The sequence below is a fragment of the Clavelina lepadiformis genome, chromosome 8 (assembly GCF_947623445.1).
Source record: "Clavelina lepadiformis chromosome 8, kaClaLepa1.1, whole genome shotgun sequence".
Lineage (NCBI taxonomy): Eukaryota > Metazoa > Chordata > Ascidiacea > Aplousobranchia > Clavelinidae > Clavelina > Clavelina lepadiformis.
The window spans coordinates 12,818,589-12,879,358 of record NC_135247.1 but is presented as its reverse complement, the minus strand read 5'-3'; the positions used below and the strand labels follow the sequence as shown (position 1 = coordinate 12,879,358).

General features: G+C 36.0%; 4 protein-coding genes across 12 annotated transcripts; 3 read left to right on the top strand and 1 right to left on the bottom strand.

The window, feature by feature from the left end:
- The first annotated feature begins 402 nt into the window (after window positions 1-402).
- Window positions 403-42,093, top strand: LOC143469837 (uncharacterized). Of its 9 annotated transcripts, none has more exons than XM_076967681.1 (17): window positions 405-629; window positions 12,724-12,809; window positions 13,005-13,208; window positions 18,619-18,802; window positions 27,123-27,321; window positions 27,449-30,263; window positions 30,641-30,817; window positions 30,910-31,101; window positions 31,192-31,418; window positions 31,525-31,604; window positions 37,365-37,524; window positions 37,772-37,955; window positions 38,708-38,776; window positions 39,192-39,324; window positions 40,565-41,005; window positions 41,135-41,277; window positions 41,365-42,093. In XM_076967681.1, exons 1-17 carry the CDS (start codon window positions 458-460, stop codon window positions 41,458-41,460), a joined length of 5,562 nt encoding a protein of 1,853 aa, XP_076823796.1. In that variant the 5' UTR covers window positions 405-457; the 3' UTR covers window positions 41,461-42,093. The 9 variants fall into 9 exon arrangements, with proteins under 9 accessions (XP_076823798.1, XP_076823796.1, XP_076823797.1 ...); XM_076967682.1 differs by having other exon boundaries at window positions 407-629; window positions 41,368-42,093; XM_076967684.1 differs by lacking the exon at window positions 405-629 and adding an exon at window positions 9,713-10,128.
- Window positions 31,611-36,786, top strand: LOC143469838 (uncharacterized). Its single transcript, XM_076967691.1, has 2 exons — window positions 31,611-35,203; window positions 35,397-36,786. Exons 1-2 carry the CDS (start codon window positions 35,010-35,012, stop codon window positions 36,382-36,384), a joined length of 1,182 nt encoding a protein of 393 aa, XP_076823806.1. The 5' UTR covers window positions 31,611-35,009; the 3' UTR covers window positions 36,385-36,786.
- Window positions 42,094-45,005: 2,912 nt separating the features above from the next.
- Window positions 45,006-47,279, top strand: LOC143469477 (DNA replication complex GINS protein PSF2-like). The gene is made up of 2 exons (XM_076967183.1): window positions 45,006-45,023; window positions 45,852-47,279. The coding sequence occupies exon 2, from the start codon at window positions 46,432-46,434 to the stop codon at window positions 46,984-46,986; it is 555 nt and encodes a 184-aa protein (XP_076823298.1). The 5' UTR covers window positions 45,006-45,023; window positions 45,852-46,431; the 3' UTR covers window positions 46,987-47,279.
- Window positions 47,280-54,114: 6,835 nt separating this feature from the next.
- Window positions 54,115-60,312, bottom strand: LOC143469190 (ubiquitin-conjugating enzyme E2 A). Its single transcript, XM_076966794.1, has 4 exons — window positions 60,154-60,312; window positions 57,506-57,702; window positions 54,966-55,054; window positions 54,115-54,711 (listed from the first exon to the last, which is right to left on the bottom strand). Exons 1-4 carry the CDS (start codon window positions 60,195-60,197, stop codon window positions 54,550-54,552), a joined length of 492 nt encoding a protein of 163 aa, XP_076822909.1. The 5' UTR covers window positions 60,198-60,312; the 3' UTR covers window positions 54,115-54,549.
- Between the last annotated feature and the right edge of the window lie 458 nt (window positions 60,313-60,770).

Sequence of the window (60,770 nt, the reverse complement as noted above, 5' to 3'; positions counted from 1 at the left end):
TACAATTCATTGCGTATTCCTGATTATTTTTTATAAATCAAAAAGTATGAAAGCAAAACTATCAAAAACTAAATTCACATTCTCCTTCAAAAATGCGGACACACCCGAGGATGGAGTGTGTATTCCGCTTAAAAACACTGCTATAGGCGACATCATCGGGTAGCCTAAAGATGTTTGATACCATTCACAACTATACGTTGCGATTAAGCAATATCGTCGATCAGATGATTGTTGGATGACGCTCGGGCATCATTTAGTCAAGAAATTTTGTAAATTATTAATCTGCAGCGCGGTAAAACACCGCAAAGTGAACTTAGGCCTATTGTATGCGTGAAATTGTACTAACCACTACTTTCATTGATATAGGCGAGTTTTGAGACAAACCTTTGAATTAGTTTACAGTATAGTTCAGGAGTATTACTTGGTAGACTTGGATATCGATGTAATCAATCGTACAATGGACAAACATAGCGAATATGGATTGAAAGAGAATGATCACACGGTTATTGTGGAAAGAAAGTATGAAATGTTGGGGCCACTTCAAAAAGCGATTGCTCATTTGCAAACGAAGATTGAATATCACCACAAGTACAGCAAACACCTGGGCAAAGAAGTTCCTAATCTCAAAAGTAAGAATCTATCGTTTATAAAGTTCGTGGTATTGCGCTAATTGTCATAATTAGACCTTATTGCTACGGAATTCTTGTGCAGCTCTGATGATATTATACTGTAATGTTATTACGAAGTGACTATTTCACCGTTAGTAGGTCACACAGCCCGTTGTTACAGATAGGCGGTTAGGTTAGATTAGATTAGAAGAATGGGTATACAAAAAGTTGATTTTCGTTATTTAAGGTTTTATTAGAGTTAGCTTTAGATTGCAATATAGATTTAGGTAAGGTTTACGTTACTATGTTATATCATTTAACTTAGGTTAACAAGAAACTATGAAATCTAGCTTCGAACGCGTTGTTTCATCCGGTGAAATAGTGGCAGCCATGTTATTATTGTTCTATTTTGTATGTTTTCCAAAAGGCGCTTTGCAGTGCTTTGGCCTTCTTTTTCAGCAAGCGTTCCGATTTCTATTACTTCCAGATTATGTAAACTCTACCACAGCGCACAATGCGTTCTCTTTAAGTTGAGTCCAGTTTTGCAATGATATTGAAAGCATCTCTTTCGATGAGTTCTGAAAACAGAAGATGTTTCCTTGTGCATCAAAAATATAACTATTCTGAGGGACACTGTTAGTTTGGAAAAACTGCTGTGATGCTCAATTGGTCTATCAGAAGTTAACGAACACGCATATCAACGGAGTAACGATTAATAAATTAACAAATATAACCAAACCACTAGTTGGCACAGTACATTCTTATTAACAAGACGTGTGTCACTATGTACACAACGTTGCCTTCATGACTCCATATATACCCAGCATGCTATAGCGAAACTCCGTTGTTAGCTGATGTTTCAAAATCGCTTATTTTCTCAATCGGCTTCGGATACGCCGGTTGCGAGTAAGTTAGACCGTGGAACGAATTTTTGCCTTATGCAGCCCTCTTCAACAGGAATTCCGCGGTAACCCTAGTGTTCCACAAAACATTTAGACATTTTCTGTGAGCTTTAAAGTGGGTAGCAAGTCCAAAAACCAGTTGGCCTAAGTTAAACCAAAGAAGAATTAACGGTATAACAGAAACATTTTGCGTTAAATAAGCCGAAACTAGCCCAGCTGGTACTCTATTCCGGTACCGGTAACTGCGGTAAAACAAGAACGCTTTACTAGTTCAGGCGCCATATACGCTCGTAAAAAGGCCTAATTTCTTTGTTTATTTTATTATAAAATGAAATTACTAAAAATACAATTAATCGAAAAATCCCGTATTGGGCTCCCTGAAATTTGTATGTCACTTAGTTCCCCTTAGGCTATTATTTCATGATATATTTATAAAATCACATACTTCTAACTCTTGCAATAGAATGTTAAAGTCAAGATTGCAATTTTGGGCCAAAAAATTCAAATTTCATCAATTTTCACCTACAATTTAGGCTAACCGAAACAAGCGACCTGCAAGTTTCGTGGCATTTGCTAGGGTAACCGCCGAATTAAAAAACAACACCGGCTTTGCTGGTCTCTCATTGGTCTAACACACTTTTTTAACCATAACGAAAGACGTGCAACAAAACCATGGAAAACGAAAAACTTCAGCATATACGGCTCCTTATATGGACTGTTACCTGCGACATTCCTATACTAAAAATAAGCATTACCTGCAACTAATCACCTACCTATGTAGACGTATTTCATCCAAAGCGTTAAGCTAGTCTACCGCTACTATACTACGTACCATACCCAATACAAACCACAGTCATGATGCATATTGTTTTACATTGTGACGTCATACTTACCGCCATCTGCGTCATAATAACAGGCCGAATTTGCCATACAATTTTAACAGTAACTGCTTAAACAAATAGCCTACATATTATTAAAAATCAGTTCACCGGTATATTTACTGGCAACTACTCTTTCATTTAATATTAATCACGTGAAAGTACCTAGTACCGGGACTGACTGAAATTTCTTGAAAATGTAATTCGGTACAGAGATTCGGTACTTTTTCTCATAAGTATCGACTGTACCGGTGTCGGTGCTGAAAAACTACCCCGGTACAGTAATTCGGTACGATAGTACCGCGGTACTGCTAACCTATGGAAATGTTATGTTATTTCCCGTTTATTAGCACCTGCTAATAACAACTTGCTTGATTTTTTGTTCCCACCGCTCTTTTGATCAAAAATAAAATTGAGAATTGATTGAGAACAATTATATCAATAATTAATCACTAGAACGCTATCAAATGCGGCTATATTCCATAAAATTAACATATTTCAGCTCTAGTGGAGAAGTTAGCCATATACATTGTAAGTGCGATGTTTCAAGTATTATATCTAACATTCTAATTCATATCATGCGTGTCATTAGTTTATTTTAATAACTGTAGAAACAAAATGTAATGGCAACCAATCGAAAAAAGGGAAAAAAGCATGTGCCACAACCAGAAGCTCGATTATAAAACGCAGAGTAGGTCTGTAGGGGCTTGGGTGGCATTTTCTATTAACATTGCACCATTTCTTGCAGTGTGTTTTCCAACTTGTGATTGACATTTATGAACATGTTTTTCAGAAAAGCTTATTTCAACTATTGAACTACGCATGCATCTGCAGTAAGCAACTGATGCGAATCCTGTCACTCATTTAAACTCCCCATGTACCTGTTGTTATTATAAAAGCTTGCGCTTTTGTCAGCGAGCAGAGAGAGATACTTGATAGAATTACCAGAACTAGCGTCTCTCGGACTTCGTGAAAACGTTCTTTTATAAAACTTGTATAACGGTAGTTTTACAAGGTATAACTTTTCAAGACCTTGTGTGCAAACATGTACAGAATTTGTACGCCTTTTCTACTAAGCATATTCGTTGCAATTTGTAGCCAACTAACAGCCACAGTTTTAGAGTATTTTGACAGAACGCAAGAACTATAGAGTTTTAATAAAAAACTGTTTGTGCCCCAACACTTCTTGAGTTTAGTGACAACACCCTACGTATTTCAGTGTGGCTGTTACTGCTAACTCTACTTTTGCAAACAAGTTAATTTTACAACAACGAACGCAATGGCTCCAACTCAGAGCATATTTCAGCTGAAGATGATGATGATGATGACGATGATGCCACAACCCCTTCTACTTACTTTTACTATCGCAAGCTGTTCCAACTCTCCTCATGCTATCAAGACCTCTCGGCAGGGTTGCCATACCGTCCTTATTTCTAAGATTTGTCCTTATTTTAAAGGACCGTGTCTTAGAAAACATGTTTGTCCTTTTTTTTCTAAGAAATGTCCTTATTTTCACTTGCGTCCTTATTTTCGTCTTATTTTTAGGGCAAGGGTTCGTATTTTGGGCATTTTGACACCTAAGGTACACCATTTTGTACAAAAGAGATACCAAAATTAAGAACATGCAGATAGTGTCTTGTTTTTTTAGGAACATTGGTTGCTTTCTCCTGTTGTGCACTGTTTAAGGTGGTATTTGTCTTTTGTTTCCCAGTCGTCCTTATTTTTGAGTTGAGACCGATGGCAACCCTGCCTCTCGGACTGGTCGAAAAATCGTTCCTCCGAAAAGTTTATCTGACAACAAACACAACTTGTTCTGTTGTTTGCTGCTAACGTGTTTCTTTGTGTTTTCATCAGCCGCTTGGTTGAATCTTCACCGGGCTCCCAACAGTTTCTTTTATGACAAAGTTCGCATTCTCTTGGATTATATACCTTTGATGACGACATCCATTGTCTAACTATAAAACAAACACCCTCCTATATGCACAACTGCGCTGCTACCGTGTTTGTTCCAGGCCTTCATCTCAAGAAGATTCTTGCGGTTTGCACTTCACCGATTACATCCTGGAAACTATTTATCTCATTTTTTGGGAGTTATAAAAAATCGGCCAATATCTTTCGACGCACACCTACCTTACAAGCAGTAATGCTAATCTTGAAATGAAATAAAACTTACTTTATATGGCAAACTCATTATGTCTAACCCTGTTGCATATTCTACTCGAAATGCTTTTCACTACAAGTGGGTTTGGCCAACTTCTGCTTTCGGGAGAGCTACAAACAATTTTCTGTTTCACATTACCATTCACTATAATTACGCCACTGACACATGGACATTTTCTCTTGGATCTATTGCATTGTGCGCAATCAAGCGAGGATATTGTTTAATGGGTAATTGTTTGTTTTATATGGCGAATCCCTTCGCATATCAACTGCCTTCCAAACATGCCTTTTGTCTCGCATGAGATGCTACTCCATGGCAATTCCACGCAGTGGTGGCCTTAGTTTCGGGGAACCCGAGGCGAGGAATGACCTCTTAAGTTTGTGTGCTCACGCTTGTATGCGTTTCGCTTGGGGCGCGTCTTAAGTGTGTGGGCTCTCTAAAGTTACGGGAGACGTAACAATCTATCCTAGGATGGTCTGGGGCATGCTCCCCCTGAGCATTTTGAATTTATATGGATTAAAATGCACAAATATTTGCTTTTCTTTCAGATAAAAAGAAACAAACTGCCAGAAATTGTTTTGTACATTTCTTCTCAGTTTTTTGTTCTATGGCCCCCAAATTTCACATCCTTCATTTGTTTCTTTTTATCGAGCGCTTATTACCTCCGAGATTTGACAGCAGAGAACAAAACTTGTTTCGTCTTGGCATGATGCTTTAAATCACGTGGCCTTTTAAGCATCAAGCTATATGACAGTGATCTCATAGCAGGAGGGGACCAATTTACTCAAAGGCTCGATTTACAAAGATTTAACCTATTCTAAATACAGTTCACACAGCAGTTAATTAGCATTAACGAACGAATGAAAGCAGTCCAGAAAAACTGTGAATATAATAAACAATAATACTCGTTTGCAATGTTTGTTCTTTCAGACTGCGTATACACAAACAGGGAGGGACGTTTGGAGGGAGGCCTCGCTCGCCTCACTCTAAACTCTAAAGCCAATATTGACTCTATGTCTTTAGATAGAGTTTTTTACCTGACCACGGGATCTCGATGCTGAATTGAAGAAAATGCACCACACGTGCGAAACACTGTTATGGAAATTACATTCACTGCGACTACAACAACTTTATCTTTCGCTACCACATGGCACTAATGTTCAAAGCTCGACAAACTTGCTCCTTTTCGTCCTAACCTGCCAAAGCGTGTATCTTCTCAAACGCCACACTCTAAATTCTCGCGTCTTCATGCAACTTTTGACACGCAATAAGACGATCTTATTTCAGAAGTTCTCACTACTTTCAACAAAGAGAACTAATTCTTACATTGCCAGCTCACGAAATGATCGGCATGCTCTACAAAGCAGTTGGAAAGATTTTCCCAACTTAGATACTTAACACCACTCTTTTACATCAAACCATGGGCTGTAGCCTATTTGTAGCCAACTAACAGCCACAGTGTTAGAGTATTTTAACAGCACGCACGAGCTATAGAGTTATACTTCTTTAGCAGGTTATTTTAATGAAAAAACCGTTTGTGCCCCAACGCTCAGCTCTTCAGGTCGATCGCGACAGTTAAAATTTTTTAACACGACTAATCATTCGTTTTTCGAATTGTAAAATTGGTTTTTCTTTAACTTTAGCGATAATATAAGAAATCGAATGTTTATAAGTCCCACTCCTTCCATCAAGTGTTTTTTAAGTAATCCACAAGCATCGTCACAACATGCTGTGTTGCAATTGAAAAGTATCAAGACGATTTTGACAAACAAAATGCTGGCCAATGTAAATTTTTGCCTTAGTTGGGATACAACTAAATCTGGTTGGTAACTGCATTTACTTATAGTGCACGCTTAGCTGCAGTTCAGTACTGTATTAGGTGATTTCAGAATAGCAGTGTAATTTGCGTTGGGCAGTCTAATTACCATGTTTGCTTTTCCTACTGCTGTAGTTATACTTTTTTTTAACTTTTATTGATAGAGATTATGAAATTTATTGCCGAAAAGTCTCGCTGGGTAAGTCAAAAAGATTGGATTTTTATACAAGAAATGGTTGATAAGCTATTGAAGAAAAGTATAACTCGGCCATGTTTTTCGCCATGGCTTGCCCAAGCCTTTGAGTTTTTAAGAAAAAGCAGATCGTTACGAGAGGCATTTTGCGGAGGATTTTGAAGAAAAATGGTGGCCAGTAGTACCTTTGAGCCATGGAGGCTCATGGGTACCCCATATTGTAGCCTTAAGCTTAATATATATTTCTACACACCTTACTCTTTATCTCTCCTATAAATGAGGATATTACATGCGTCGTAAAACATGAAATCCTTAAATATACTATGGTTGCCACCAGGCATAATAATCATCAAACATAAGGCACTACTGGTGAATACAGAACTTTTTTGTCTGCCGACGTTTCATTAACCTGAATGGGTTAATGGGTGAATTCTGTATATTGCGCACGATACATGCAAGAACACAGAGTGGTAAGAAAATAGTTACCCTTTTTCCACTCACACTTAACCAGACAACACAATGTAGTGTTTTTGGAGTGGGAATGGTAGCCTATGCTCAATTTTGCTTTCGAAAACATTAACAACTTCTGTCTCCGTTCCTCTACTACTTGTAGAAGATTCTCCTTTATTCGAAGACTTTTAGTTACCTGATAAGTCAAGTTTTTCATAAGCTTTACTTTTCTTTCCGCTACATTGATCACAACTTTCAGCAAGCATACAAAATATTACCTAGATGGACCGATCAGGAAGAACTTCATTCCGCCACTAGTTTGCCCAGCCATTCATGTATCAGACTTGAACAATAAAACATAAAACACGTGTCTGGTCCAATAAAATCTGCACGTGTTGTGGTATTCCTTATTCTTTTCGTCATGACAGGTATTCTGCGTCAGAACTCATTCAATTTATACAAAGAAAAGAGCTCTTTTGCTATATTTTGTTCAATGTGATAAGTAAAAAATCACTGAGAATCATAGACTTTGCCAAAGGTTTATAAATCAGGATTAAGTTCACCATTCTCACTCTAAAAGGCATTGCGTTCTTGGGTTAACTTTGAGAGAAAACATTCTAACCATTTTCTTACTTCCCTGTGTTCTTGCATGTATCGTGTGTTTGCGTCCCCTTTTCGATAGTTGCGTACGTGTTAAATGATACCTATCATTCGTGGTAGTCGCGAGAAACGAAACAGTGGCAGGCTGCTAAAATTGAAAGTGGAAGTAGTGACAGACGTGGTTTTGATTCATTATCATCATCGTTGTTGTTTCGTTTGCAATCATTTGCGTGAAATATAAATATAACAAGCAGTCTTGTGCAGTTTATGAAGAATGATTTTTCACTTTAGAAATGCGTAATTTTACGCAATTGTTTACTGAGTGGGGTGATGAAATGGATCTACTTGTTTTTTTTCTCTTAAATTTAGGTCACAGCTAAAAAAGTTGACAAGCACAGGTTCATGTGAAGAAGAGGCAATAGGATGCCACTAAGTCTTTCGAGTTAATTATTACCCGTGTCTCCAATTAACCAAGTCTGTCGTCTGATATAGGCTACTTATGTTTGCAGTCGAAAGACTGCCGAATGTTTTAAGAGTGTGCGATGAGGACTTGATATGTCTGTTTAAAAGTTTACTTTAATTTTTATATTAAGATGACTATTTTCTTCTATTCTGTGACTCGCATCTATCTACCTATTCTCAGAAGGGAACGAACTCAGTCTGGAAATCTCTAGACATTCGCCAATTTAGAACAGACAATTAATTATTAATAGAAATATGTATTATTATTACGGGCAAAGTTTATATTTACAGGTTAACAAGAAGATAACCTCATGCTTAAACAACGCCTCAGTTAATACCTAACAGACATCTAGAATGATTACATTTAGCATACAACAGTTAAGTCCAATTAACTAGAGGTTATAGGATGTCCACTACAACACTCCACCAGTCCTTTTCTTGACCTCAACAACTTTACTTTTTGAAGTGGAAAACGGTTACATATATGAAGCTTGGCAGAACATAAAGAAACAAAGATCTAAATTCAAAAAATATAAATTGTACCCAGGAAGTGGTGTAATAAAAGTGTTAATACAGCGCACTTTGCTGTTTAGCCAATGGGGCATAAGTAAATAAGTTTATTATATCCTTTATAAGTTGCGCATTAATTTTTATCTCTAAGATAGATTATATTATTGTTTCTCTAAGTCATTTTCATAAGTCAAAAACGGCATTCACAAGTTGTCAGTACACAGTCATAGAAACATCAAGTTCGGTTGAATAGTTGTATTATTTCTCTTGGTTAGTATCTCTAACGCTTCTTCAAAAGTCATAAAACCTGTTATGTAATTGTCAGAAGCAAGGTCATAAAATCATTAAGTCGTCCGACGTCACTTTTCGGCAGAACGAAACAGTGACTATCAGATTCTACCATCTGGTTTCATTTGACATTAATTCTTACGCCTGAAATTTCAGATATTATATACTTTGTAACTAAAAATGTGTTTCAGAAGATATCTTTGCATACAGGATAAAAGCGTTGATGACAAAAGATGTTGTTATCTACTTTAAATATACTAAAGGGAATATAAAAAAGAGTGACTATTTTACCGAAAGTACAGTAGGTCACGCTGCCCATAGAGATAGGCGGTTAGGTTAGGAGAATTGGTATTCAAAAACTTGATTTAAGTACAGTAATATAAACTTTAATTAAAGTTAGATATAGATTAGAAGGTAGATTTAGGTTAGGCTTAGGTTACTATGTTATAACATTTAAGTTAGGTCAACAAGAAACTGTGAAAAGAGCTTTGAACGCACGTTTTTTTCCTGTGAAATAGCGGCAGCCATAAAAGTCATCCTTTAAAATGGTGAAATCTAGCAATTGGTGACCATCATGGTAAATGTATTAAAAGTCATGCCTTAATGTATAGGATGTAGCAGATAAATTGCGTTACTATAATTTATCTTTTCTTCTAGACAAAAACTTTCTGTGGCTTCAAGAGCAAAACCTCTACTACACGAATATGCCCTGTAATACGAATTTCAGAGACATGACATCACCACAGTCTGACTCAAGATTACTTGCCTACGTGACTAAGTTTAAAAAAATATTGTACCCATTTGTGTTAGCAATTTGTCTGTTAAGCTTACTTTTATTTAGACTTGTCATGAAAATTCAGTTAAAATCTGCAGTTCGCCACCAATCGCATATCCAACGAATCGACGATTTTCGTCTGTAGGGTTGCGGTCTGTACAATTGTGGCAACGCAAATTCAGTGAAAGCAACCAACCATGCGTAACTTCTTTCACGTGGTATTGCTTGGTTACGGTTGGTTAGCTCTTTTGTAAAAGAATGTTTTCTTCAAGCGTCCGTAATTTTGCTACTAAGCCATTTAAATCTCAGTACAGTATTTCATCAGTGCAGGTGTTTAGCGGCGGGATAGGCTTGTTTTGTGACGTGGTCAGTCATGTGTGAAGGATTTAATTTCTAAAAAGTTTATATGTTGTTGTCATACTCGGCTGTAGAGTTGCCCTGTGAACATAACAACTGTAAAGACAACAGTAGTTACGGAATATGTGGTATGTTTTCTGTTTATTTCTAACCTCTTGTTGCGTTGTAAAAACTGAATTTTCAGCTAATTTTAATGGTTTGCATACAAATGTTTAAGCCAATGATAGTTGTAGCAGAACAGCAGGAAATATTCGGTTTGGTGATATGTAGATTGTAAAATGTCAATATTACTTTTTTTCATATTCTTTGGATATCGAATATACCCTTGTATTGCATTTTTATTCTTTGGTTTTCAGTATCCACAACGCTCTATGACAATCAGTAATTTGCCCTCAAGCGTTTTGTTCGCTAATCGAATTAGACAACCTAATTCAGTTGTTTCAATAATTTTTTGCTTGACTTGTTTGAGCAAGCTATTATGTATAATGAATTATCTTGTAGTTGTGCAGTAGCTCTTAAAAGACACCCTTAACAGTTTCTCTACAAATGTGGATTGAAGATTTAGCAAGAACTAAATACTTTGTCGCAGGAATGGCTAAGTTGATTTCAGCAGACCTAGCTTACAAATCCAAAACTGAAAAAGGTTGGCCTTTGGATCTAAGAAAGATTAAGCACTAGTAGAAAAGACATTTTGAGTTGAAGGCAGTTGTCAGCACACGCAGTGTAGGCTATAATATACCAACTATACGAAACTGTAGTGTAGTACAAATAAGAAAATGAATCGAAATTGAGCCTTGGACAATTCGTATCTGGTAAACTGTAGTTAATCGGGTTTAAGTTGACGTTGTTACAATTTATATTGACTTACTGCCATATGAAATAGGTTGTCACTATTTTAGCAGATTGTCGTACATTTGAAGCTATTTTTCATATGTTTCCTATAAACCTAACTTAACTCTTCCTTATAATCTACATCTAACATCAATTAAACCGTAATTAGCGTAATTTCTACTTTTTACTTGCCAAGTTTCCTAATCCAACAGCTTATATTTAACAACAGACTGCGTGACTTATACTTACCGTAAAATAGCCCATACTCACTTCGTAAGAAATCTAATTATAATCAATGATATTACGTTGTTTTAACGTTGATGTTGTTTTTACACTGACGAGCCACGTGTACTAACCTAGCTTATAACTGGTATAGCCTATAATCCTTACGAACGGAAATTACTTTTTGAGTGACCTATTTTTTCATGTTTGAATAGAGCAAGCTGTCGGTGAAATAGTCACTTCCATCTGTTACTGAGATCGGCAGTCGCGACAAACACAGATCTGCTACTACGCATATTTGCTGTTGTAATGACGTTTGGTATGGTATATCTATTGTGGGGGCTGCATAATCCTACAGCAATGGTTTTCAAACTTTTTTCTTCAGGCCTCACTTCAGAAGTTCAGAAGTTCAGATATTTTAATTTTTTGTCGATTTTTTTACTGAGAAGGAACGAATACAATATATAAACGGAATAGACATGAATTACAAAAGAATGCTAAGAAACAGCATTGGGAGGAACGAAGCAAAAGTGAATCAAAGCATGATAAAAAGCGCGAACTAGCTCTCTCTCTTTAAGAAAAACTCTGTTTATTCTGAGACTTCTCCACCTCACTTGCCACTGTTTCGCGTGACCGTTTGGGAACCACTGTCCTTTACCAATAATCGGTATTTGTATTGATATTGAGTGAATTTAAATGAAGCGAAACACCCTTGCAAATGTTTTTGGAAAACCTGCAAACGACCTCAATCATTAATAATTAAGCTATTTAAAAGAAATTTATATATAAGTCACTGTCAGACCCAATTGCATTATTTATCGCCGAAGACTGCTTTGATGTTTCAGGAGGACTGTAGTGTACCGTATAGGTAGACTTAACTTTCACTATATCTAAAGCTGTTGCCTAGAACCCACGTTTCTGAATCGTGATAAAAACTTCACATAAACTGTGAAGCTTTGCGCAACTCAGTCAACTGCCACGTCTGCATAAAATTAAAATAGGTTGTTCTTCCAAGAATCATATGCTACATGTTGATTTGGGTAAAGCCTAAAAATGTCGATAGTTTACAGTAGCAACGTTAGCGCGTTTGAAAAATTAGTAATCACCAGGGGTGCAGTGCCAATTTCATAGATGCGGGAGCTCTTCAGAGCCTGACAAAGGCTTGCCATTTCCAATACTGCGCCTACATATGCCGCATTTCGTGTTTGCATTCACTAATTTTGATCATGAAATAAATGCAAGTTTCAAGCAAATAAAGAAAAAAAATTCACGTATTTCATCAATTATTTATTATCGATGTTAGAACTGCCCAGTGTTTACGAAATATCAGCAATGTACTCGGTAAAAGTGAAAGAACAAAAAGTAAACAAATTACACAGTTAGTACGCATGGTGAACCTCAAGGGACCTGGGACGGTTTGAACTTCACCATCTAGCTTTCTTTTTCAAACAAAATTATTGCAGAGAAATGCGATACTTCTCCTTGTTATCATAGTAGACGTAATGAACTTTGCCTCAAAGAAGATTTAATTATTACCCAATGTTTGTAGACAGTGACAAAAATACATAAATTTTACATATTACTTTTACCCTTGAGGAAATAACGTCGAATACGAATGTCTATTCGTCGCAGATTTAATTTTATTAAACTACAGATGTATAATTCATTAGAATATCCGAAAAATTCTGGTCACAAGAGAAGATCGTTGCCAAGACGTCACACCTTAACTGGAATGCACCATGCACCTATTCTGAACGTACGTCATCTTGAACTATTTCTAATTATTTAGTTTATTCCTGCAGGGACAGCCTTTTTCCCAACCTTTATATTATCTAATTCATAAAGTGGTGTCGGGAGTGAAAAGCGAGATTTTAGTTTTTTTTTTTTCTGGAATAACTAATTTCCAAAACGCTACAAGTGTGGCAGTAAAAGATTGTGATCATTTCAACAGAAAAATAAAGATATCGAAAGTTGCTCTTCTGGTGATGAGGAAAATGCAGCGACCCCTAGTGGATTTCCAGAATTTTATTTACACTCGCGGGATGGAATCATATCTCCCTCCGAAGCAGAACGTAAACGCTCCGCTTTTTTTCGGTATCTTGAGTGCAAATATCCCCAACATGCCAAAGTAATTTCTGAAAACGTTCGTGACTATGTAAGTATGATGATAGCGTTTAGTGTATTACAAATTTTTTGAGTATAGATATATTGATGTTATATGACTATGGCATATTCCGTTAAATTTAACTGCCTTGTATGAAGTGACAAACAACACTTTTATTGGGTAGCAGTTTGGGCTAAATTGTTGTACTGCAAAGAGTAATTGGATTATGACAACATATCGTTCTTAACTTGTGTTTATCCATATTACTGTAATACAAAAATGCCATTGAACCTCTTACCGCCTTTTTGCCCTTCCAGTATCTTAGTCGTTATAGCGGCATATTTCTCTAAAGTTACTACTCTAAACATCTCATCTTTTGAACTACCAATTTCCACTGCTAAAATTAATAACAACAATAACTCTCACAGTAGGTTTTATTCCGTTTTCTAAATTCCCGGCCCAACTTGGCTGATGACAGCGGGAGACTTAGCCGCGTAATGGAAGCAAATGTCCGTTTAAGTGCCTATTTGATATATTCTGATGAATTCATTGAGAATTTTACCACGTAAGACGCGAAGTATGCGTTAACAAACAGAATTTCCCCGTTATTTCTATTGCTATTACAACCAAGGCAAGTGTTATTTTTATAAAGATCTGACAAGCGTTAAAACTTGTTTGTGTCTTACATAATACACTGTGCTTAGTTTCATTTTGGGCTGTTAGCTTCGACTTTAGTTAAATTTTGTCCTTTGATGTTGCTTGCTGGCTTTTGTAGTTTGACCGGATGAACTAAATTCCATTTTTTTAGTTGAGAACTAGCGTAGGCTTATCGTCCTAATCGTAAATGTTTGCATTTGATACGTAAATCCAAATTACAGTATACTTGAATGTATTACTACTACGGAACAGTCTTATGGATGACAATTGCTAAATGTTATTCATGTTCAGTATGTTCTTTATTGTCGCATGTGGCCTTCCTTTTATTTTTATCTTTAAACTACCATAAGGATTGTAGAAATAAATGTTCTTTTTGACGGGAGGAAATTTCTGTTTTCTGATTGCGGATCTGGCGCATACTCTTGTGTTTAATTTTGCTATCTATAGTGTCTTTTGTAATAGAATAGAATTTGATCAAAGCAACCCAAAGTAACTGGATTATTTGCACTTGAGTTGGTTTTCTTGTTTATCGCCAATTCGACTAGGTCAGCCTGGATCAGTAAACTTATTCTAACAAGTTACTTAACTTTAACATATCACTACGGACAATGACGTAAGCGGCGCCTACCGTAAGTTCACTGGTGCGTATCACTTGCTAAGAAAAAGGGTACTTCTCACTTACGGCTTACAGCAACAGATCCATTTGCTTGAAAAGAAGTTGAATACGAGCGTGATTTGTTTTGTTGGTGACGTTTTGGATTTGAAAATACGAGCATATTATGTAAATCGTCTTACTATATAGTTTTAAAGCTTTGTTGTATATTTATAACAACAAGTCTTAAAACTGTGTGCGTAAAGTCATTTAGAAATATATGAAAATTGTTAAGTAAACTGATGAATAGTCGATCAGAGGAAGGCGTTACTTATTTACATGATTGTACAGCAATTCAGCCAACCAGGTTTACGTCTATGTAGTGTAGTTTATGCAAGATTTCAAACTAGACGGAAGCCTTTTGTACAACATCTTATTTGTGCAATTGTGTTCACCAGGTTCCATCGCTAAAGTGTTCTGTAAATATTAACAGGGACTCGTTTGTAAATAAAAAAAAACAAAACAAGTAGTATCATCCCCGGAATAAGTTCAACATGACATGAGTAATTAAACTAATATCCATCAGAGTTACATTCGATCAAAGTAATAAGTGCTTGTATTCTTTCCGTACTTACCTAATACGTTCTTGGTTTTATTCCATCTTTGGCTGATCTCATTTCAATATTTTTGAGTTTATTTCCCAGTTGGGTCCAGTATACAAGTGCGCAACCACAGGATGCCTTTGTATACTAGACGCCAGTGACTCCAATTGTGACGTCGTCTGGTTGTGCACTTGTATACTAGACCCTCCCCGTTGTTCTTATTTGATAAAATTACTATCGGAGCCCCTGTATATGGCCTGCTTCAGAACAGCATTACTTGGCAGCTATATTGTATGCATTATTACTTTACTGTAGATTGTCAGCTACTCAGTTTGTTGTCTATTTCATGCGTATTAATTTGACACAAGATTAGAATTTGCAGTAAACTATCAGGGAACCTTTCGGATAGCTTTCTTTTTCTATGTAATAATCGCATGGGTTCCATATGGCTATATATTTCAGGTAGTGTAAGTAAACAAGTTTATGATAAAGCTTTTGTGTATATACTTTTGGTTTGTTTGAAACATAAATCATCACCGGTAACTGCATGGAGTGACAATAACCAACGAAACACTAAGCAGGTGTGCTTGTGATATAATCTGCCGCTCTTGCTGATCATTAGGGTAAGAATATCTTTATGGTGTGGTGATTTATTACAGTTAGCTTGAGCAATAAAATTGTAAGCTTTATATGGTTTCTGAGAAAAGAGAACCCGTCAACTAGGCTATAACAGACGACATAAAATTCATTCCTTCTTTGATATATCGAAAAGAAGTTTATAACCATTACCCTGCCTGATAATTTGGTTTTTCAAAACCTTTTAGTTCAATAACTTTTATTAGACTCATGACCTCCTTTACATCTATGTAACTGAATACTGTGATAATTCTCAGATAAAACAGTATTTCTGTAATGTATTAGCATGATCTATGAATAATTAAAATCATCTAAATCTCGGTAGGGTTTGCGTTGCTCATAGATGGAGGGAGAAAGCACGTTAGTCGTATCGTTTAAAGAGCTTCAATTTTTAACAGAACTTTCTTTTCTTCACAAATTTCTGTAAAAGCTTGCTCTTGATCATGACGTTCAACTTTGTATTTTTCAAATGCAAATATATTTTCTACACCAAGAACGTCGGCAATGTAATGGATATAAGAAATAATGAAAATGATTTACCTTTCAACTGAGGAAATAATAAATTAAAAGAAGACTAAAATTTATGTAGAATACATTTTCTTTATAATACTTTGAAGCATATGTCATGATACTGCAGCCAAATGTTGTGTATAGCCTGAAGGTGTCGAACTCGCCGCGAGACGCTGAAGGGTATTTGCACTTCATCTCCCAATGTCTGGTTTCATGTTTTAGCCTTCTAGAAAACACACCTTTTGTCAGACATCTCTGTGTACTTAACTACTCGTACCTATACTATCCACTTTGGTTTGTTTCTGTGACATGGTATACCGTTACTTGAAAATATTTGCGAAAAAAAAAACATCGTTTGCTGTATGTCGATGGCCGCGGATACACGATGGTAATGTCGTATTAGACGTCACCAAATGGAAGCATATAGTGGTCTTTTATAGGTAAAGTTGTTATACTGTTTCTGTATATTGCGTTATAGTACAGTACGTTGTAGTAAACGTGAAGCGTTAGTGATTAGTTCATTAGATCTCGAAAAAAAATTGTAAAAAGCAAATTGCTCGGAACCGATGCACTGCGGATTTTCCAAATATCGTTACATTTTTATTTGATTTTACCAGACATTTGACATATTTGACTTTAACAAAATGGATTGATTAGGTTAGGACGTTAGGTTATGAATATGCTAGCGATCTGCAGTCATATCTCGCCGTTCGATTTATTATACGTGAGCATATGTAAGGTGCTTCTCAATCTCTGGGTGGCGACTAAGAATTGGGTTGCCGAATGATTTGGTTAGGGCTAGGCCATCAGGATTGGACTCGTAAGTCATGTTTTAACGACCAAAATTATGGTATATATACCGGTAGTAATATATAGAATATATGCAGTTATCATATAGCACGAAAACTATTACGTATGAGGTAAAGATTAAACAGTAGTGTGTGCGTCTTTTGTTCATAATTATTACGTAATAAGAGAATATCTCACGTAGTGGTGGCTAGTAACAAAACGGTAACAGGCTACTAAGTAAAAGTCAAAACGATTCCCGCCGTAACATGTCTAGAACTCTAGGCCGTCGCTACATTGAGGAATATGAGGCAATTGCCTTTAAATCAGGACACATTAAAAGCCTGAAAGGCTGAAGGGGCTGAAATTAAAAACGGTGTTTCCCAATCAGGCCTATTTTCTTCGTTTCAGCCCTTTCAGGATTTTTGTGAGATCCTATAAATCTTCTGGAATTCTAGTGCTAAACATTTATACTTTTGTAGTGTTAAACTACATTAAATAACATATTTAACCGGATTCGTACTTGACATATTTTTCTTGGTAAAAGTTTTACCCTGACCAAGGGCCTTGGTGGTGATTTACTATCATCGTTGGTGTTTCGTTCGCGACCAATTGCCTCAGCAAAATTGCAAGAAATAAGCAGTTACCGGTTAATATAACAACTCACCAAACATAGAAATTGTTGAAATCTGATATGCATAGCACAAGCATACCAAAAATATTTTAATGAAGATACCCGACGTTTCAAAAGCTGATTAGAAATGGGCTTAAGAAAAGATACTTTCTTTTCGTGAAGTTGTGTACGTTGATGCTTTTTTTAAGCAATGATAACTTATTGTACTTACGAAATGTAAAATGTTATATGCAATTGTTTAATAAGTGTTGTGATGAAGTTAGTTGCGAATATTCTTTATTCTTAGATTTTGGTCTTTGTTACAAAAGGTTGAAAAGCACTGATATAGACTGTTATAACGGCAGTAATACAACGTCCGCTGATAACAGTTTTGTGGCAAATGTTTCAACGTTTATATTGTTTTCTTCTTATTCTGTTTGTTTGAGTCTTTGGGTCACTTTAATTTCTGCTTTGACTATAAAGTCGTTACCTTGAGCAGTATTTCACATAATTCGCTTGACACAAAAGTTTTCTTTGATTACTGCTTTCACGTCGAACAGTGGCGTGACAAAGTATCACAAGCACTTGCTAGTCGCTTTTCTGGCCCTTTCAACAAGGGTTCGATTCATTTTTTTCGAAAATGGTTTTATGTTGTTCTTGCCATTTTGGCGGGATCATTGTAAGCGTAAAATCCATGGGTTAACCGATGACGTAATAGCCTTGAGTCAAAACTTAACCGCGTCCGCCGGTGTGGCTCGTTGTTACTTTTTCTGAGAAAACAAGGAGTTGCGACAGAGGCTAAAATTACAGTAGTTGGCTTTAAAGAATCAAGGCATAATAATGTTGAATTGTTTGATGTATCTCCTATCTTAACATAAACAATTTATCATTTAAAATTTAATCACAACTACTAGGTTTACGAAATAAACCAATCCAAGACATGTATCATAAATGCAAAATCACAGAAACATAACTTTTTCTACGAAACTTCATTGTTAAATGTGTGTGTGCGTGTGTTATTTTGCATGGCTTCTGCATTAACCATAACGCTGTCATACTTTTCAGGAAGAAGATTTAGGTCGTACTAGATTCAGTTACGCTGCTGAGAGTTCTTTTCACAACTCTGCACTTACGTCATCATCGAACGATAGCGAAGTAGTGCGATACGGCAGCTTGTCACGTGGCAACAGATTACGTTCAAGTCTTCCAATCATAAGAAGTCGAAGCAGAAGCAGGGAAAGCCCACTAGGTAGGGTAACACTCCTTAACCTAGGAGATTCATGTTATTCTGAAGTTTATCCCATGTGAAGCTATATATTGATACTTGTATTTCTTATTAACCCTGTAGGCAAAATTTATCATACAGTCTATCTAAACCTTAGATTTATATTGTTCATCCAAAGAGTTGGTCTGTAAAAACACCTATTTCATCTGGTGGCAAAATGTCGTCGCCGAAAACCTTCAGGCGTTCTTTTCTCGCGCTTTCTTTCTCGCTTTGCACCTGTTCGCTTTTTTGCTATCCTTGTCAGTTTTGTTACTTGTATAATTTCTAGTTTTCTGAAAGGATCTTATATTGACTTACTGCTTTGGCCCCAAATACGGTAATTCGGCAATCCTTTGGCCGGAATAATGCAAGTTAGGCAAAATGAATTATCCCTGCTGGAGTACGGCAATTTATTGAATGTTATTCAATACCATACACAACACAAATTCAATCTCTTTAAATTATCCTAAAATATCTACATTTTCGTAAAACGTTGCTATTGACGTAGCTAACTCTTGCGTTGCGGAATTGTTCCGGTCTACTTCACAAATATGTACACAGTTTCTTTTGCGTAAGCCCATTTGTTATTTTGTTATAGTTTATAAATATGATTTTAGATACTTTTGTGTGTTTGCGTGCTGATTCTTACGGGTGCTTAACTAGAGTTAGATATCTCTCAAACCGAATTACCTTACTCATTTACTTAAATACCTACGGTGCGCCTCTATTTGCAAAATAACCTGCGTTTGCTTGGATTTAGCGTTATCATTGTTACCGTTTGTAAACCTCCAACAATACGGCATTTCTTTAACTTCACGTCTGTGAAGCCATCTTTTAATCACGGTTACAGTATACAGTATAAGCTAATGTCAAAAAAGCTTAAGGTATTTCAACGTTTGAAACTAGACTTTCAGTGTGCTTAGTCTTCCATATTAGGCCTACATGGTAATAACATGTCACCAACAAGTTATACACTTCAACAAAAATAAGGATCGAAACATTTGCCTTGTATTTCTGGAGTAGGCTACATTTCATGGAACATTCACGTTTCAGCACTATTATAAGTTATTTGGTATAGTCAGACGTCTATTTCCTGAAAGCACGGCCTTGCCTTTAACGAATATGATTTATATCCGCCAATATACTTATTTCTAACGCTAATCTTAGAAGATTTGTATATCATACTTTGATTTCATGGTGCTTAGAGCTAGCGAGAAGTTTTTTATCTGGTGCTGGCACTAACTGTGAGCGCAGTTTTGTGCAAGAAAAGAGATCAGAGTTTCAGCATCGAAAGATGTGTCTTGTTTAAATTATATACCAGTTATTTTTTGAAAAAAGTCAAATAAATTAGGGGTTACGGTGAATCATAACCTACAGATATGTTAAAAAAATTATGTCGTGTTTGCGTTTAACGCTTGATAGCTTGCAGCCACATCCTTGTGAACATTTCGAAATAGCCAGTGCTTAGTCTAATACACCACATTTCTAATGGTGACTTTGTTGTGATTTGTCATATCTGGTATGATCCTTTCCTTTGTTCTTCCCTCTCCCATCGGGAACGTTCATTTCATTTATGGCATATATGCAGGTCAATTATACTGCCATTCTTCTCATGACCTTGTTTTCAACAGCTGTTTCTCGTTGTTTGTCCTACATCTGCCATGACATTTCGACCGAAATCTTACAATAGAATTTGCTGGCTTGGAAGTTGCGTAGATATATGGATATTAAGATATTGAACGCGGTTAATGGAAAGCACACTTTGTCACCTTCGCCTCTTGGGTATAGAAGTCGAAGTAGAAGTTAGTGAAAGAGATGTAGGTTTTTAGCAAGTATGATAGCGTTAAAAGGAGGAAGTCAACTAATGGGTTTGGAAATGGTTGACTGGGGATGAACAGATCTTATACAACGTAAAAAGTTAAAGAAGACCGATATTTATTCGTTAGGAGATAATTCATTTTGCAAATGCAGTCATGTTTGTGTAACTTTCCGAAACAAATTAGTTAGGTTATTATAAAGGCAAATATCTACTTAATATAAAACACGTAGTACTTTGGATGAGAAATAGCTTCAAGCTATCAATCATATGGCAATGCTACAAGCTTGAAAACTCGACTATTTTATATTGTAAGTTTGAAAGACGAAAATTTCTATTCTAATTTTTTATCCTTCCATTAATTGCGGTTATTTGTTGTTTGTGCAAACCGCTTTGAAGTATGATATGAGGAAGTCATTGTAAGTCATCGAGATGGCTCCGTACGTTTTGGCGCAGAGATTTCTTTGCTGATTTAAGAACAGTAATCTGATGGGTGTGTAGGCCTGTCGTCCTCACGTTTGTTAACTGCGCTGTAGTTTGTATTGAAGATTAACGTATTCAAACAACGAATGTCTGTTAAATCCATATTAGAATTGCCAGTCTTGTTGTTCTGCTCTTGTTTGTGAATTTTTAAAACCTGTTTTAATCTAAAGATGTTTTTTTGTTAACCGTGATTCTCAGGATTATTTCTGAAGATTTACGTCAGCAATTGTACGGCGAGTTTGGAATGTAGTGCGTCACTAGTAATTGTGATGCTTAAGAGGAACAAAAGAAATACTAAACCAAGAACACCTGTTGTGTTTTTCAAGCTTTATTTTGATGAAAGACAAGGTTAAAAATTTATTATTGCATTTAATGATCTCGAGACATTTTAAAACTTTGACATTGGCAGTTAAACATAATTCGTGTTTAATTTTGTATAGATAGCTCTTTTTTCTGTTTGATGATGAACATCCTCTAAATTCTAATGCACCTTTTGGATATTAAGAAAAAAAATTTACTTCAAATGCTTTGCTTTGTTTAAAAATTTTCATGGATTATTATTATTGTAGGCAGTTTAATTGCGTTCCGGGCTCGGCACAAAATGTAACTGTTTGAACCTTGTACTAGTTGATATGTAGTACAGTATTATTCATTGAATTTTTTGTCATATTTTTATTATAATATTTATTGAATTATAGTTATTTTACTGACAGATAGTATTGTTTTATAAACAGAAAAGAGTTAAATAAGGAAAATGAATAAAATATGTTGTTATATTCCAATGGTCACGTTCATGGTCCTAAAAGGTTAGGTAACCTGGGGCACGACACACGGTACACACCCCATTGGAACTATAGAGCAATATAAAAAGTTGTTACCGAGATGAAACCCCACCCTCATGTAGCACATGACAAGTCAGTAAACTAAAAGGAAGAAGGGATCACTATGTTTTGATTCCGTATGTATATAATTAAAAAGCTAAAATTTATGTGGTGTGAGATACCCTAGCTTACCTTACTAGGGATAAGTAAAGCGTTCCTGGACATATAGTTTGCTGATTTTTTACATTCTGAAACCCTTTGTAGCATTTTTCCTGAAAGTGTAGTCTATAGTCTTTAGTCTTCTATAAGGCATTCTATAGTAGAAGGCGCACAGATATGTTGTTACGAGAGTGATACGCTCAAAAGTACTTTGCTTTGTCCCAAAACATTTTGTATAATCATCTTATTCCATAAATCGTTCTTATAAACATTCATTCTTAAGAAAAAAAAGTAGTGGAGTGGTCACTTTTCTGAACGAACTTGAAGATAGTTTAAGTGAATGTATATATTTATTTACTGCTAGTACCACTACCACTACTACTGTTACTTCTACGGAGTAACATCCATAGGTTGTGCAATCCGTTCCGGATAAAGTTACAGTACTCGATCCCGGCAGCTTTCAAATGATTATTTTCGTCATGTAAGCGTGACTTTAGTAAGGGTGCACATTACCAAAATGGAGAGGAAAGATCTCTTTTCTCGCATATTGGGAGTTTGATACCCGAATATATCATTGGCATTGTCTTATGTTGACCTCGCTCACCGGAAAGTTCATTTTTTTAAATTCACACTTCAGTCATATTCTGTCAGATGGGTGACTCTATAACATCCTCGTTTTGAATAATAACGTTCAAACGAGTTAGAAAGCGAACTTTAAAGTTTTTGATGTAGTTTTGTTTTTGCTCAAGTTTCAGGTTAAACCTTACTATTGTTAGTACAGCCTTGTTTGGTATGGATTTTGTTTGTCACCATCAAACTTAACGTCAATCTTCCTAACATGTAGTATGTTATCATCTCGGCTTTTAATGTGACGTATGTCGTCGTATGAGACTGTCCTTCTTAAAAAATAAATATCACGGAGGCGATATTAAATGTAATCAATTGAAACCTTGGATTTCCTTTGACCATAACAATAACAATGACTAATTTTGACTAATCATTGGCGTTCCCGTACATTTACGGATATAAGAGACGGCTAACTGACACATGTTTTGTATTGTTTCTCAAACTGCATCACAGTGTTACGCCGAAAAGGAAAAATTGTGACCAAAGCAATTAACATAAATCATGAACGGAGAAAAGTGGTGTTGTTGATATAAAAGGGAACATTGGAGTTTTTGGTCTCGATGAAAATATTAGTAAAATATACTGTGAGTAACAGGAGAGTGTTTTGGATTATCATTGGTTTAAATGTAAGTTAGAACATATGATGAAGTGCAGTATGGCTTTATGTTGATTGCTTGGCCGGTGAAGGCTGGAGATTGATTTGCGTTCAAGAGACTTAATTCGCAGATCTGACAACTTCCCGCAGTGACTGTGGCTGTCAAAGGCCAGACTTTGATTGTTGCAGAAGAACTGAAAGTTGCTTGGTAGCTAAGTTGCTGCCTTCATCGACCATTACAAATATTTATAGGCTGTCACTATTTCACCGGAAAAATCGTACGTTAAAAGCTATTTTTCATGGTTTGTTGTTACCCTATAAGTGAAATGTTATAACATAGTAGCCTAAATCTAACCCAAATCGACCTTCTAATATAAATTTAACTTCATTTAAACCCTAAATAGCTTAAATTAACTTTTTGCGCGCCCATTCTCCTATCCTAACCGCCTATCTTTAACTATGGGTTGCGTAACCGACTTACGGTGAAATAGTCACTCTGATCTTGATATGGAAATGCAGCTACTGTATGCTTTTCTTTGCTTGTCACTAACTTACCGCTAAATTGTTATTCGATAAAAGTTTAACTAAGCTTTATCGGAACACAGTGTTTCAAACACTTCTGCATTGAATGCATGAACCCGTTACATCCTTAGACGATGGCTCTGCTTCGTGGATGTTCTTTTTGTTTTTTCAATCTGAGAGAATTGATTGAAAAATGAACTTTATCTGGTACTAATTTCCGTAGGATACACATGCACTATGTTAAGTGAAAGTAGGGTAGTATCTACATGCATGCAGTTCTATGGGAAAGCATGCCCTTGCTTTGATTTTGATTAAAACGAGAGTCTTTTTACTGTGAAAAGACAATATTGTTTGTGCTTTAGAATCATTTGTCGATCTAGGAACTGTTCTTAATTGATTGATATTCTAAGTTGTTTTATATTTTATGAACAAATTCCTTTTAAAGTGTAAGAAATCGTTCAATTATATAGGTTTGTAAAACAAATAATTTTACGCAGAGCAAGCCTTAAAATGTTTATAGTAACTACCTAATTTATTACAATTGGTGTACGACTGTACGTAATATTATAATAGCAAGCCGTAATTATTTTGGAGTGTAATTTTTTTTTGTTATTATGAAGGCCGAACAACGTCAGTTTTTACACTGTGCTTGAGCAATTTTCACATTACAGCACACAGCGCAAACCACGCACTTGATTTTGATTACTGTAGTTAAAAAGACGGGCGCTGGTAAGAAGATATCACGCGATAGTTCCGCTTAAACGATGCATGTCGCCGGTTTCTCATCCGATATCTAGTTCAGGTCGTTAGTTGTTATCACGCGACCAGGTGTCAACTCAAAAGACGCGTTCAAGACTGATGCAGATTTTGTCCACTTAATGGGTTGTCACGTTGTTTGAGGTAGTATTGAAATTGAGTAAGCACTTGATTGTGTTGATTGTGTATACACGTACTTGCATTCATTTCTCTTAAATCACGTCAGCATGCGCTTTATGAAGATTTCAACACTATTTGCGCATAGATCATGGTAGAAAAACTGTAGTTATGTAAGTTCACATGCAGTAAATGATAAATAGTTCCAATGTTACGATATTACATTGCTGCAAACCACCAATATGTCCAGTCCAGACACAATATACGTAGAGTATATCGATTCGGATATATATTGACTAATTTGTTCAACAGAAAATATTTATAAGCTACGAAGCCTATTCCTCTAAATTATTCGACTTATTCATCTAACTACACCAGTTGTAGGTCATCATTACTATTACAGTTCGTGAGATAAATAAAGGCACGTTTTCTCAGTCCGATGCTTTTTTAGACTTTCTTGTGCATTTTCCGTTTTTGTACATTTTTGAATACGGTACTGTCTGGAGATTTTGGATTGATCATTTAATTAAAACTTTGATTGTCTCTCTTACACGCAAACAAAATATGAGTAAATAAGTTTTATCTCCAGACCAAGAGGCAAACTGGTTAAAAATTTATTTCATATCAAAATACTCGCACATGTGAGAAAGAAAATGAGCGAATAATAAAAATACAATCGAACACATTAACTTGTAATTAACAAACTTCAAGAGTTTAAATGTAGTTTTTTTCTGCATGTAGCGCCTAAACTTTTCTGCCTTTGAGGCCATTGAATTGCCTTGACCACCAGCTCTTGCTGGGCTGTAAGAGTCATTTCAAATAATATGAAGCCGACATTGGCTTTAACCTTTTCATAGAGAGTCGACCAATATTCAGTACGTTGTTATCTCCGTTAAAAGAAATAGCATGCTTATGACGACAATGTGGAATGATAAGTGGTGAGCTAAGATAAACGTACTGGGGTGTGTTGTTGCCGGAAATTTAAAATCTTCTGCTTGGTTTTGCTCGACATGTTTTTTCTAGCATATATGGAGATATGCATTTACTCAAGCCTGCGATAGTACCGTCAACCATTCAACCATGGAATGTTAAATATTATTTTTACTTTATTGCATGAATCTCTTTCATTGCGATATAAAGATTTATACTCACTGTATATACAGTTATACACAAGTAGATATACGACTGCCTTTTTATTAGGAATAGCCTGATTGGAACCGAATCCCAAAAGTCCAGTCGGATTTTGGGGTAGTTTAGAATCCGGCTTGTATAAGATTTTGAAAAGGATCCTGCAATACTGTTTACATTTTGCAAACGATTATGATAACTACCGTGTTCACGTCAGTTCCATGATTAAACGACTTCTGTATTCCTTCTGGTATATACAACCAAGAATTCTTGTTAAATCGTTTCTGATTAGTAGGCTTGCTTTACACTTGGATTTAAAGGTCTGTTTTTGGGTGCCATCTTGTTCATAGTTCGACTAGATTGCTTCTGCTTGATTGACAGGTAGTAAATATCACCCCAAAACAACAACGTATAGTATGCATCGCTGCTTTAAAAGCGGTCAATCTTCATAGTGTAATACTTCCTTTTGGCCACTAGCTCTTGTTCAATGTGCACCATGTAATGAGCTGGTAGTTGGTGACAAAATCAATTTCAAAAAATTCCCGGATTTCGTTAAAAATCTGTATACGGCTGAACAGTACTTTTTACTAGTTAGCCACACCCTGATTTTTATGCTGAACTGTTCGTCTTAAACTCTGGCAATTTTACTATATAATTATTAACTTTAAAACCAACAATTAGAACACGTTTTGACTGTTTGCACTCATTGCACCTTCTATAATATTTTTGACTGAAATTTCGAGTTCATCTTCAAGTCTTTATAACGCGTAAGGCACACCCCTTATTTTAGTGTCAGTATAAGCTTCATTACCGAAACATATGCCCGAAGTGATTAATTATTTTGTGTTTCAGTTAAATCATTTTCTATAAGAAACTTTGAGTCGGAGTTTCTAACCTCCACAGTTTCTCATAAAGTGTTTCATGTAAAAATGAGTATTTGTGTATTTCGATTTTAGCTTTTTGTATTGTTATGCCCTTTACATTGATATGCCTATTACAAACATTACTTTTTTTGGTGTACCATGCTTTTGCATACCAATATCAAGCCTGAATAGGAGTTATCTTCATACTCAACTTTGAAGGTGGTGGCCGAACTGTGTTAACCTCAATAGTATAACTTATAAAAAAAACTAGAACAGGTAGCACCTGAAAGGTTAACGTTAGTTTGTTAACATGAGCTTCCACGAGTTTGAGCTTGTTTCTACAGGAATAACGGAAACACCGTTTTTAACATAATCATAACCACTATAAAAACATTTTTAACTTAATCGTTTTGCGTAGGTGTTATATACTTGGAGTACTGTGGTGAAAGACGTGTGGCAATCCTTCCCAACGAACTTACCAGCCTTGATACTATAAGAGCTTTATTTGTTCAAACCTATCCTGGCCTTCTTACCATGCCAATGTTGGATCCGCAGCGTCATGCAATTCACCTAAAAAACAAAAAGAGTGGAAACTATGATGAAATTGAAAATGTCAGGTATACAACGTTATAGTACCATATCATAAGTCTTCTACTTCAAAAATGATATACTTATGTTTTAATAGCTTGTAAGTAGACCTACGAATTCTCTGAACAGCAAGACTTTTATATTTAATTATTACAGTTGTATCAAGGACCGTTCCATCATTCGCGTTCGTCCGACTGGGATACCAACACCAGGCAATAAAAAAACAACAAATTCTTTTAAGCCAAGGACAATTGGCCTTCAAAATAATCAAAATACGAACAACAACAACAACAACAAGGTACTGGAAAGAAACGAGGAAGATATAAGTGTTACCGAAAGAAATCAAAGAAACTTTAACAAACATAAAAGTGGAATAAAAGCCCCTGTTAAGTCTTTAATTCGGCAATATCAATCCGCGCCAAGCCTCATCAAATATGCAGTTACTAGTTCACAAACGCGTGATACAAAAACTAGCAGTCGATTACCGCAAAAAAGCAGTGAACTGCCCACAAAATCGAAAGGGAAGGCTCCTATTCCTCCACCGCGTTCAACTAAACCAACACTTTTATCTTTGAAACCTGAAAATGCTCATTCGAATATTCCCACTACCAACAATAATTTAAGATCCGGAAATGGTCTAGGAGGAGGTAGTGTGCCACAGAAAGGATTTTCATTTATCCGTAGTAACCACAGTGCTTCCAAACCTTGCAATGAAATGCAGGATGAATTAGGAGAAAATATTACCGATGACGCCAATTCTCAAAGAGACCTAAATGTGCCTGTATCGTTAGGGTTATCGCCACTTTGTGCCGATAAAACGTCATTTTCACATCCTCAGCATACACCTGCAGTTACTGTCCCCATTAACAAGGCTTCCAGTGTTACGACTGCTAGACAATTGGAGCCGTCAGTAGCAAGAATGGATGCTCCTCAGCAAAACAGAACAATACTTCAAACATCTCCACAGGGTGGAAATAATGCGATACAATATTCTAAAGTTTCCACAACAACAACAACACAGTCAGGAGTAGCGGGTTCAAGGTCTATTTCGACGAAAAGTATGTATCCGCAAGTTTACCAGCCCAGCAGCAACAACCCACCCAACATTTCAAAGATACCAGATGACCTTGAATTGACAAACCAACTTTCAATACCGGAGTCAAGTTTAATGTATTCGCATACCAATAAAACTTCATCTCCTGAACGTCGGGCAACAATAAATAGTTCGGGGGGCTCAGCCGGTTATTGCAAAGGAGGGCGATCATTCAAAGGGCATCAGTTGAAACCGGTAAGCATCCCTATCGTTCCAGATGTTACATCAAAATCTATTTCGAATCCGGAGAAGAATGCATCCCCAAGTGATTTGTCGGACATCACAAAAGAAACCGCAGAATTAGAAGAAATTTCAAACGATTACAAAAGCAAAATATCTTCCATTTCCGCTGAAAAATGTGCAGATACCTTAATTACTCCAAACAATACTATGTCTTCATTAAATGACAGAGAAGAAATTGGGAAGTGCAAACAAACATTAAACAAGAAAGGACTCTTTGGTTTGCGTCGGCATGTCAGTAACAAGTCCAATGGTAACCGTAATCCTGTTTCTTCGGCTAAATATAAGAATCCTGTCGAAAATGATTCTTTTTCAAGTTTTTCGACTCCCTCACCCAAAACTGATGAAATTCACTCTACTCAACGGTATACTGTGTCACATTTGACTTCAAGTGAATCCAGTTTGTCTTCCGTGGCATCACGGTTGCCAAGTCTCGGTCTTTCCAAGTCGTACCCATTGTCATCTGGAAAAGCAACTATACCAAAGACAGATATTTTGCATAATATTGTTACCCGTAGATCACAACTAGCAACGTCATTAGAAAATAAGATGAACTCGGCGCACGTAAAAGAAGCATCATCTGCAGTGATTTCAACTGCTAGCTCTGAAGACGAGAAAGAAATTGTATGTGACGTCATGTTAGATCGAGCAACTGTTATTTCAAATCATCCTGGTGTTCTCAAAAACGGAAATCTGGTAAAGAGTATTTCTTCAAGTTCAATCCCGTCCGACTCCGGAGCCAGTAACCTTTCCACAACGCCATCACTGCGCACTAAGAAGGTTTCGTTTCAAGATGACGTCACCGTTTTCTCCTCAAATGGGATTAGCACTTTCAGCAATGGACTACGCCAGTCCGACACCGATGACATTGCCCTTGACCAATCATTGTCATGTGACATAAATGAACAGAATGCAGCTTCAGAAGACGAAAAAGCCGTGGTATCATGGAACGGTGAGCCTTTTCGTCAAGACTACCAAAGAAACGACGTTCAACAAATGGGAAGCAATGTAATAAATGGTAGGTATAGACCTTCTACGCCCAGACGAAGTGAACTTCCACTGTACGGAGACCAAACGTATCAATCCAATTCGCTTTGGTCCAAACAGAGCAATATGTACAGCCATGTAGCATATCAGTCAGCAGTAGCCGCGGCCATAGAAAGCATAAGCGGCAAGCAGCCTACCACAACTTACAACGGTGGCGTAAATAACTCACTGAGGCAAACCACTCAACGACACCAGCCTTTTTCTGTGTCTTGTACGTCTCCAGTGCCTTTTGTGACGCGCCATGAACAAAATGAAACTAAACCAAAGGAACAGTGGTCTTCTCAGGTCTGCATGTCTGTAACAGACACTGCATATTCTACTGATAATCCTGGAATAAATTTGTGCAGGAACTTAAGCAAGTCCGATCCAAACGGGCTATCTACACCGTCCTATTTTCAAACACAAGGCACTCGTACAGAAAATTATTCCTCAAATGAACCATTCAATGCCGATACGCCGCCTTATTATGAATGCTGTGAAACTACTGTTAAAGAAAATCAATTGAGTGAAGCTTTGGCAAATGTAAACGTTGGGTCAAAAATTGAAGAGGTAAAGGCCGAAACAAATCGGTCACAAGAAGAAAACTCGGAGGTTAGTGAACGAATTATAGAAAGCTTTTCAGTTATTTTCAAATTTTTAGGTTACAAGTATACCATAACAGCGGCGGGGTGCATGTAAAACTTTTGCCATGCTGTAATTCTATCTTATATCTTTCTTCAAGTAACTACACTCCAGCCGTACCTTTTCGATGCAGTATTTACTATTTATTAACTTACTTCTTTGAAACCATTTGATTTTCACCTGTTAAGTTGCCTCCAATAGCTACGAAATCTCGTTTTGTTATAAAGTCTACTATAGCTATTTAACAAGGTGCTCCTCGCTTTGATGTAATTTTGGGCTGGTTAGCATGGCCAAATCAAGCAAAAGTATGGATGAACCCAAAGTATATATTGCAATTATATCAACAGAAAGGACAAGTTTTTGAAAGCAATAATCACGCGGTGAACACCACTCCAAATGTTGATCCACCAATGACTTTTTTGTCGAAGAATGATAAGCCTGGTAGTGCTACTTCTTCTCGAATGGTGGAGATGGAGCGCCACCTTGCTAGTTTAACTGGAATGGTCGAGTCTATTATAACAAGTGTACGTTAAACATTTAAATGAGAAATATCTGTTATATTATTGTATCAACATTTTGTAGATTTTAACACCCCTTGTATCATTATTCTTTTTAGCAAAACGAATTTCCACAGTCCGTGCTTCAAGGTGGTGGATTTCAGTCGCAATCAGCTACCGGTAAAATTTCCGATCCATTACCTTTTGCAACGCTGGCCGGATCAAATCAGCAATTGAAAAAACAATTACTGAAATTAAGGTCAACCGCAAATGACTTAAAGGAACAACTAAATGAATTAAAACGACAACAGGTATAGTGTAAATTAAAATATTTGATATTTCATTTCGCCTGTAAGAATGTTTGCAGAAAATATAATCATAATTTCGTTGTTCATAAATAGAGGAAAAATATGGAGCAGATGAATGAAATGGTAAATGAAAAAGCTCGAGACATGACCCAATTTATCTCAAACACCGCCGGGGCTAAGCTTCGTCCTTTGCGAATGCGCCGAATTCGTTTAGACCAGGAACGTCACAGTTACGGCTTGAACGCATCGCGAACTGAAAGACAATTGTCGGATGTTGAAGCTGCAGTTGAGGAATTGCGCAATGAAGTAGTAGAAAGAAGGTATGTGCAAATTCTGAGTTTTTTTTAAACGTTCGGTCAACGCAGGGCTAAACAACGTAGAACTTTCTTACACTTTTTTTACAAATGATTTTCGTTTTATTTACAGATGTCGAGTAAATGCAAAAGAGGTGGAAGCACTTGTATTGCAACTTAGCCAGGCAGGCCGCACTGTGGCCCAACTCAAAGGTAACTGCCTATATTTATGCCGACATTGCTTATATTCTGGACTCTTTCTCCAGCGATATCATAAACATGATTGAATTAAACGATCCCAAAGACATCAATAAGAGAAACTGACAGTGAAAATGTAGCTTCCTAAATCGCTATGAAAATTCAGTTTTGGAAAACAATTCTTACTTCCCATCGTAGTTTGCTACTGTAATGAGTAAGTTGTGTAGGTTTGCTTTACTGATGCCAATTTGGAAGGAAACGGAGTAAAAAGCTGCAATAATACAGATTTAGTCTTCAATCGCATAATATGAGAGGAAATGTTGTAACATTTAAATATATCTACAACGCTGAATTTCAAAATAATACTTATCAAGATTTTCAACTTATTGAGGGCGTTAAACAAATCTCTAGTGTAAATTTCATTATATAATAATACTCACTATAATTGTAAGTTTGTGGCAACATCGTGAGCCTACAGGTAGGTTTTCTCCACTGTATTAGTAATCGATAACTATACTGTATATCGATGTCCTAACAAATGACGTAAATGCAATTGTCATACTGCTGTCTAAACAGCAGTCGAAATTCTTTAATAGGTGACGCATGCAGTTAAATGTATGAGAGAAGATAGAAACCATGGCAAAGTAAATACATGTAAAAGGTTAGAGTAGGAACATACTGTCAGTATATGTAGTTCTGTTACGTAGAGAAATGAGCAAGGAACGGCACCGTGATCTGTTTCTGAGTAGACTGAGGACTGCTTTGAATGCGTCATTATTTTTTTATGCGTAGTCTATTGATGATTATGCAAACCGTGATAATTGACTAATGGAAATTCTGTATACGTCATAATAATCTTGTTACAGATGTAAACTCACTGCTTATTTACTGGTCGTTTGGCTTAAACTATTGGTATTAAAATTAAAGCGTGCTGCTCATAGGAAGATATTAATGACTCGCAGAGCACAGCAGATATGCGTCATCACGGTTATCAATGGTAGCAGGCGATAAAGTGTTTCCATACGCTATTCGTTAAACTTTAGCAACACCAACCTGTTGTTGAAGCTATTGATCGTCGTTTCAAAAACTGTATTGCATTTGTAAAATTTGTAAGTTAAGACAAGAGATACAGATGAAGTTTTGAGTTCCATTTACAGTAACGAGATGCTCCATGAAAAAAGCAGATTGCTTTTTACTGGTATTTTTTTGGATAATTTGCAGCTTATATTTGAAGATAAATTTAAAATGCTACCAATGTAGTTTATAGTGTGTCCTACGTTGAGGTAACTCTTCATCAAAGTGATCAAAGATAGTAGTTGGCAGCTATTTTGAATTGTTTTTAAAACCCGCCTTAAAGTTAGTTTTGCCTTAGGTATGCGGTGAAATTATACATACGTTTCTCGGCTGTTTGAAATGATTTGGTCAAAATGCTATATAAAAATTAAAATACTGCTTTGTAAACAAAGTAATTGTAAAGCAGTAGCACTATTATATATAGACACATGTTGCTGCGGTGTTAATATCATCATCAAAAGAAACTGCTTAACAAAAGCTGAATGAATAATGCAATCCAGGCAATGTACTCTTGAATGAATTGCTCCCAATGTAAATAATCCCAACCACGTAATATTCAAGTCAGGTAAAGCAGTCGATGGCAATGATTAACTTGCAGTTGGTGCATCTGAATCAGTAAAATAAGCTAAATAAAGAACAAGGAGAGAGAAGATGCAGATTTACTTTGTGTCCACCTTACGGCACAGAAATACTACATTCATTTTTATATGAAAGTTTTAAATGAAACTCTTGTTTAGTACTGCGGCTGTTTATTAAGCTTATGCAAAATTGTTGCAGGAAAGGTTTCATAAGGAATTTGTGACTTATCAAAACTTTGATGCCAAAATTTGTCGAAAAACTTTGAATTTGAATTGAACTTAAAAATATTTTTTGCTGAAACCAAATATGCAAGGGTGTTTGAACTAAACCATACTTTTGTATTAAAGTCGCCTTTTGACCTATACAGTAGATCAGAAAAAAATGTGTACCATACAAACATAAACATTTTTTTTGAAAAAGCTTGTAGTTTACCTTTGAATCCTGGTAACCTACATTTTTTTATTTGTTTGTATATGAAGGAGCTATTACATATAGTGGCTTGCGGGAAATTTTTTCAAGAGAAAGACATAAGTGATTAGTATGGGATATGGCATATGCAAACATATCGTATTGTTAAGTGCATTTCATTATGACTGGCTATCGTTTTAACAGGAGCGACGACGGAACGTTTTGTGTGTATAAGGCTGCAATTAACGACAGTCCTGCAAACGCAAACATATAAGGTATTGCATAAGGGCTCGGTTTTATACAGAGAAGATGTTTTAAAATCGACATGAGCTTAAGTCACGACGTATGCCGGAAATAAGATTAATATGAAAAGCTCTATGTTTTTCTCCAATGCTTGATGTATATAGATTCAGGCAGCATGCAACTTATTCCTTAAAGTGTTAGGGAATGTCAACGAGCACATTTAGTGATGTTGCATAATATGTAGAGCCCGTTTCTCTCATTATCTTACTGATGACTATTATTAATGTTTTATAATTCCGTAACAAATTACAGTGTAGTTAGTGTATATCGAAACGTGTTGTCAGAATAATACCCAGACTCTGTCTGATGTACATCGGCAGGCAAGGTGTTTTGTGTAGTGTAGATGCAGATCAGCATTCAAAGTATGTTTATTTTGTGAAGCCATGGATTCTGCTAACATTTGACAAATGCGACAGATATGAGTTTGAGATCATTATGAGCTGTCATTAGACGTATTTGTTTTAAAACGTCTCATAGGTAAATACAGTACTTGACATCTGTATTTTATGTGTGTTGTATCATATATTAGCCCAGAGGAGTCATTTTTAAAAGGCTTCAAGGTAAGAAGGTTTGCTGGATGTCAACCAAAGTTTGCTGCAGCAGTCGAAGTTGTGTCAAATTTTATGAAGGGCTATCGTTATCATTTTTTGAAGAATCACAGTTTAGCCTACCACTAGTTGGTTATTTTTGAAGACCAGTATCACGCAAACAGGTTATTGACCTGTTTTTAGAGATATTTTTTATGAGCAACTATTGTACCGTCATTCAGTGAAAAGGTTTTTATTGTGTTGGTTGAAATTTTTCCCAAAACTATTCATAGCAGATCAGCATGTTAGATGTGAACCAAATGCTGTTTTATGTCGTATAATGAAACTTAAGGAATATTAAAAAAGAATATATGTGTTGCTTTTTAGCTCTCTGTAAAAACTGCTGTTACTGTTTTACAAAGGAATTTTAAATTTGAGCAGAACATACGCTTTCTGTATAGGCTGTACATATTTCGTATATTGTACTGTATTTGTAAACGGCGTAAATAAGTTTTTGAAAAGTGTAGACATGTTGCCATTAAATGAGAAAAGTTCCTCAATTTTAAAACGTCTTCGAAACACTCCAAAGACTTTGAGACGAAAACTTAAGTTGTCTCACGACAACAATGACACAACAAAACTTGATTTGAAGCCAGCAGCGTCCGTTGAAGCTGAGTCTTTACGTAAACTTTCCAGCAACAAAAATCAAGTTTTCAACTGCAGGTTTGTTTGATCTTGACCGTTTATCGTATCTTTTGTTTTAAGTAGGCCAGTGATCTCACGGTCAAATCATTACGTCTCTTTTGTTAACTGGTACCTTCTTGGAAATTGCGCAGATTGTAGCCTACATTAAACTTTCGAACCTACGCAGGACAGAAGAGGCCGTTTTATATATCTTCTATCCCTTTCATTTCAGATACATTGGACAGAGAACTGTTTATACGCTAAAACCAGAAGATTGCTACGATTTTGCAGTAACCTTGATCAACACTATGGAAGAGAAACCATCGTTTAAAACCACCATTTCTGTTGAGTCCAAAGCAGTTGAAGTTTTGCATCTGCCTGTTGCTCCAGTAAATGAAAGTGCGAGGTCAAAATTAGCGGCTGCGGTTAGTTCACCTCTGTTTACAAAGAAAAACCTAGATCGGCATCGTGCCCAGCGTCCTTTGAGCGAATATACCACATGCACAGCAACAACAGTTTTTGATCAGCAGTTGTGCAAGACCAGACCCAATTCGGCAGATGTAGAGACGATGTTTTCAACTATTTCGTCAGACGAATTCGATAGAATGACAAATCGTAGTCAAACACACAATAGCAGTTATGCCAAGAGTGAAATCGAGACTATGGAAGTTGCAGCAAACAAAACAAAGATTTTACTTCACGAGATTGCGTATTGTGTTACTGTACCGGAGCAACCACGTGTTTTCCTTCTCACATCACGAGGAAGGGGGTGTTTAACTTGCCGGGTATTTCTTTTCTTTAGCAAAGATAAGGCCCAAGCTCTCAAGCTAACTCTTGCAAAGCAGTTTCAAATATCGTTTGAGGAATGGATAGTACGTCAAATGCGTCGATCTCGCCGTGAATCGCTTAAAACGCAATCGATTCAAGTCGACAGATTCCAGTTATCAAACGATAATACAAATACTTCACTGAAAATCACTAATTTAGAAAACCATCAAGATCAAGCATCATCAGGGTCCATGGAGGTAATCTTAGACGACGAGAGTGATGAAATGCTTTCGGAGGAAGAGGAGGCAATGAATAGAGAATTTATACGAAGAGCTTCTTGTTTGCCAAATCCTGAAAGATTGGCCATCGGACAGGAGTCCATAAACGATGAAATGGTCCATCATCTCCAAAAGATTTTTGAAAATTCTGATATGTCGTCTCCACCTAATTGACGCTATTATTTTTCCATTATAAAATGCATTATACACTTCACTCTGTCAAATTTATCGCCAAGAAAATGTATACCCTATTTCCAAAGTATGGACTGTAGGTTTCAGATTATGTGAAAACGATTTTTTAGAACAATGGTGCTTTACATTTAACCTTATGTTTTACGCTCTGTGGTCATTGACAGTACAAATTATAAAACGTTATGTATATTGTTGGTGCATTCACCAATTTTTTTACTTTTGTATACCTTTCAATGCCCTGGCGCACACGTTTGTGTGCAACTGTACACAATCTTTTGAATGAGATCGCACAATTATTCATCACTCTACAGTAGATGTTTCTATGTCGTGCCATTTGTGATATTTTACGATACCATTTTTCATGACTACACAAAATAACGTGGAGTTTTTGTGGGCATGCGCAAAAAGACTGCAAAGGATCTTAGTTCAGATGTTAGGTCCTACATAAATACATAAATGCGTCTATACCTCAAATGAAAGTTAAATAGTCAGGAAAAAGTGGTGTATGACTAATATAATCCTTAAGGTGTACGAAAATATATAAAGAAGACAAGACGAAAGATATAAATTGTAATACATGCTGTGGTAGTTTGTCAGAAGAAGCCTCATGAACTCGGCTGGCCGTTTCAAACGTTTTCAATGACACCATTGTTACGTTACTTGCGTATTTACGATCCAATTAAGATTTTGTTCTCAAGTCGTAATTACTTTAGGAGATTTATTTTCGTTGTTAGTAGTTAAGAACAAGCCCATAATGTTAAGGATAGGTTAAGCAATTTAAAATGATCAAAAAATAGATTACCAATCACATACTGTACACCCTTTGTTCTTTCGTGCATGTAACTTCTAAAAGAAGAATATACAGGGAATTTTGATCAGGGTAGAGTTAATTTGCTTCTTTCACTGGAACATTTCTCATTAAGATTTGCGTAACAATGTTTTTTGTCATTTATATGAAATAGGTAGTTTCCCTACGTTATGTGAAGAAATACGAGCGGTTGGTTCCGGGGAGAACGAAGTTATTTTCGCGGAAGAAAAATTTATCGAGGCTGAGCCGCCACGATTGGATGACCAACTGAAACGATGCAAACAACTTACAGCTACTTTATTTACTTTAAAAAAGTAAGGCAGATGACACAAAATACTTCAGTAGACGACAAAAAAAACTTAATGTTTACATGTAGTTAAATAAATAACCATATAACCGTTGGACTCAAAGTAACGTACAAGTGCGGGCCGGAAACCTTTTTCCGTTTGTTGTGGGTTATAAGTACTACTTATAACCAAACATATCAATGTCATCGCACAAAATTTTTTATCGAATTGATTTGCTGAATTAAGTTTATTCACGTAGACGCTGACTTTTCAGACTTGCCACAGTACAGGAAGCAAGAAGCAAAACTCCGACCTCATTTGCTTCGCTTCGTCCAACTACACCGAGCCAGTTGATGCCAAGGAACGCGTGGGAAGATCCTAAGCTTCAGAAAAAACGTGTCCTGGATGATGTTAAAAGAACTCGGGTAGATCACGCCCGGAGAATGGAAAGCATTCAGGTATTACGTTGTCCTGATTTGAGTCTCCTGTGTATCGCGAGAGCTTATGAACAGCTTAGGATGTGGCAATGATTGTAATGTGTAGTCGTTATATTGTATTGTATGCACTGTTCCCTCTAAATTGCGCGCGTGCGCAAATACGCACTGCTGACACGGTCTTCGCGCACAGAAAATCTGTGCTGCGCACAAGAAAAAAATCCAACCTAAATTGAAAATAAAATAAACGCATAATAATGGCCACAGTGCGCACGTCTGATGTTGCTCACAGTGGTCCAAGGGACCGCTTAGGGAGTTAGTGTGTTTGCTCAGACTCGTGAAAAATTAGAGGGAACATTGATTGTATGTAGGCCTATTATATAATTTTGTTGTTGGTAAAAAACTGCCTGTACTGAATTGCCATGTGGTTGTCGTACTGCGATTTTCACAATAATAATAATAATGATCAGTTACATATGCCAAAAATACCACGCGTATCAGCACTTTCGCTCATTTGCATTTGTCAATTGAAGTTATCTCACTTCAGGCACAAAATGGAATGTGACAACGTGTGTTGTTTTCAAGACGTTGGCATCTGTATTCTAGCACAATATTCAAATACACTTAGGTTTGCTCCCGTGTCGTGTGACAAGATATGAAATTGCATCTCAAAAAAGATGTATAATTAATTTAAAGAGTGTAGAGTAATGGGGTACTGGGGTCCCAAAGATTGCCTAAAGTTTTGTCAAAATTAAAATTGATAATAATAATAATAGGAAGCTGAAATTAGCTGGATCCGAAGAAGAAAATTCACACGCGAATATGACTCGAAAAAGTTAGAAAAGGTGAAATTTGCTACGGTGGAAAACCTAATATGCATGGCTTGCCCTTTCTCCTACTCATATCTAATTTTCATCCAAACGCAAAAAATGCGACCCAGAGTGGTTTTACGCAAGTTTAGTGACCTTTATCGTTTGCATGTGTCTTGTCTCAAACTCGCCTATTTTAACTTAGACCAATTTTCAAGGCCTGTTCGTGGTTTATATGGCTGGTTGATATTAAAATGTTTTGTTTCCTTTTGCCATTTAATGTTTTCTGCATGATCACTGGTGTTGTTTTGCATGCTTTTAAGATCGCTGTACTAAATATTCATCACGAGGGATGTAAGAAGAATCTAAAACTATGTTTGAGTTTACTTCAACAGCCTTGCTAAACCTTCATTTACGTCATGTCATTGATAAGTTTGCTCGTCGTTTGCAGGCGTTGGAAGTGGCTGAAAAGGCATTAAACAAAACTGACTACCTATCACATATTGAGCAAAGACGGCAGAAACATCTCACCCAGCTATACAACCAACGTGACGTGGATCGTCCTCAAGAAAGTAACTTGACTAGTACGTGATGTGAACGTATATATTTATATTTTCTATTTCCTCATCGAGTAGAAGATAAGCGGTTTGTTATTTTGAACGTTCTGGTAAATATAATATATATACGTTTTAATAAGAAGGAAATCTTAACTGTTGTTGATATCTATAATGCTGTATGAGACAATTTAAAAATAAGTAGAATAACTTTGGTTACTAAAAATTGTTAGTCTTACATACAAAACGATACAAAAATAATGTTATTTGTTTAATCGCACACGACTCTCAGTCACTGTATAATTCATACAGCCACATAAATGTCCATCTCTACCTGCTTCTTTTAATTCTGCAAGTTTCTTTCAAATCGTACATACTGTAGCTTTCTTTCAAATTCATCTCCAAAGTTACTAGACTCAACGTTCATTTGATTTTTTGCAATGAAGTTTTGAAAAAAAAACATTCTGAGAAGTTTTCACTTGTTTGTTTTTAACATTACATATTGGTGTACAATATGATCTATTCGAGTAACTTGAATTTGATGCTTAAGACAACGGGTAACTGACGTGCAACATCCTTATACAGTATACATCAAAGGTTATAAGGATGTGCCTGGAACTAGAAAAGATTTGAATTCTTGGGAATACGAAAAAATTTTGTTATTTGTGCGAATCCGAATCTGCTTACTTTGTTCATTTCGCTTACGCAACATTCCTCGACGAGCAAGAGGGTCTTGCTTAAATTAGTCAACAATATGCTACAGTATATATATCTACTATGTACTATTGCCTGAAAATAACCAGATTTAGACCATACAGTATTAGGTTTGGCATTGCCAAACTTAATTGACATAATTGCTGCATATATCCTGTTAATAAGCGTTTAGTAATGCGTCTTTTTTCAACTGCTTTTTTGAAGCACTGAGTCCACACTGAAATTTTTCACAAACGTATATTTTACGCTGGTTAAGTTGAACAAACATAAAATCCACCGGCAAGGAATCTATGTGTGGATTCAGCCTAAGCATCGTTCAACACAAGAAGCGCAAGGGCTGATCGTGGCAGTTATGTTTAGTGAAATATAACTTTTTTTCATTTTCACGCAAAACTATAATTTTGTTTTTCATGAGACAAACACTAAGTTATTTCTCATGGTTTTTCTTCTACGTCGCCTAACTAATTGTTCATATTGTTATATACTATTATGTTATAATATGTTTTGTTCACACGTGTTTCTTGCAATATGGGAAATTAAACAAAGTTTTTTTCAGCCTCTGAGTCAAGCTCGGTAGAATCACTTCCGCCACCGCCACCCCCATTGGAGGCTACAGATCGCAATTTTCCAGAAAAAGCAATAACTCAACCGGGATATTATCAATTTCCACCATCTTATATTCCTCCAGTTTCCCAAACTGATTTCCATTATAACCAACTCGGAAATGGATCTCCAGTGATTTCATCCGATGTTGTTGGTTACTTGAGTTCCAACCATTCACCAGTTGCTGGTAGACACTTGCCTTTAAGCAACACCGGCTCGTTACCTAAAAGTTACATGTCATTACATCATTATGGTTATGGCATGTCACCTCCAACCGCTCGAAGAACTCCAGCAAACCTTGCCCACCCGCAATGGGGACAGCAAATTGATCGCCCTCACTCCGTTCCATTGCAACAAATAAATCTCGGTAGAATGACGCCAACGCCTTTTAAAGGTAAGTTAATACAAGATTTTGAAAATATTTTTAACAGTTATTAACTTCTATGAATAAATATTCTGAATATAATATCAATTAATAACTTTTTGCTGCTAATTTGCTTTAAATCTTGCCGCTTTACAAAAGGTGATTTGTCCGAACGTAATGATATACCGGAACAGGAGCGACAGCGTTTTTTAGAACAGCAACAACAAACGTATATGGAGAAAAATCAAAGGTTGAAAGAACAATATTCTAAACTGCAACAACTGCAAAAGCGTCAGAGACAAGTAAGCGCAAGCTAAAGTTTATATATTCTTTGCTTTCCAAATAGCAATAGTTTTTCTAAATGCTACTAACACTGTTATAAAACCAAGCAGGTCATAAGGAAAAATGCAAATCAAAACAAGTCTCATCCTCCACCACCGTACCAACCGATTTCATTAACATCTGCCAAGTCATCAGACGTCTAAAATGGCTTGTGTAGTTGAGCAACTGGAGCAAACAAGATTGAAATGTTTTTTTCCTTACTAATAGAGCTACTTCAAATGTTTGTCGAAGACGATTATGGTTTGCGGTTTGGAACCGAGTGGAAAATGTTAATACTGTATTTATAATAGGCCCTACTGCCTTTTTATCAAAATTTTAACGAACCATCAGTTCAACTGTGAAAGCTGTTAGCAATTTAATTTGATGCACTAACAAAGTAAATTTAGCTTTTACTTGGGACATCTCTTTTGTTGTGATTAAAGCGGGTACCATGAAAAGTTAAGAAAAATGTCATAAGTTGGTAAGAAATGAACGAAAACGAAATTAATCAAAAATTGCAAAAATGTTTTTGTTTCTACTTAATATGATTTTTTGTGCAAGCAGTTCTAATAACTTCCAATGCATTGTTTATTGTACGTACATGCTTTATGTTTGTCTCAGTTACGTTTTATTGTGTACATTTTTATTTATTAATGATTGCAGTAATACTGAAATTGAGAAAAATTTATAACGCACGTTGCGAAATATTCATGATTTCCGTTTGCAGTTCGATGATCTCATATGTGATGATTTTTTTATCTACAACGTTTGCAGCAGAAAAAAAACTTTGCAGTGATTTTGTATTGTCAGAAAAAGCAATTAATAGGTATAACCAATCCTGTAAGGTAGCCTTATCTTGTGACACTTCAACGTTCTTTTATAACGTCTACGTTTTGCACTGTTATCACAAACACTCTTGCAGTTGCTTACTTATCTTGCTGTTCTCTAGCGCAATTTTATTGGAAAAGTACGAATTCTTTTTTCATTATATGCATTAGTGCAAATAATTAGGGCATTTTACAAGCCATTAGCTGACATAGTGCTCAATTTATGTTACCAAGCATAAAAATGATTCAGGGTGGAACAGATTCATGCAACTTAAAAGGCATGATTTATATCAGAAAAGGAAACGGCACCACCGTTTTAACTCTTTCAATATTTGACCATTAACCATCATGTGAAATGGGTGGGACAGATTTAGCAGAAAAGATCATAAATTTAATTTTGTTTACATTGAGTAATAATAATTCATGGATTTACGACATCATCGATGACAATGACATCAATAACGATAACGCAGTCAAAAAGTTAAATTTTTGTATATCAAGGGCGTTTGAACATGGTTGAATTTCTTTTTTCGGTAAGCTGTGTTCTCTAAGCTTTTACCATGAAAAACACAATAACAGTCGTGTAACCATTTGAGTTGTTTAAACTTATTGCCTATAATGATACAGTACCTTTTCAAAACAGAAGCGTGATGAGTGGTGAAACAGGTCACAAAGACTGTAAATTAGGCTATCAAACAAGAGCTAATAAAATAATGACGTCATTGAGGTGCCAGTGAACACGTAAAAAATGTGGAGCATAATCTGTACATTATTGTATTACATAAATTCGGCGGAAAAGAACACAGAAAGTTGGTATCGTATATAGGATATTTAGAATATCTTTCTTTCATAGTTTATGAAACAAACCAAACCAGTCTTAAATCGCTGGCAATTTAGTTACGTGTTGTGACGATTACGTCACGAATCACGAGTTGTTTTCCAAGATGTTTGAAATTTAATTTAGAATCCTATAATTCAGTTGTTTATCAGACTTGCGTTCTCCTTAATGACGTCAGATAATTTCCTCGCTTGAACTGGTGTGTCACATATAAATACTGATGTAATGTTTTCAATCTTCCTTTTCGTGTGATCTATTTCACTGGTTACTACAGCGCTATGTAACATTCAGTAAGCTTTGCCCGAAGGTGAAAACCTTTGTGTTATAATAAATAAAATGGGAACTTTATAAGTTAGTAATTTATATAGACAGAATCAAGCAACTAACAGCATAGTCACGCAAATTTGAGAAATGAGAACTCATCAATCGAAGCAGAAGCAAAACAAGTCACCAACCATCAATCGTCCTCGCTCATATTCAAACAATTACCGCCAGCATATGCGGTCTTTATGACAGATATGTTCCTTGTGTAATACCTCACACGAGTAGTACACAAGCGAATTATTAAATGTCATAGTGTGTAACATATTTTCTCTGCCGTCCTCTGTTTATGCAATTTCCTTAGTTGCCTGACAAACCATAGTGGAACCAACGATATAAAGATTATTTTATTATTCTTTATATCGTTGGTGGAACTGACTTGACCTGAAAAGACCCTTTTGACTTATGAAGGTATCATTACCTAATTTTTCCTGTTGAATTATCTGACTCTACTGTTGCGTGCGGTTAGAATACTCTAACCTTTTTTCGGCTGAAAGGTTTTAATATTACAACAGAAATAGTTTACAAGAGAATTTTTTTATTGTAGGTGCTGTACACTTTCTCAATAATACGAATAACCAAGAACATATGCAATACTACTGCTTATAAGATGTCTATTGAGTTGCAATCACCATGGCTAGCTTAGACAACTCATCTGTTGGTTTTGGTGATTCATTCGGCTAACTTCTGCCTGCTGGTAGAAGTGCGGATTTATATAACGTGAAAGTGATGAAAGTTAAAATGTTCGACATGATAAACACAGCGAGTCGTATAGTAGGTACAGCGAGCAAAACAATTTTTAGAGTTAAACAATAGGAGATGCATATAGCTAAAGCTGACACATTGAGACATGGATAAATATAATCAGTGTTAAGGTTGAATAGCGGGCGTTTCCAATAAAGATATCTTATCACAATAGATGCTGGAAAACAACTTGAGAACGTACTAAAAGAAGTGTTCACACGAAGTTATATTCAGGGCAAGTTTCCAAACATCAATCGATAGTTAAAGTGTTTATCAAAAAACAAATTCATAAACTTTAATCGATAACTAGAAAACACTTTCGCAAGAAATGATGTAATGGTATTAAAAAATAACATCCAGGCTGCTGCAAACCCATAACATCTCGAAAGTCAGCGTAACTGGTAATATGGCAACGAAATCAAGATGTTGATCAACAAAATGTTGCACTCTTACATTATAAGAATTTAAAAAAAGTATTTTTGTTCAAAAGGAGCATAGCAACTGCAACAAAGAGACTAAAATGGAATAATAATAATATTTGGCGTTTAACGATGACACAACATGAAATCAAATCCATATTGTCTCTATTGTTCTAATATTAAAAGTCGCTGCAAAGTTTTTAACAGAACAATAGATATGTTACTCCCAGTATACATTAAGATGTCGCGTGCCGTAACATTGACCGAAATTACGCAACTTTCCAGCCAGAAATGAACAATCTAACCTGGTCAGTGGTAAATTAGATGAAATTTGCTTTCATATTAAAATATAAAAAACGCCGATGTCGCTGCCAAACTTCCAACAAAACAATCAAATTTATTTTCTCTGTTAAAACAGGCATTCTTATTTTATTTTTGTTGGAAACACTTTTTGACTTACAGACGCTAGGATTCAACCAGAATGACAGTGGTTCCGTTTTGCAATAATGATTGGCCAAATGTCAGTAAGAATTGATGAAAATTTATCCGGCCCACAGAAATTTTTGATAGTGTGTTAGGTAAATTTATAGTTACAACTGTTAGCCTAGATATGCACTGGACAAAGATTGAATTGGTGCATACTTGGCTAGCCACTTTACAACTGAGTTACCGGTTCGGTACGCCCCAACTATATGGTTAACCATATGTGTCAGAATTTGTTTTATTCAACGTGTACGTAAATTGCGAACGCGTTCACAAATTGCGTACGCATTCACGTAATTTACTAACGCGTAAGTATGATAAGTTGCTTGTTCGAAAGGTTAATAAAAATGTGTTTATAAATTGCATGCACACTAAACTAGGCTACTGTGTAAAAAAACATAGCTCTGATGGCCGAACTGGTCATTATTGAACGCATTTGTAAATTGTGAATGTGTTCGTGACAAAAACATGTGTTTCCAAATTTCCAATACGATTGCAATTTAGAAACATGTATAGGTGAGCCAATAGTGACCTGTTTGGCCAACACAGTTAATTTTTTTGCACGATTATTCAGCTTGCATGTAGTTTGTTAATGCTTATGTAATTTAGCAAAGCGTTATTATGACCCTTTTGGCCAGGCAAAAACATCAACCTTATGCGTTTCTAAATTGCAATTATGAACCTTTCGGCCAGGCAAAATATCTTACTTGTTTGTAAATTGTGAACATGTTTGCGAACATGTTCACATATTTACAGTAGGACTGAACATGAACATGTTCACAGTAGGACTACTGGATTGTTTGTATGATACAATTTTCTGGCGCCGTATTGCTATTTTGTTCGATAGGCGTATTTTATATTACAAGTATTTTTTGGCCAGTTGGTGTAGCATTACATTTATTGGTGCATTTCCATTTTCTTAGAAAGAAACCAATCTACCTTAAACAATGCAGTGGTACACCCATCCTGATACAGGTAGCCACACCCAAGATTGGAAAGCCTGCTGTTTTTGAGTGAGAAATTCCCCGGACAATCAAAATGAAACAATAGCCATGATGTGGGCAATAAACTTTTATTCCCCGTGCATTTAGCAAACTTTTCAATCTGGGCCGTACCCGTATGCACATTTTAGAATCCAGTTTAACTTTTTAATAGTTTATCTATGTTCTTAATTTTCAAAAGCGGTCTGTATCTGCAAATTTTCTTCCAAAATATTCCGTACCCAGTCGCTCACTTTGCAAATTAGCCTATCCAGGCTAGCTAGCCTATCTATCTGTGTGTTGGACTGTCTTTAAATACATTTCTTTTTTATTGTCATATGTTAAAATAAGGTTGTTTAGGAAATAGCCTAAGATCTTTTATAGTACTAGACCTAAAAGCATTGTTCATTATCATTACAATGGATTTTAACTTTGTAGCCTAATCGCTGTCTATAACTGCATTGTATATAATTGTTTCGGAAGTTAATAGCCTGCAGTACATCGCTTTCTTTGGACATCAGGCATGGAACCTGGAGATGTCGAGTTTATAGCTGAAAAAGAACTGGTTAAAATTGTGCCAAATTTTGCTTTGGGTAAAATTTACTTCATATCTGGTGATGTTGGCCCATTTAGCCCAGGATTACCTGTTGATGTTCCATTGTGGTTAGCCATTGCAATAAAACAAAGACAAAAATGCAGGGTACATCCTCCTGAATGGCTTGATGTGGATAAAATAGAGACCATGAAGGACGATGAAATAGCAAGTGAATTCTTTACTGAACTACCCAATCCACATTTTTGTGAAGTTGCACAGCTATTGCTAACTCACGCTACAGACAATATTCCAAACGCTGATTTATTACGCACTCTTATAAAAGATATCTGGGATATCAGAGCAGCTAAACTTAGAAGTAACATTGACAAATTTGTTAAATTGCAGGCTGGCCATGCTAGGCTTGATAATTTATCACAAATGGAAATTAATACTATTAGACCATTTTTAACTGCTTCTTTAGATCACATGTATCAGCTGCGGATCTCACAATCATACACAGAGAGAAATATGTCAACCCAATAATAATATTTCTATTTTAAAGTGTTTCTTGGAAATAAAATGCTTTTGAGTTATTGAACATCGGGAGAGCATTGGAATTGCTTAATGTTTCACTTTATTTGTGTAAGTGAATTACGATAGGAGCCACAAAACTAAATAATCTATTGTGTTTTCCTCTCTGCCACTGTATTGTGAAGTTTTATTAAATTACCGGTAGGCTACTAACTGCCTAGTAGCATACAATTGTATATTTTTTTATTTTTTCACTAATTGTATCACTATAAACACGCTTTTTGTGGATGTTTTCCACAATTGTTTTGACTGCCAATTGGTGTATTTTTCCTGAAGTTGTTTGAAAACCTCTGTTAACAAATAATCTAAATGAGGAGTTTTTCAATGCAAGTAGTCTGCTGTTAACAAACCTCACCTCATCAGCATAGGTTATTCCATATTAGACTCAACTGACATACTCAGGTTTACTCAAAATGGGATCTGGGTATATCTCATAAGCAAGCCCTAGCAGGAATTTTGGCTTATTCTGTAATTAAAACCCTGCAGAAAATACGATGAAACGCAGTCATTAATACGCTGAAGCTGCCATTATGTTCTTATTGGATATGCAGTTGTTACTAAATGGTCCAAGATAATTGAATCGAGGCAAAATTAACCAATGGAAACATTGTAAAGGCATTTATGTTTTTCTGGGAGGGGGCATTGGGCCATAGCCAGCATTTCAAACCCATTTTTGGGTCATATGTGTTTTACGTCCTTTTCGTTCAGCGCATTCCGTTGTGTGCGACCTGGACCAACGGCTATAACTGGCAGAGGTTGGCATTTGCACGTCGCTCTTTTTTGCACAGAATGGATACCAATAGTTGGATTGAAAAAAAAGTTTAGGTTTCCGGGCTGCCGTAAGACTATAATTTTATGCAGTGAATGAAAGAAATGACTGCTTTGAGATGAGTTTCACAATTTTTGCTCCGCTAAGTTAATTGCGAAAAATAAACAACAGAATGCGCAACAATAAGCTTGTCAGAACCACGTTATGACTGTTCGATACAGACAATATTTTTTTAAGCTGACAACAATGAGCCGAGGTGTCATCATGGTGTCGTAATTTGCTTCGTGTTGTTCGTTATTTTTATAACTTAACCGATATATGCTTTGAAAGTATTGTTGCACGTAACTCGAAATTTAATTACGCAATTTACGTGACCGTAAGTAGGCCTACTTACGTGATTTTTCTTGCTACTGCGCGCGTTGTTTTATGGTAATACCGTGATATCATTGTTGTTTATTGGCAAAGCAGGTTTTTATCCAGGGTTGCCATACCGTCCTTATTTTGAAGGTCTGTGTCTTAGAAAATATTTTTGTTTTTTTTTTTAAGAAACGGGCATTATTTTGGGCATTTCGACACCTTTAGTACACCATTTTGTACCAAAGAGATACCAAAATTAAGACCATGCAAAGAGTGTCTCGTTTTTTTTTAGGAACATTGATTGCCTTCTCTTGTTGTGCACGGTTTAAGGTAGTATTCTTCTTACGTTTTCTAGTCGTCCATATTTTTGAATCCAGACCAAGGGCAACCCTGTTTATATCACAAGTAATCGCTTAATATTGAGTTTTCGTTTCCCAAAATATACGTTTCTTTTCGATAGCAGTCATTAGATTGATTAGAACTTTCACAGAAAAAACTCGTCTTTTTGTCTTGTTTTATGTTATAACCAAGTTGAAATGTAAATGAGGGTTATTTATTATATCAGTAAAACATTACCCCATATTTTACTGCTCATCGGGACTTTATCAGCGTAGTGTGTGATCTACTTTTGCACGAGACGCGAAAGGAATATTTCTCGTGATCTTCGTGCAATGTGATATTACTTTAACAGTTTAGCGGTGTCACTGCCAAACTTTTCAAATTCGATTTATGTTCGTAGCAATAATTATCAAAAGGTGGTCATAACGTCACATCACATTGTTTTTTTGCTATGGCCCAGTTTCGGAAAAGAGCAGTGTGGGCCGAGTGCAGATGTCGCACGCATTTCAATTGCGTTTACACAGTGAATGCATACAGATAAAAGGCCATTTATCGATGTTTTGTCTGCATAAAATGTACTAAAAGTAAAAGTTCGTAAAAGCAGCTCCGTTACGTAAATTTTGCACAGTTAATGTTAACGTGCAACGCTTTTTGAAAGCGTTTTCGCATGTTTTGTGCTTGCTTATTACCCCAGCTTATAACCATCCGCGGTTGGAAACGACTTCTTGCATTGCCAAATAAATTACTGTTGGAGTTTCGTTTACCTGCATGTGATGCTGGGAAACAGCTCCTGAGGAATTAGATTACCGGAGTTTTAGGAGAAACAACGGCGGCTTCTCACGGTAAGTTACAATTTCAAGTTGTCGAAGTTTTGAATTATAAGCTTATGGAGCAGGCCCAGCAACTTCCTTCAGCTGCTTGGCATGAAAGAGAGAAGTCGCTTTCAACGTCGTAGTCAATCGTCTACGATCTACTCGTCTCATTTCTCTGTGCCGCCAAAGATCTAGAGCAGGGGTGGCCAAACTGCGGCTCTTTAATGAATTAGACATGCATTTTCCCGGTCTAGAAGAGTTGTTTGATCAGATTATGAAACAATGCGGTGAAATTTTAAAAATTTAGTCAGTTTAAGTTGAAAATTAGCATACATTTCACTTCACAGACTAGCCTAATTGCCATTTACCATTCGTATTTTCTTACTTCGGTAAAATAAGTGTTTGCTTCACCGGCCGCCGTTTATACAGAAGTAAGTAAATACCAATTGCGTAACCGGCTAGCGCTAGTCGTTTACCAAAGTAGCTTTTATGCCTGAGTAGGTGCGCGAGGCCTAATTTCAAAAAAAGTGGTGAAATCGATCTATAACTTGGCAAAAACAAAACACGCAAGTAACTTATAACTTTGTATTGTAACTATATATTGCTTTTCAAAATCGTTTTATAGGGTGTTTTAAAATTGAAGCCTATACGTATAAATACGAAAATACATTTTATATCGAGTCATTTTAAAGTGGTTTTTGACGTGTGAAAAAACAAAGATACTGCGCTTCGGGAATTTTAAGCGAGATGAACTACCGCAAGAATTTTATAAGCACAACTTTTATATATTATATTTCTTCACCTTAAACCCAATCTTTAATAGGCGACTGTTTAATGTATCAGAAAGCAAACTATATCATTGCGTCTAAATATTTTTTAAAACCGTATGTTAAATGTGAAACAGTAAGTAATGAATTATGATATAGGGATGAACATAAGTAGAAGTTATAACTTCTACAAACACGCAGCATATCGATAATAAATGTGCATATTCAAATTAAATAATCTGAGAAATTGTGTTTATGTTATGATCACAAGGCCCAAGCTTTGTAATTTATTATCGATATGCATGTTTTTTATAACTTCTATACGTCATAGACCGATACGATTCCAAATGCGAATAGATTTGCCGAATATCGCATAAAGAGAAAATTTGGTTGAACATGATTAGTTGATTACACGCCAACATTGTCGAATTCAAAAACTTTACAACATTATCAACTTCTGTGAGAAACGATGATCTGGTTAGGTTAGAAGGCTTAGCTTGGGTAGGGGCAGCATTCCTCAAATAGTTCAATATATATCAGTCTTACGCGAATTCAAGTCACGAATTGGTGTTTATTTATAAACTTCTATTTTTGGATCAAAGCATATGGTTAAATGGTTGCTGTAGGTCAAATGTTAATTAAAATTTCATAATTACAACTTTCCAAAAGGATCACTCAGCTGGTCAATTAATGTGTCTACTCTACATAGTGATAGTGCACATGTGGACTGTTTGTCTTCACAAGAAATTTTAGACCTGCTTGTAGACTGTTTAGCCATAACGGAACAACGTAAAACTTGTTTCAATGCTTTGTTGGACGGATCCAGGATCAGAACGTCCTGAGTTGATGCCATGACATCGTCTGGGAGGCAAGTGGTCTGTGCGTCCGCCTTCAATGACTCATGATGGACCGACCATGTTTCGAACTTCTTTCCTAACAAGAAAAACCAACCTTCTGCTTCTGATGTTGAAAAAGGCGAATGGATTCGACGGCCTGGTTGTAGGAGTGATTGCAGAGCACAGTGTTCAAATAGGATTGGTAGTTGTAAGCTGACTAGGTTGTTGGAGCTCCAGAAGTAGCTGAAATTCTATGAGAGATAAGTGCCTATAACTCTTCCTGCTCACGTATGCTTGTTGCAATTTAAACCTTTAGTGTTGCTGACTGATCGAATGCGCTGGAACGTCGGACGGACAATCAAAAACTCCTGAAATTGATCCCGCATACACCAGCACTAGATTTTTAGACTGCGATAACTGTTTACGTAGTCTGGTGCTGGAGTGGTACATAAGATGCTGAAAATGAAGGACGAACAAAGCGATGAGTTGCACGTAATACTGGAAAAGCCGGTATGAGCAAAAGTGAGAAAATTAACGAACAAATTGGGCATCTTCGATTTCATGATGCGACATTGTTTTTCTTAGTTGAAGATGATCTCTGTGTAGTAGATCATACTGTGGGGATGGCTATGTTAATTGTTTTAGGTTGGCCTAAAGCCAAAGGCTTTTAGTCTTTCTTTTTAGAACTCTTTGACTATTTTATCTTTGAATCCGTTGCATAGGCTATTTCTGATTGTTTCTTTAAGTCAGCACAGCATTCATTAAGTCTAAATTGTTACATTGTCCAAAGTATAGTCGTAGTCACATCAGAAACAATTTCCTCACCATTTCACATCCGAATAGACTAATAGAGCATTCACTTCAATTGAATAATGAATAAGCCAGAAGGGCACAAAAACTCAAGAGAAGAGAGCGGTTTGAACCAAGCCCAAGCTTTTATAGCGATACACATCAGCCAATCAGCGAAAGACATGTTGCTTGCATTGCTACGTATAATATATGTAATATCTAACATTATTCTACGTCACCGAAGCTTTTGACCATAAGTACCATCAAACTTCATACACACCAAAATGCGATGCTACTTGAAACACTCCAACTCTAGGTCAGTATGTCGGTTCAGAACTCATTGTTTGAATAACGGATTAACCAAGAATAATACACCTGTTTAAATATTCAATTGCATCTAACTGGAGAACACACAATCGCTTATTAAAATGCCAGTTATACAACTTATTACAATTTGCTATTACAGTCGCCATGGTACCTAAAGTAGAGCTACCTCAGGTAACTGACTCACATTAGAAGAACGAGCTCTTCCCAACAGCACAAATGATTGCCGCGTATGGAAATCTACACAGCATTTTAGCTATTGTTTTACGCTCGAAATAAAACCTGTGCAACTGTCGGTGACATAAGTGGAATGAAGTGACTGGCCAGCATAGACCTTTAACTGCTGACATTGGTCCGTAAACAAACCATTCAAGAAAACGTAAATAATGATGCAAAAATGCGATTAAATAACGACATACTCAAACTGAGATGCCTTAATGGTACTGTAGCGCTAACTAACACCACAGTTTCGTCTCTGGTTCGTAAATGCTATAGAAGCTACACTGGATTTAGCATGGAGCCCATATAATACTTACATTACACAAACTATTGTTGGTCCTGGAAGATTCTGAAGGGTATATATATCCACCTATATATTCTGAAGGGTCGAACCAAGTAGGACGGAAGTAAGAAGTCACAGTGTTCTTATTACGATCGGTGGCCAACAGACAGTGGCGGCGCCAAGTGAGGGCTCTTAAAACAATTCATAACCCCTCATTCTACGTGTTTTTTTCTCACCCAGAAGCTTACTTTAATAGGCTAGCCACTGATTTTTTCAACCAGCGCCTGCGTTACTGTTCCACTAAATTCTACTGTAAAACATTTGCATTTTTGATTCAATCATTTTATTTTTCGCCAAAAGCGCGGTGGGGACGAATAATCAAGCCAGTTGTTACTAACACGCGCCAATGACCAGGAAAAAGTGACAAAGTCGAAAAAGGCTTTAAACGTGCTCAAGAGAAAGAACGTTGATATTTGCTGGTAACAACTAGCACGGCCACTAAACCCTATAACAATTAGTTAAATCCATAAAACATAAGTGGAAAAGCGAAAATTAAGCAGACGAGCAGGTGGTGTGTTCAAGCAACTGATGAATGAAAATTGCTTCAGTGCTGTACATCAGTGGATGGGAAAAGAAACCCCATCCCGGGCAAGAGCCCGGTTTCGGGTGGCCATAGCACTAAGGAAGGACGTTGTTGATTAGCCCGAGTTTGTACAGCAAGAATGCACACCAATAATAATCTTTGGAAGATGTGATGACAATACTACTCGTTGCAAGATGGAAACGTTTCTGGTACATAGACAATGATGTACGTTTTCAGGATAACAACACTTATCGAATGAATATAATATTTCACTGTGGTTACATGTGTTAAGCAATAGGCCTTCTTGTGACTTAAGTTTAGAAATATGTTGCATTCTCTATCACACTACAGTACATATTTGTTTTTGTTTCAAACTTGCACTGCCTTGAACAATTTTTATAACTTGACCAGATTCTGACTACAACAACCAATAGCAGTGATTTTCATTTCAAAGAACCTCAAAAAGGTCCACTAGGTTTATACAAACAGCCGTTGTCAGTCGCGTTCTTGTTGGTAATTTCAATCCAAAATCTTTATATACACTGATAGTTAAAATGTTTTCCTTCCGAGCTGTAATCACATTTTGGGTGGTCGGTCAATTCAACCAATGGACGATTCAATCCAGGACGTTTAAACACAAGACAATCCATTCAACGTGCGATTAAACCCTGGTCAATTCAAACCACAAATGTTGGTTGGATAGACCTATATATAATGCTCTTAGGTTGAATCGACTTGGAACCTGTATTTTGCTCTGTTACGCAGAATATGTTTGCTGGTAAAATTTTATAATAAAAGATTGTAACTTCAAGTCAAGATGGTGATTTGTAACTTAATTAGCTTACAATGAAGCGGTATTATTGCCTTCATGCAGATAAGCACTTCCGAACGAATGTGAGTCAATACGAGCGATAATACTGTGGTGTAAATCATTTTCATGAGTAGTTGTGCAGCAAAACAGTAGGGCATTTAAGAATTTACAATATTATCTATTCCACTTCATTTTGGAGATCTCACGTTTATTAACAACAGTAAAATGTGCCAAAAATTTAACTAATATTGACATTGTATCATTTTTTGTGATACAGAGGTTAAAGCAGTCTACAAAACACGATTTTGTACTAATTTTGTAACAATTAGTAACACAAGGTTTTAAACATGTTAACAATTTAATTAGCAATACGGGTGTTTTCAACTAAAATTCAATTTAAAATGACAATGCAATGCAAAACACCATTTCAAAGAACTTGTAAATGAAACCTTGTTTCATCACAAACAATGAGAAGAAATCTGAAACTATTTGTGTAAGTTCACCAAGAAATTGTAAGGAAAACATATATTATATGCTAAGAAACAAGTACAAGACAAGTCAGTGACATTTAATTTAAGCGCAAACTTAAAAAAAAGTAAAAACTGCCAAAATACATTCTGATTTGATCACGTTTTCGAAGGAAAATTATCATTCAAGTTTTCGGTCATATTCCAGCTATCTTCAACTACTTTAGTAACCTTTTTTTCATATTCACGTCGATTCTCCAGATACAACAATGCAGCTTGATTATTGGCAGGGCTGTTAGGGTTGGGCTCATCAAGCAGGGACTGTATTCAAAACATAATTTTAACTTGTTTGTTATTTTATAATTACCATAATGTTAAAAATGGCTGTTTTGGCTGTCCAAAATTTACTTTTTATATTTCACTTTCTCTAATTTAAAATTTTGTTTGCATTGTGCTACGTGAAAAGGATAAATAAAACATTATATGGTTCTTGTATTGTACATATAGCGTGTAGCTTTGACACCATCGAATGGTTATCTTATTAATGTTTTATAAGGTAAAAATGGCCTGCATACCTGGATAGAAGTAAGTATAGATGCAACATCATAAGTTGGACTCCATCGATTTTGGAGGATATCCAAACATATTCCACCATCGGCATACACTTGAAATAAACAGGATTTTGGTATAATAGTCACAACAAAAAGTATCTGGCATAGTACCACAATCTCGTACGTTTGATAAATTAGGTAACTAAAAATAATGCAGGTGTACAATTAACAGGAATAATACTAATTATAGATAAGAAAATTGTTAAAATTACCAGTAATAATGTATACAGTAAAACAAAAAGGACGATATGGGATGGCAATCTAGGGTTCACTTTAATTTTTAATTCCTTGTTAATTATGGTAATTGTGTAAAGAAATTAAAAATAAAATGTAAACCTAGAATGTCGTACTATATCCTGCTTTTTATTTTACTATATAATGTAATTAACATTCGGTCAACAGTCAAATTGGTTAACACAATCCAGCCACCACCAACTTTGTAAATAATCATGTAGTCATATTAAAGGATGCAAAAGTGCAATTAATGAGAGTAAGACTTTTAAAATATTATAAATAATTACATCTCTAAAGCAAGGAGCAAGTCCAAAAACAAATTTATCTTAAATCAGGAGTTGTCAGCTAATCTATGGTACCAGAAATAATTGATTTTCAATAATATTAACCGGTAGTGATTAAGAACCTATGGCCAAAAATGTATCGCAAACTTGGCACTAATTATGACAAAACATGGCAGCAAATATGATGTTACGATGTGATAACAACATGCTTGATGGTTGGCATGTGAACCAAGTATAGGTGGTTAATTAGTGTTGGCCAACTAAAGCATTTTGGATGGTAAACAACCTCACAGGTAGGAGATTTGTTGGAGCCTGGGGGTGATGTTTATTTTCAGCATTAGAAATGCCACATTTGCTGTATTCATATCTTTACAACAATTACCTTACCAGCCAAATGTCAACAAACAAGACTAAGATCTTTGGTTTGAAGCTTAGCACCTACCTTTGGCTTTACAAGCATAACTACACCCAACTATAAGTTGGTAGACTGAAGGTTGTATGTCAGACCGAATTTAAGTAAGACATTCTGAACCTATTTTTGTCTCTAACACAAAGCATTTTTAGAGCAATCTCAAGAGTGAAGCTCTTTTTTCAAATTAGGAGCAGAGCCACAAGTGCACTCTTTTTTAAGGTTTATCAGCTCGTTGCTCTTTATTTTTCACAAACATCGCTGTGAAGGCGTAAAATGGATACAAATGGAACTTGGATTAGGAAAAATTTAAGTATTTGGACTGCTTTAAAACTGTAACAATATTTTGTAGGTAATAAAAAAATAACTGCTTTCAGACTAATTTTACAAACTATTTTGTCTCCGCACTGTTAATGATGAAAAATACACACCATAATACGCAAAACTAAGCATGTCAGAACCATGTGATAGCGGTTCGATGTAAACACAACAATTTTTAATTTCAAAAATGGTGAATAGGACTGGTGACTAATGAGATGATAGACCAAGAGAAACTTATACCTAGTTGAACCGAGCTGTCATCACGTAATGTTGTAATTTGCTTCACGTTTCGGTTCTTATTATCATAACTTAATCTTATGCTTAACTTCTGCTTTGAAATGATGGTAGGCCCTCTAGTATATATATATACTAGGGATGTGCCGCGAGGAAGATTATTCGGGTTCGCACGAACCCGAATATCATGAAGGTCGACACAAACGAATCCCGAATCTATTCGAATTAGAACCAAACAATAAAATTTCATCCAAAATTTGTCAAGTCTTGCTTGTAACATAATGCAATCGATAAACAAATCGCTTTCTTTCGAAAAATAGTGTTTAAAAAAACGATTGAAAAAGCAAAATCGTTAGGCAAACGACCTTCATTATAAGTACTGCTGACTCTAGTTTAGCTTTGTCGGGAAACTAGATCATCATTTTTAACAAAAGTCAGTAAATTTATAAGTAATATTGTATTCGGGTTCGCCATTGTTAGTATTCGTGTTCGCCCGAATCTTCTATGAAGGCGATATTCGGCGAATCTATTCGGGTTTGGGTTCGTATCGGCCCATCCCTAATATATACGTATGTGTGCGACGAGGTAGCCAGCGTCATTGCATTATTAAGCATTTAGACAAAACAAAGCCTTAGTGATATCATAAACAGGAATCTGACTCCAAATATTTACGCTGGGAATACACTGCTAGTAGCTTATTTATAAAGCTAATGTAATTTCAATTGTAGTTTAAGTATTGGACACAAACTCGGTTAATTTAAAATATTGTTTAAAGGCTGAGCATTACGTTTTCAAGATGTGTTACTCAGCAGATAAACAGGTCCTTACGTAAATTCAATAAAGTAGGCTATGGCCTACATACTACATTTCAAATGCATCAAAGAAATTCTGCATAATAACAGCTTAGTAACAATTACTAAGAATTACCAGCAATGAATTACAATCAGAATTCCCAACATTGACAACAGTATCATTATGGCTAGCTTCACCTCTGGCCTTAAATGTTAATGTTTTTAACTTACCATTGGGATGGAACATTTCTGAAATGAACTTAACAGTAGGTGGCTTGTTTGGGTATTCTTCTGTAAATTCAATTCTTAGTTTAAATGTCCCATCTTCGAAAGGTGTTTTCTCTGGACCAAAAATTATTGCGTTCCACACCATAATATTATGATCAGAAGGAGCTCCACTGACACCAGTTGGTGGGTCTTCTTGTATTCTGCATTGAAGAATATAGTTAAGCATCACACAGCTTATCTACCATGATAGCAAATGAGCAATCTGTCAATTTGAGCAGGAAAAATAAATAAGTATGTATGCTTTTTGTAGCATATTTTGGCATGTTTAGTGATGCTGTTTTATAGAATTTTGTTCTAATTTACATTAAATGAGTTGATAATATATTTATATATTGCCAAATTATAAACTAAATTACAATTACATGTATGTAAATATTCTGTCGCAGCCTACTTCATCATTCTAGTATCTCAAATTCAAAAGTAGCTAAGATTAAGCAAGCACTATTACACCTAAACCATACGTGTCAAACTCCCGGCCCGCGGGCCACATCCGGCCCGCTTTACAATAAAACTTGGCCCGCAATGTTATTTTATACATTGAACTATTTCCGGCTCGCGAGACCATAGTACATTATAACTTACTTTTTTAAACAAAATTATAACAAATCGCACAATACCGCAGCACAGCAGTTGCCCCATCATACGATAGAATAAATAGATTTATTCAAACGCTTGGAATTTGGGCTGCTTTTTTCTTTATTGTTTGTTAATTCTTTAATGCTTTTGCAAGGAGATGAATGAAACATAATGACATAAGAGAAAAATAATCAAAAATCGTCAAAAACATCAAAAATTTGGTGTTGTTTCGCTGCCTGTTTCAATTCATGTACTCGTGTCACGAAACGTTCAATCAAGTTTTATCCTTACGGCCCGCGGCGTTAAAGAAGTTTTGAGTTTTGGCCCCTGGTGCGATTGAGTTTGACACCCCTGACCTAAACGGTAGGGCTTCAAACATTTCAAACAAAAAATGGCCTTATATTTTGCTAAGTATTAAGCAGGAATAAATTCTGAATCATTTAGTGAGATGTTTAGACACAAATATATATTTCCTTAGTCCAGGGTTTTTCAACTAGGGGTCATAAGGGTATTTTCTGTAGAATAATTTACTATTGAGAATAATTTTGTCAAATCCTATTTTCAAATAGTTTTAAACCAATAACAATTACACTTGTTTTTCACATATATCGGTATGAGAGTTTCTTTTGTAAAATTCTTGCTGTTAGTTGTCCATTTTTTTGATGAAGAATAGTTAATTTGGTTATTTTTCAAGAAATTACATTATCATAAGAAAAAATTTATTTAAGGATGAATTCAGATATTTTTTACTTAAGAATTTTATGATTGTTTAACTTAAAGTTCCCTGTCTCGGCGGCTTAATTAAGTTAAGCAAAGGAACAAGCACCCAAACGAAATCCCTGTGGGGATTTATAGTACAAATTCACTGCGTGAACACTCAATTTTCATTTTACTTTATATTCTCCTATGCAGATAACAATTGTTTTCGCTACTGCATATAGCTTGACTGCAGTTATAGTTACTTGGCTTTGCTTGCAATAAACGACGTCAACCTCTGACCTCATCTTCTAAAATAATCATATAAAAAGCAAGAAATTGTGAGCATAAATATTGTAGATTTGATCTATATTTGCAACGTCTGGTCTACATCGTATACGTTGTTGTTTTATCTCATGTGTCTTTGTCGGTAATCTTATTGAGCGACTTCCAGAGATGTCAGCTTCCAATACCGTAACTGCATTTCAATATCGCCTGATGTGATACAAAGAAGGCTTTGTCTTATTCGCGAGTAATTTTGTTTTGTCTGCTAAGGTGGAACTTCTTACAAGTTTGTGATAGTAATTCAAGTAGTTTTGCAACTGAAAGCCGAGCTACATGGACTTAAAGTTTTTTCTGCATCAAGCATCACCATGCAAATGTGAATAATCATAACGTAAAAACAAATTTATGAAAGCAAGGTGTAATCGAAAACCGACTTTCATGCCATTCTATTAAAGTGTTTTTAAAAAAAAATCGTTTAGAGGTGTTCAAATCTTCCTTGATTGCCTTTTTCAAAAATGGCCGAAGCGTTTGCATTCATTCCTCTTATCACAAACTTATTCAAACACACGTGCCGTCGCACATACACTTGCTGCATTTTTTCCTTTGCTATGATTCGATCAATTAATCACTGTCATGGTAAAATGCTTTTAAATTTATAACAATTGCAGCGTTTTTTCATAGTAACCATCGTCTTCTGTGAACCCATGTATAATGATCGTCTTCGAAAAGATTATAAGAGGTAAGTTAAAACTTCAGTGTGTGATGATTGTAATCAGAATAATAACGGTTCCAAAATTGAATACGAAGAATAATACAAATAGTTTTGGATTCGGTTTTCAAGGATTCGTAATTGATAGATGCAAAAATGTAAGATTTTTATAAGATTTTACTTTAACGAAAATATATGTGTTGGGGGCTGCTCTATTATACGCAACACATAAACAACTTGGCATAAAAACATATGAAACATTTTTCAGTTTTGTTTGATAATCACCCCCCGAATGACTATATACACCGGACTCTTGAAGACTTACCTTTTGAAATCACGCATAAGTCTCCTTCTTGCTGGTGTGGACATGTTGGAGCAGGGTTAGATATATATATATTTAGCTTGTTTTTCTTTAAAGTACACACACTACACACAAAATACAATCTGTAATATATGATATACAAGTAAGTTTCCATTCAGAAATTACTTCTCTAACATCAACTTTTTTCCCAACCATTCCAATTGCTTCACAGCCATTCTAATAATGGTTTTCAGAGCTATTCTTTTTGAACACTGTACTTACGATAGTTACTACTGTTTTGTGTTGTTAATGCATGTATAAAAAATGTAATATTGTTGGGGTATTTCAATTTTTATTCTCTGACTGTTTTCTGCAGGATAGGATTTTAACCAGTGTCGCAGTGCCAGGGCAACCAAATTTTGTGTTGGGCATCCAAAATTGATCTGAATGGTTGCCCACTGGGCAACCATTGTTTTTTAATGACCTGCCTTCACTGCACAATGAGGTTGCTCAAGCAACTGATGTCTGAATAATTAATGTCAATGTTTAAGGCTTGATCTGTGCCAGATTATACTATCTCTACAGCATGGGATGGGCCAAGTCAAACCACTTGGCTATTGACATGTTTTCAATACCCGGAC

Excerpts from the sequence above, each read along its gene's own strand:
- LOC143469837 (XM_076967681.1), top strand. The coding sequence starts at position 458 with ATGGACAAACATAGCGAATATGGATTGAAAGAGAATGATCACACGGTT. Across the intron at positions 630-12,723 it reads AGAAGTTCCTAATCTCAAAA|AATATCCGAAAAATTCTGGT; the intron begins GTAAGAATCTAT and ends ATAATTCATTAG. Across the intron at positions 31,419-31,524 it reads AATGAAGTAGTAGAAAGAAG|ATGTCGAGTAAATGCAAAAG; the intron begins GTATGTGCAAAT and ends TTTTATTTACAG.
- LOC143469477 (XM_076967183.1), top strand. The coding sequence starts at position 46,432 with ATGGAACCTGGAGATGTCGAGTTTATAGCTGAAAAAGAACTGGTTAAA.
- LOC143469190 (XM_076966794.1), bottom strand. The coding sequence starts at position 60,197 with ATGTCCACACCAGCAAGAAGGAGACTTATGCGTGATTTCAAAAG. Across the intron at positions 57,703-60,153 it reads CTTATGCGTGATTTCAAAAG|AATACAAGAAGACCCACCAA; the intron begins GTAAGTCTTCAA and ends TCTTCAATGCAG. Across the intron at positions 55,055-57,505 it reads AGAAATGTTCCATCCCAATG|TGTATGCCGATGGTGGAATA; the intron begins GTAAGTTAAAAA and ends GTTTATTTCAAG.
- LOC143469838 (XM_076967691.1), top strand. The coding sequence starts at position 35,010 with ATGTTGCCATTAAATGAGAAAAGTTCCTCAATTTTAAAACGTCTTCGA. Across the intron at positions 35,204-35,396 it reads AATCAAGTTTTCAACTGCAG|ATACATTGGACAGAGAACTG; the intron begins GTTTGTTTGATC and ends CTTTCATTTCAG.